This window comes from Lutra lutra, chromosome 13 (genome assembly GCF_902655055.1).
Source record: "Lutra lutra chromosome 13, mLutLut1.2, whole genome shotgun sequence".
Lineage (NCBI taxonomy): Eukaryota > Metazoa > Chordata > Mammalia > Carnivora > Mustelidae > Lutra > Lutra lutra.
In genome coordinates, this window is record NC_062290.1 from 83,631,020 (window position 1) to 83,703,108 (window position 72,089).

Below are 72,089 nucleotides of genomic sequence, written 5' to 3' on the forward strand. Positions count from 1 at the left end.
ACCCGAAGACACCTCCAGGTTTAAAGTGAGGGGGTGGAAAAGAATTTACCATGCTAATGGACATCAGAAGAAAGCAGGAGTGGCAATCCTTATAGCAGATCAATTAGATTTTAAGCCAAGACTATAATAAGAGATGAGGAAGGACACTATATCATACTCAAAGGAACTGTCCAACAAGAAGATCTAACAATTTTAAATATCTATGCCGCTAACGTGGGAGCAGCCAACTATATAAACCAATTAATAACAAAATCAAAGAAACACATCGACAAGAATACAATAATAGTAGGGGACTTTAACACTCCCCTCACTGAAATGGACAGATCATCCAAGCAAAAGATCAACAAGGAAATCAAGGCCTTAAATGACACACTGGACCAGATGGACATCACAGATATATTCAGAACATTCATCCCAAAGCAACAGAATACACATTCTTCTCTAGTGCACATGGAACATTCTCCAGAATAGATCACATTATCGGTCCTAAATCAGGTCTCAACTGTTATCAAAAGATTGGAATCATTCCCTGCATATTTTCAGACCACAACGCTCTGAAGCTAGACTCAATCACAAGAGGAAATTTGGAAAGAACCCAAATACATGGAGGCTAAACAGCATCCTTCTAAAGAATGAATGGGTCAACCAGGAAATTAAAGAAGAATTGAAAAAATTCATGGAAACAAATGATAATGAAAACACAACGGTTCAAAATCTGTTGGACACAACAAAGGCAGTCCTGAGAGGAAAATATATAGCGGTACAAGCCTTTCTCAAGAAACAAGAAAGGTCTCAGGTACACAACCTAACCCTACACCTAAAGGAGCTGGAGAAAGAACAAGAAAGAAACCCTAAACCCAGCAGGAGAAGAGAAATCATAAAGATCAGAGCAGAAATCAATGAAATAGAAACCAAAAAAACAATAGAACAAATCAACGAAACTAGGAGCTGGTTCTTTGAAAGAATTAATAAGATTGATAAACCCCTGGCCAGACTTATCAAAAAGAAAAGAGAAAGGACCCAAATAAATAAAATCATGAATGAAAGAAGAGAGATCACAACTAACACCAAAGAAATACAGACAATTATAAGAACATACTATGAGCAACTCTACACCAACAAATTTGACAATCTGGAAGAAATGGATGCATTCCTAGAGACATATAAACTACCACAACTGAACCAGGAAGAAATAGAAAGCCTCAACAGACCCATAACCAGTAAGGAGATTGAAACAGTCATCAAAAATCTCCAAACAGGGGCGCCTGGGTGGCTCAGTGGTTTAAGCCGCTGCCTTCGGCTCAGGTCATGATCTCAGGGTCCTGGGATCGAGTCCCGCATCGGGCTCTCTGCTCAGCTGGGAGCCTGCTTCCCTCCATCTCTCTGCCTGCCTCTCCATCTACTTGTGATCTCTCTCTGTCAAATAAATAAATAAAATCTTAAAAAAAAAAAAATCTCCAAACAAACAAAAGCCCGGGGCCAGATGGCTTTTCTACTGGGGCCAGGGGAATTCTACCAAACATTTAAAGAAGAACTAATTCCTATTCTCCTGAAACTGTTCCAAAAAATAGGAATAGAAGGAAAACTTCCAAACTCATTTTATGAGGCCAGCATCACCTTGATCCCAAAACCAGACAAGGATCCCATCAAAAAAGAGAACTACAGATCAATATCCTTGATGAACACAGATGCAAAAATTCTCGCCAAAATACTAGCCAATAGGATTCAACAGTACATTAAAAGGATTATTCACCACGACCAAGTGGGATTTATTCCAGGGCTGCAAGGCTGGTTCACATCCGCAAATCAATCAATGTGATACAACACATTAATAAAAGAAAGAACAAGAACCATATGATACTCTCCATAGATGCTGAAAAGCATTTGACAAAGTACAGCATCCCTTCCTGATCAAAACTCTTCAAAGTGTAGGGATAGAGGGCACATACCTCAATATTATCAAAGCCATCTATGAAAACCCACCGCAAATATCATTCTCAGTGGAGAAAAACTGAAAGCTTTCCGCTAAGGTCAGGAACACGGCAGGGATGTCCGTTATCACCACTGCTATTCAACATAGTACTAGAAGTCCTAGCCTCAGCAATCAGACAACAAAAGGAAATTAAAGGCATCCAAATCGGCAAAGAAGAAGTCAAACTATCACTCTTCGCAGATGATATGATACTCTATGTGGAAAACCCAAAGACTCCACTCCAAAACTGCTAGAACTTGTACAGGAATTCAGTAAAGTGTCAGGATATAAAATCAATGCACAGAAATCAGTTGCATTTCTCTACACCAACAACAAGACAGAAGAAAGAGAAATTAAGGAGTCAATCCCTTTTACAATTGCACCCAAAACTATAAGATACCTAGGAATAAACCTAACCAAAGAGACTAAGAATCTATACTCAGAAAACTATAAAGTACTCATGAAAGAAACTGAGGAAGACACAAAGAAATGGAAAAATGTTCCATGCTCCTGGATTGGAAGAATAAATATTGTGAAAATGTCTATGCTACCTAAAGCAATCTACACATTTAATGCAATTCCTATCAAAGTACCATCCATTTTTTTTCAAGAAATGGAACACATAATCCTAAAATTATATGGAACCAGAAAAGACCTCAAATAGCCAAAGGAATATTGAAAAAGAAAGCCAAAGTTGGTGGCATCACAATTCCGGACTTCAAGCTCTATTACAAAGCTGTCATCATCAAGACAGCATGGTACTGGCACAAAAACAGACACATAGATCAATGGAACAGAATAGAGAGCCCAGAAATGGACCCTCAACTCTATGGTCAACTCATCTTCGACAAAGCAGGAAAGAATGTCCACTGGAAAAAGACAGCCTCTTCAATAAATGGTGTTGGGAAAATTGGACAGCCACATGCAGAAAATGAAATTGGATCATTTCCTTACACCACACACGAAATAGACTCAAAATGGATGAAGGATCTCAATGTGAGAAAGGAATCCATCAAAATCCTTGAGGAGAACACAGGCAGCAACCTCTTCGACCTCAGCTGCAGCAACATCTTCCTAGGAACTTCGCCAAAGGCAAGGCAAGCAAGGGCAAAAATGAACTATTGGGATTTTATCAAGATCAAAAGCTTTTGCACAGCAAAGGAAACAGTTAATAAAACCAAAAGACAACTGACAGGATGGGAGAAGATATTTGCAAATGACATATCAGATAAAGGGCTAGTGTCCAAAATCTATAAAGAACTTAACAAACTCAACACCCAAAGAACAAATAATCCAATCAAGAAATGGGCAGAGGACATGAACAGGACATTTCTGCAAAGGACGGACATCCAGATGGCCAACAGACACATGAAAAAGTGCTCCACATTACTCGGCATCAGGGAAATACAAATCAAACCACAATGAGATATCACCTCACACCAGTCAGAATGGCTAAAATTAACAAGTCAGGAAATGACAGATGCTGGCGAGGATGCGGAGAAAGGGGAACCCTCCTACACTGTTGGTGGGAATGCAAGCTGGTGCAACCACTCTGGAAAACAGCATGGAGATTCCTCAAAATGTTGAAAATAGAACTACCCTATGACCCAGCAATTGCACTGCTGGGTATTACCCTAAAGATACAAACATAGTGATCCGAAGGGGCACGTGCACCCGAATGTTTATAGCAGCAATGTCTACAATAGCCAAACTATGGAAAGAACCTAGATGTCCATCAACAGATGAATGGATAAAGAAGATGTGGTATATATACACAATGGAATACTATGCAGCCATCAAAAGAAATGAAATCTTGCCATTTGCGACGACGTGGATGGAACTAGAGGGTATCATGCTTAGCGAAATAAGTCAATCGGAGAAAGACAACTATCATATGATCTCCCTGATATGAGGGAGAGGAGATGCAACATGGGGGGTTAAGGGGGTAGGAGAAGAATAAATGAAACAAGATGGAATTGGGAGGGAGACAAACCATAAGTAACTCTTAATCTCACAAAACAAACGAGGGTTGATGGGGGGAGGGAGGTTGGGAGCGGGGGTGGGATTATGGACATTGGGGAGGGTATATGCTATGGTGAGTGCTGTGAAGTGTGTAACCTGGCGATTCACAGACCTGTACCCCTGGGGATAAAAATACATTATATGTTTATAAAAAATAAAATAAAAAAAATATGAAAATTAAAAAAAAATTAAAAAAAATAAAAAATAAAATGTTTAAGAAAGGCAAACAAAACCACACAAACACACACACACACACACACACACACATACACACACACACACACACACACAATGAGGCTCAAAAAAGTTAAGTATTGCAAAAGTTTCACAGCCTGTAGGAGGCAGAGCCAGCATCTGAATCTCTCCAACTGACTCCAGAACCCCCATCTTAATCCCTTCCCCAGACCACCACACCTGTACCTAGACACAGCACACACACACATGCACACACACACAGAACTTATAGATGTCACACGCCATCCCCTCTCCTTCCAGGTAGGCACATGTAAGTCTACACACAGACGTGCATAGGAGCCCATGCATAAATAGAGAGCATGCATGTGTGCATGAACTCACATGTTCGTGTATATACTTCACATACAGGTGCATAAAAACCTCCAACCCTGTTGCTGCATGGCCCTAATTCCCTTCCCAGGGATATGAGGCTACCCTTCTGGAGCCCCAGTTTCCCCAGGGCTCAGAGCACTGAGCTCAGTGAGGACATCAATAATGTTCTTCTCTTCTGGGAAGACCACAGGGCCAATGCCCCCAGGGCCCTGGCATTCACAGAGGACAGGCCCCTGGGTCTCCCTTTCCATCACCAACACCCACAGTAAGGTAAAGAGAAGAGAGAGTGCTTTTCTGAGAGCAGATCTGCACCTGCCCTGGCCTGCTGCCTCACGGATTCAGAGTCTGATCTTAACTCCCTGGCAGGCCCCCCAGCATGCATCTCCTCTGTCAGGCCCACAGGTAGGCAGGCTGATGGGTTTGGGAGCAGACACTGGATGTCAACCTCTTCATATGATCTTCCTCCCTTTTCCTAATCCTATCTTCTCTCCTCCACCTCAAAGACCAGAGACAAGTGAATGAGAAGGCCAGGATAATGCAGGGGATGAGAGCACACATTCTGAAGCTGGACTCCCCCACCTTCTAGCTGTGTGGACTTAGGCAAGTCACTTCAGTTCCTTGTATCCCACTTTCCTTATCTGTAAAATGGGGTGTTGTGAAGACAAGCTGACTTAATGTATGTAGAATTCCTAGAGCAGTTTCTGGTACACATAAGCACTGTGTCATTGCTAGCTATTCTATTACCCTGACTGAGGATATCCATGGGAAGGGGCTGTAATGAAGTGGGTGTCTCTTGTAGGAGACGCGTGGGTGAGGTACTTGGCACAGCAGAGAGATACAAGAGACTGGGTTTCAGCAAAAGTCCTACTCAAAGCACACCTGGTCCATTAGTCAGATGGACACTGAAAGTATGCTGAGACAGAGAAGACGATTATTTACAAAAAAAGGAATTCTAGGGGGCATATTTCCCATGTCCACTTGCCTTGGAATCTACACTTTAACAGCTGGGAATGGCTAGGTCAAGCTCTAATCTGCTATAGGAGTGAACACTAGGCATGAAGGAGAGATTTTAGAGAACTGGGAAGAGCCATGTGGGATCCCTAAGCAGGACTCTATCTCTACACAAAGTTTAATATGGAAGGAATTCCTCACTCCATCCATATAATCCTGCTTCAGAAGGCAACTACACCTACATAAACACACACACACCACCACCACAACAAAAACAATATAAAGGAGATATATTTCTTACAGAAAAATGGAATTTTTCTATAGGCATTGCTCTGCAACTTGCTTTATCACTTAACAAATGTCATGGACCATAGTATCCCCTTGATAATCTAGTTTACCAATGAATACCTTCTGCTCTGCCATCAGACTGCCTCAATTAAAATCCCAGCTCCACCACTTACTAACTGTGGGATCTGGTAAATTACTTTGCTAAACTCTTTTTTTTATTATTGAAAATGAGGGTATTGTGCTAAGCCAAACAGTGAGAGAAAGACAAATACCATATGATTTCACTCATGTGTGGAATTTAAGAAACAAAACATCTGAACATAAGGGAAGGGAAGGAAAAATAAAATAAGATTTAAAAACTGAGAGGGAGGCAAACCATAAGAGATGCTGAACTCTAGGAAACCAGCTGAGGGTTGCTGGAGGGGAGGTAGATGGGGGATGGGGTAACTGGGTGATGGTCATTAAGGAGGACACTTGATGTAATGAGTGCTGGGTGTTATATGCAAATAAAGAATCACTAAATTCTATCTCTGAAGCTAATAAGACAATAAAGAAAGTTGGGTATGCATCCTTTCTGATGGAGGCATAATACTCCATAGTGTATATGGACCACATCTTCCTTATCCATTCATCCATTGAAGGGCATCTTGGTTCTTTCCACAGTTTGGCAACCGTGGCCATAAATAAGTCAAGCAGAGAGAGTCAATTATCCTATGGTTTCACTTATTTGTGGAGCATAACAAATAGCATGGAGGACATGGGGAGTTAGGAGAAGGGAGTTGGGGGAAATTGGAAGGGGAGGTGAACAATGAGAGACTATGGACTCTGGAAAAACAATCTGAAGGGTTTGAAGAGGTGGGGGGGTGGGAGGTTGGGGGAGCCAGGTGGGAGCCAGGTAGATCTAAGAGATCTCTTTTAGAGAGGGCACGGACTGCATGGAGCACTGGGTGTGGTACAAAAACAATGAATACTGTTATATTGAAAATATATTTTAAAAAAAGATTTAAAAAAAGAAAATAAAGAAAGGAAGGAAAAAGGAAAGGACAGGAAAGGAAAGGAAAGGAAAGGAAAGGAAAGGAAGAAAAAAAAGAAGGATAATAACAGTGCCTATCTAGAATTTGGGGAAAATAAAATCATAAAATACATGAAAAGCACTTATCTCAGGGTGTAATATACTGATATTATATTGTGAATATATTATGAATATATATTATGAATAATAAATGTTTAATAAATAATAAATAATAATAAATCATTAGCCATCTTATTTCTTTGGAGGATGGGTGCTATTGAGTAAAGAAATGCACTATAATTATTTTAATAATTTGTGGATATTTAGGTTGTTTCCTCTGTTGGTTGTTTTGTTTGTTCTTTTCTTTTAATCTGGTATTATGAATAATTCTACAAAATGTGTGTATGTATCTTTGTGCCACACATATATGAATATTTTTAAAGGACAGATTTTTATAAGTGAAATTACTAGACAAAGAGATGTAGATTTTTTTTAATTATGTAACCTTAGTCACCATATAGTACATCATTAATTTTTTTATATAGTGTTCCAAGATTCATTTTTTGCATATAACACCTAGTGCTCCATGCAATCCATGCCCTCCTTAATACCTACCACTGGGCTAACCCATCCCCCTACTCCTCTCCTTTCTAAAACCCTCAGTTTGCTTCCTGGAGTCCATAGTCTCTCATGGTTCATCTCCCCCTCCAATTTCCCCCTCTCATTTTTCCCTTCCTTCTCCTAATGTCCTCCATGCTATTCCTTAGGTTCCAGGGGGCATATTTCCAATGTCCACTTGCCTTGGAATCTAGAATTTAACATATCAGTGAAACCATATGATAACTGACTTTCAAAGAGATGTAGATTTTCAATTCTGATATAGACTGTCAAAAGCCTACACTGATTATCCTCTCATAACCAGTGTATGTGAGGGTCTTTTTCCTTTTCAATATTGTGAAAAATATTTATTGACAATCCAATGAGTAAAAATTATGTTTCAGTCTAATTTACATTTTCTGATTACCAACCAGGTTGGCATGTTTTCTTTGGTAAACATGTTGTAGATATTTTCTTTGAGCCAATAGTTAATATTCTAGTTTTGTTTAAGATCTCTTTTGGTGGGGGCACCTGGGTGGCTCAGTGTGTTAAGCCTCTGCCTTTGGCTCGGGTCATGATCTCAGGGTCCTGGGATCGAGCTCCACATCGGGCTCTCTGCTCAGCGGGGAGCCTGCTTCCCCTTCTCTCTCTGCCTGCTGCTCTGCCTACTTCTGATCTCTCTCTGTCAAATAAATAAGATCTTTAAAAAAAAAAAAAAAGATCTCTTTTGGTGTCATGTTCACATTTTTGAGTACTTGGGTTTTGTCATTCTTGCCTCTACATTTTTTTCTCAATTGGAATGGCATCCACATCCTGAGACTATATAACTATGCCCTTTATTTTTGGCTAATAGATTACGATGTGGATTTTTTACTTCTAGTTGTTCATATGGGTTTTGTTTCTATGTGGGTTAGGAAAAAAATCTAGCTTTATTTTTTACAAAGGTCTATTGATTAGGATCTACATATATTTATAAATATAGGCATACAGAATTCTTATGTTGGTCATTGACTGTTTTTTTCTCTGTATACAATTAGCATATTTTTTCATTATTACATACTTTGATTTTTGGTTAGAAAAACTCTGTTGGGGTGCCTGGATGGCTCAGTCAGTTGAGTGTCTGACTCTTGATTTCTACTTAGGTTGTGATCTCAGGGTCATGAGATCAAGCCCTATGTTGGGCTCAGCGCTGGGCATGGACACTGCTTAAGATTCTCTTTCTCCTTCTCCCTCTGCCCCTCCCCTGCCAAAAAATGGAAAAGAAAAACTCTCTGTCATATTCTAATTTTTTTTCAAAACTGTCTTTCCCAGGCTATTTATTCCTCTAGATGAATTTTAGAATGACCTTCTTAAGCCCTATTAAAAATGCCCTGCGCGGGCACATGGCTGGGTAAGTCAGTTAGGTGTCTTGTCCTGATCCCAAAGATCCCTCCTCAGCAGGAAGCCGGCTTCTCCTTCTCCTGCCCACTCCTCTTGCTATCTCTATCTTGCTATCTCTTGCTATCTCTATCACTATCTCTACCACTCTTGTTCAACACAGTACTAGAAGTCCTAGCAACAGCAATCAGACAACAAAAGAAATAAAAGGTACTCAGATTGGCAAAGAAGTCAAACTCTCTCTTCACAGAAGATAAAATACTCTATGTGGAAAGCCCAAAAGTCTCCATCCCCAAATTACTAGAACTCATATTGCAATTCAGTAATGTGGCAGGATACATAATCAATGCACAGAAATCAGCTGCTTTCTTATACACTAACAATGAAACCGCAGGAAAAAAATTAGAGAACTGATTCCATTTACAATAGCACCAAAAACCATAAGATACCTTGAAATAAACCTATCACTAGCTCTGTCTCTCTTTCTCTCAAATAAATAAATAAAATCTTTTTTTAAATGCCCTTGGGAAAAGAAATGTCCTTGGGGCATTATCATAGGTACACTAATTTTATTAATTCCAGAAGAATTTTCTTACAGCTTTATTGAGATTAACCAACATATATAATATTGTGTAATCTAAACGTCTGCAACATGATGATTTGATATATGTTGTGCAATGATTCCCACAGTATGGTTAGTTAATATCTCCACCACCTCACATAATTACCATTTCTAGTTCTTTTACAAGAACATTTAAGAATTACTATCTCAAACTGAATGGCAATCAGGAGGGGCTGGGAGAATGGGGGAGTCAGGGACATGTTCAAGGGTACAAACTCACAACCAGTAAATGAATAAATCCTGTAGATTTAACATGCAACCTAGTGATTATAGACAACAATAATGAATTATATATAAACCTCTCCCTTTCTAAGAGTGGTCGATCTTAATTGTTCCCATGAAAAAGTAGAAATGATAATTATGTGGCATGACAGAGGGGTTGGCTAACACTATCTGGTAATCGCACTGCAATTTAAGCGCATCCAATGAACACATCTTACAACTTAAGTTTACACAATGTCATATGTCAATTATATCTCAACTAAAATAAATAATAAATATCTACTCTCTAGGCAAATATCAAATATATAATATAATATTACTTTTGTCACCACACTTTACATTAGATTTCCAGAACTTACTGACCTTACAAATGGAAATTTGTACCTTCTGTTTGACATGTCCCCACTCTTCCCGTCCTAGCCTCTGGTACACACAACTGTACTCTCTTTTTCTATGAATTTGTCTTTTTTAGACTCAGCAATAAAAAGAAGGAAATCCTGCCAATCACAACACGGATGGAACTTGTGGCCATAATGCTAGACAGACAAAGACAGCTACTGTATAATATCACTTATATGTGCAATCTCAGAATTGGCCCTTTTAAAATGAATCTTCCCTTTTTAAGACAGTATCTCCATTTATTCAGACATCCTTTTGAGTTCTCTTACACTTTCTTCAGAGAGATTGTTCTCATGTCCTTGTACTTTTTTCTATCAGATTTACTACCAAATAATTTTTAGACTCTTTTTTTTTTAAGAAACAGTGGTTAATTTAAGATTTTTATTAATTTGAGAGAAAGAGAGAGAATGTGTGAGTGGGGAAGGGCAAGAGGGAGGGAGGAAGAATCTAGCAGATGAATCCTCTTTTTTTTTTTTTTTTTTTTCCTTTCTTTTTTTTTTTTTTTTTTTTTTTTTTTTTTTTTTTTTTTTTTTTTACAGCTTTATAAACATATATTTTTATCCCCAGGGGTACAGGTCTGCGAATCGCCAGGTTTACACACTTCACAACACTCACCATAGCACATACCCTCCCCGATATCCATAACCCCACCCCCTCTCCCAACCCCCTCCCCCCATCAACCCTCAGTTTGTTTTGTGAGATTAAGAGTCACTTATGGTTTGTCTCCCTCCCAATCCCATCTTGTTTCATTTACTCTTCTCCTACCCCCTCAACCCCCCATGTTGCATCTCCTCTCCCTCATATCAGGGAGATCATATGATAGTTGTCTTTCTCCGATTGACTTATTTCGCTAAGCATGATACCCTCTAGTTCCATCCACGTCGTCGCAAATGGCAAGATTTCATTTCTTTTGATGGCTGCATAGTATTCCATTGTGTATATATACCACATCTTCTTTATCCATTCGTCTGTAGATGGACATCTAGGTTCTTTCCATAGTTTGGCTATTGTAGACATTGCTGCTATAAACATTCGGGTGCACGTGCCCCTTCGGATCACTATGTTTGTATCTTTAGGGTAAATACCCAGCAGTGCAATTGCAGGGTCATAGGGTAGTTCTATTTTCAACATTTTGAGGAACCTCCATGCTGTTTTCCAGAGTGGTTGCACCAGCTTGCATTCCCACCAACAGTGTAGGAGGGTTCCCCTTTCTCCGCATCCTCGCCAGCATCTGTCATTTCCTGACTTGTTAATTTTAGCCATTCTGACTGGTGTGAGGTGATATCTCATGGTGGTTTTGATTTGTATTTCCCTGATGCCGAGGGATATGGAGCACTTTTTCATGTGTCTGTTGGCCATCTGGATGTCTTCTTTGCAGAAATGTCTGTTCATGTCCTCTGCCCATTTTTTGATTGGATTATTTGTTCTTTGGGTGTTGAGTTTGCTAAGTTCTTTATAGATTTTGGACACTAGCCCTTTATCTGATATGTCATTTGCAAATATCTTCTCCCATTCGGTCAGTTGTCTTTTGGTTTTGTTAACTGTTTCCTTTGCTGTGCAAAAGCTTTTGATCTTGATAAAATCCCAAAAGTTCATTTTTGCCCTTGCTTCCCTTGCCTTTGGTGATGTTCCTAGGAAGATGTTGCTGCGGCTGACGTCGAAGAGGTTGCTGCCTGTGTTCTCCTCGAGGATTTTGATAGACTCCTTTCTCACATTGAGATCCTTCATCCATTTTGAGTCTATTTTCGTGTGTGGTGTAAGGAAATGATCCAATTTCATTTTTCTGCATGTGGCTGTCCAATTTTCCCAACACCATTTATTGAAGAGGCTGTCTTTGTTCCATTGGACATTCTTTCCTGCTTTGTCGAAGATGAGTTGACCATAGAGTTGAGGGTCCATTTCTGGGCTCTCTATTCTGTTCCATTGATCTATGTGTCTGTTTTTGTGCCAGTACCATGCTGTCTTGATGATGACAGCTTTGTAATAGAGCTTGAAGTCCGGAATTGTGATGCCACCAACTTTGGCTTTCTTTTTCAATATTCCTTTGGCTATTCGAGGTCTTTTCTGGTTCCATATAAATTTTAGGATTATTTGTTCCATTTCTTTGAAAAAAATGGATGGTACTTTGATAGGAATTGCATTAAATGTGTAGATTGCTTTAGGTAGCATAGACATTTTCACAATATTTATTCTTCCAATCCAGGAGCATGGAACATTTTTCCATTTCTTTGTGTCTTCCTCAATTTCTTTCATGAGTACTTTATAGTTTTCTGAGTATAGATTCTTAGTCTCTTGGTTAGGTTTATTCCTAGGTATCTTATAGTTTTGGGTGCAATTGTAAATGGGATGGACTCCTTAATTTCTCTTTCTTCTGTCTTGTTGTTGGTGTAGAGAAATGCAACTGATTTCTGTGCATTGATTTTATATCCTGACACTTTACTGAATTCCTGTACAAGTTCTAGCAGTTTTGGAGTGGAGTCTTTTGGGTTTTCCACATAGAGTATCATATCATCTGCAAAGAGTGATAGTTTGACTTCTTCTTTGCCGATTTGGATGCCTTTAATTTCCTTTTGTTGTCTGATTGCTGAGGCTAGGACTTCTAGTACTATGTTGAATAGCAGTGGTGATAACGGACATCCCTGCCGTGTTCCTGACCTTAGCGGAAAAGCTTTCAGTTTTTCTCCATTGAGAATGATATTTGCGGTGGGTTTTTCATAGATGGCTTTGATAATATTGAGGTATGTGCCGTCTATCCCTACACTTTGAAGAGTTTTGATCAGGAAGGGATGCTGTACTTTGTCAAATGCTTTTTCAGCATCTATGGAGAGTATCATATGGTTCTTGTTCTTTCTTTTATTAATGTGTTGTATCACATTGATTGATTTGCGGATGTTGAACCAGCCTTGCAGCCCTGGAATAAATCCCACTTGGTCGTGGTGAATAATCCTTTTAACGTACTGTTGAATCCTATTGGCTAGTATTTTGGCGAGAATTTTTGCATCTGTGTTCATCAAGGATATTGGTCTGTAGTTCTCTTTTTTGTTGGGATCCTTGTCTGGTTTTGGGATCAAGGTGATGCTGGCCTCATAAAATGAGTTTGGAAGTTTTCCTTCTATTGCTATTTTTTGGAACAGTTTCAGGAGAATAGGAATTAGTTCTTCTTTAAATGTTTGGTAGAATTCCCCCGGGAAGCCGTCTGGCCCTGGGCTTTTGTTTGTTTGGAGATTTTTGATGACTGTTTCAATCTCCTTACTGGTTATGGGTCTGTTCAGGCTTTCTATTTCTTCCTGGTTCAGTTGTGGTAGTTTATATGTCTCTAGGAATGCATCCATTTCTTCCAGATTGTCAAATTTGTTGGCGTAGAGTTGCTCATAGTATGTTCTTATAATTGTCTGTATTTCTTTGGTGTTCGTTGTGATCTCTCCTCTTTCATTCATGATTTTATTTATTTGGGTCCTCTCTCTTTTCTTTTTGATAAGTCTGGCCAGGGGTTTATCAATCTTATTAATTCTTTCAAAGAACCAGCTTCTAGTTTCGTTGATTTGTTCTATTGTTTTTTTGGTTTCTATTTCATTGATTTCTGCTCTGATCTTTATGATTTCTCTTCTCCTGCTGGGTTTAGGGTTTCTTTCTTGTTCTTTCTCCAGCTCCTTTAGGTGTAGGGTTAGGTTGTGTACCTGAGACCTTTCTTGTTTCTTGAGAAAGGCTTGTACCGCTATATATTTTCCTCTCAGGACTGCCTTTGTTGTGTCCCACAGATTCTGAACCGTTGTGTTTTCATTATCATTTGTTTCCATAAATTTTTTCAATTCTTCTTTGATTTCCTGGTTGACCCATTCATTCTTTAGAAGGATGCTGTTTAGTCTCCATGTATTTGGGTTCTTTCCAAATTTCCTCTTGTTATTGAGTTCTAGCTTTAGAGCATTGTGGTCTGAAAATATGCAGGGAATGATCCCAATCTTTTGATACCGGTTGAGACTTGATTTAGGACCAAGAATGTGATCTATTCTGGAGAACGTTCCATGTGCACTAGAGAAGAATGTGTATTCTGTTGCTTTGGGATGAAATGTTCTGAATATATCTGTGATGTCCATCTGGTCCAGTGTGTCATTTAAGGCCTTGATTTCCTTGTTGATCTTTTGCTTGGATGATCTGTCCATTTCAGTGAGGGGAGTGTTGAAATCCCCTACTATTATTGTATTCTTGTCGATGTGTTTCTTTGATTTTGTTATTAATTGGTTTATATAGTTGGCTGCTCCCACGTTAGGGGCATAGATATTTAAAATTGTTAGATCTTCTTGTTGGACAGTTCCTTTGAGTATGATATAGTGTCCTTCCTCATCTCTTATTATAATCTTTGGCTTAAAATCTAATTGATCTGATATAAGGATTGCCACTCCTGCTTTCTTCTGATGTCCATTAGCATGGTAAATTCTTTTCCACCCCTTCACTTTAAACCTGGAGGTGTCTTCGGGTTTAAGATGAGTTTCTTGTAGGCAACATATAGATGGGTTTTGGTTTTTTATCCATTCTGATACCCTGTGTCTTTTGATTGGGGCATTTAGCCCATTAACATTCAGGGTAAGTATTGAGAGATATGAATTTAGTGCCATTGTATTGCCTGTAAGGTGACTGTTATTGTATATTGTCTCTGTTTCTTTCTGATCTACTTCTTTTAGGGTCTCTCTTTGCTTAGAGGACCCCTTTCAATATTTCCTGTAGAGCTGGTTTGGTATTTGCAAATTCTTTCAGTTTTTGTTTGTCCTGGAAGCTTTTAATCTCTCCGTCTATTTTCAATGATAGCCTAGCTGGATATAGTATTCTTGGCTGCATGTTTTTCTCATTTAGTACTCTGAATATATCATGCCAGCTCTTTCTGGCCTGCCAGGTCTCTGTGGATAAGTCTGCTGCCAATCTAATATTTTTACCATTGTACGTTACAGACTTCTTTTCCCGGGCTGCTTTCAGGATCTTTTCTTTGTCACTAAGACTTGTCAATTTTACTATTAGGTGACGGGGTGTAGACCTATTCTTATTGATTTTGAGGGGGGTTCTCTGAACCTCCTGGATTTTGATGCTTGTTCCCTTTGCCATATTGGGGAAATTCTCTCCAATAATTCTCTCCAATATACCTTCTGCTCCCCTCTCTGTTTCCTCTTCTTCTGGAATCCCAATTATTCTAATGTTGTTTCGTCTTATGGTGTCACTTATCTCTCGAATTCTCCCCTCGTGGTCCAGTAGCTGTTTGTCCCTCTTTTGCTCAGCTTCTTTATTCTCTGTCATTTGGTCTTCTATATCGCTAATTCTTTCTTCTGCCTCATTTATCCTAGCAGTGAGAGCCTCCATTTTTGATTGCACCTCATTAATAGCTTTTTTGATTTCAACTTGGTTAGATTTTAGTTCTTTTATTTCTCCAGAAAGGGCTTTTATATCTCCCGAGAGGGTTGCTTTAATATCTTCCATGCCTTTTTCAAGCCCGGCTAGAACCTTGAGAATCATCATTCTGAACTCTATATCTGACATATTCCCAATGTCTGTATTGATTAGGTCCCTAGCCTTTGGTATTGCCTCTTGTTCTTTTTTTTGTTGTGAATTTTTCCGCCTTGTCATTTTGCCAGATAAGAGTTTATGAAGGAGCAAGTAAAATACTAAAAGGGTGGCAACAACCCCAGGAAAATATGCTTTAGCCAAATCAGAAGAGATCCTGAATTGTGAGGGGGGAGAAAGGGGATAAAAAGGGGTTCAGAAAGAAAGAAAAAAAAAACTATTAAAAAAAAGAAAGCCGATAAAGAAAAAATATAAAAAGAGGAAAAAATATATATATTAGATAAACTATTTAAAAAACGTTAAAAAAAGAAAACGGTAAAAGTTAAAAAAAAATTTAGCAGAAGAAGAGAAAAAGAAAAAAAATTGAAAAAGAAAAAAAAATTAAATTAACTGCAAGGCTAAAAAATCATGGGGAGAAAGCCATGAGTTCCGTGCTTTGCTTTCTTCTCCTCTGGAATTCCGCCGTTCTCCTTGGTAGGTGAACTTGGTCCTGGCTGGGTTTCCCGTAGATCTTCTGGGGGAGGGGCCCGTTGTAGTGATTCTCAAGCGTCTTTGCCCCAGGCGGAGTTGCACCGCCCTTACCCGGGGCCACGCTGAGTAATCCGCTCGGGTTCGCTTTCGGGAGCTTTTGTTCCCTGAGCGCTTTCCGTAGAGTCCGGAGGACGGGAATAAAGATGGCGGCCTCCCGGTCTCCGGCCCGGAGGAGCCGAGAGCCCGGGGCCCCACTCCTCAGTGCGCCCTCAGAGAACAGCGCCAAATGACTCCCATCACCCTGGCCTCCGGCCGCGCTCCGAGCTGACCGAGCCTGCGACCGGTTCAAGGCAACCCCGAGCTGAGAGTCACTCCTCGGCTCTGTCTCTGCAGCCGGCTTCCCCGTTCTAATACCGGTAAGCTCTGCGACACTCAGACACCCCCGATCCTTCTGCGACCCTGCGGGACCTGAGGCCGCGCTGACCGGGCCTGGGCTTCCAGTTAAGCCTCTGGAGCGATGTCCCTCAGCGGAACAGACTTTTAAAAGTCCTGATTTTGCTCCGTTGCTCCGCCGCTCGCCGGGAGCCGGCCCCTCCCCCCGCGGTCTATCTTCCCGTCGCTTTGGATTCACTTCTCCGCCAGTCCTACCTTGCAGAAAGTGGTTGATTTTCTGTTTCTGGAATTGCTGTTCTTCTTCTCTTCAATCTCCTGTTGGATTTGTAGGTGTTTGCAATCTTTAGATAAGCTATTTAGCTGATCTCCTGCTACCCGAAGTAGTCTCAGCCTGCTACTTCTCCGCCATCTTGACTCCTCCCGAATCCTCTTTTTCATCACAACAACTGCTGGCCTTTTTTCGTCAAAAGTCCATCCATCAGATGGAGAGAAGGGAGTTGAGGGAAATTGGAAGGGGAGGTGAACCATGAGAGACTATGGACTCTGAAAAACAATCTGAGGGTTTTGAAGGGGTGGGGGGTGGGGGGTTGGGGGAACCATGTGGTGGGTATTGGAGAGGGCACGGATTGCATGGAGCACTGGGTGTGGTGCCAAAACAATGAATACTGTTACGCTGAAAAGAAATAAAAAATTAAAAAAAAAAGTCCATCCATCAGGATTTCTCTATCCTGATTGGCCAAGAGGTCCTGCTTTGGTTGCCAGGGCCTCATTCAGCTAAATATGATATTCCTGAAATCTCATGGATATACTTTATGTCATTTTCAAATATTTCTGTCAGCGATGTTCTGATCAGGTGGTCTCCTCAGGTTTTGCTTCTCTTGTTGTGATGTCTTTAACAAGAGTCCCAACAGCGGGTTTCTGTAAGTTTATTTTAAGTTCTAAGAAATTCTTTAAACTGTTTGGTCTGATCAGATTCTGGTATTTGTTTTCTGTTTTGTTTTGTTTTGTTTGTTTTAAGGAGGAAGATAATTTATTATCTCACGTAAAGGGACATCAGTAGTTGGATCCCAGAAATCCTCATCAATCTGTTAAGATTCCTTTTTTTAAAATTATGCCATGTTAGTCACCATACACTACATCATTAGCTCTCGATGTAGTGTTGCAAAACTCACCATTTGCGTATAACACACAGTGCTCCATGCAACATGTGCCCTCCTTAATACCCATCACCATGTGAATGCTCCCTTACACTTTTGGTATGTTTATATCTTTCCTGATGCATGACTTTCTTTGTTGTTCTGAAAAGTTAGTTCTCCAGCCTTTGCTTGACTGTCTCCAATGAGGCCTGATTCTTTACTGGAGCATAGGCTCTCACACCCTACACCAGTGTGAGGCTGGGGGGCTACACTGCCAGTCCATGTAGGGACAGAAGGTCTGGGTCAATGCAGGCACTACAATGGCTATTTAGACTTTCTTGCCATTTCCAACTGAAATGTTTTCCTCCATTGTATTTTTTCTACTACAGGATAAATACTAATATTTGTATGATATCTTATATCTGGCCACTTTGATAACTCTTCATAGGTTAAAAGTTCTCAGATGAGTACCTTGGATTTTTCTAGATAGCCAAACAAGTCACCTAAAAAATAATGACAAGTTAAATATTATGTCTATTTCATTAATTTTAATTTTTCACAGGCCTACACTATCATCTGAGCACTACAGCTTAATTGTGGTAACAGAGGTCATCCTTGCCTTGTCTTTCTCCTAATTGGTGGAATGGGATGTTTGCAGTCCAAGTTTTCTATTCTGTGAATATTTAAATGTTTAGAATGAGGGTTTCACAGTTTTTTAATCAAAATAACTCATGTAGGGGCGCCTGGATGGCTCAGTGGGTTAAGCCTCTGCCCTCAGCTCAGGTCATGATCTCAGGGTCCTGAGACTGAGCCCTGCATCAGGTTCTCTGCTCAGCAGGGAGCCTGCTTCCCCCTCTCTCTCTGCCTGCCTCTCTGCCTACTTGTGATCTCTCTCTCTCTCTGTCAAATAAATAAACAAAATCTTCAAAATAACTCCTGTAGGGGCGCCTGGGTGGCTCAGTTGGTTGAGCAGCTGCCTTCAGCTCGGGCTATGATCCCGGACTTCCAGGATCGAGTCCCGCATCGGGCTCCCAGCTCCTTGGGGAGTCTGCTTCTCCCTCTGACCCTCTCCTCTCTCGTGCTCTCTCTCACTCATTCTCCCTCAAATAAATAAATAAATAAAATCTTAAAAAAAAATAACTCCTGTATATAAAGTCATCCCCTGGATGAAGAATTTTTTTTAAATTCTCTTAAAAAATTCTCTAAAGAATTGCTCAAGAAACAACCTAAAGACTATGACCCTCGCTGAAATTTTTAAACAGATATCTGTTTTTAAAGCACCATATTCTCAAATTTATATAAACTTTCTGCTAAATTTCTTTCTTTTTCCTGTTCTTCAAATGTCCTTTGCCATGTACATATATATCAGCTCAACATGTTGCACACCTTAAATATATACAATTTGGTCAATTATACCTCAGTGAGTCTGGAGAAAAGTGCCATTTTCACTTTCTAGTTACACTGAAGGTTCAGTTAAAGAAAATGTCTCTTATATTAGACTGGGAGAAAACAGTGAGATGCTTTTTACTCCATTGTCAGTGTTATCGCTATGACAGCCACCAGAATATTGTTCTTACCATGTTTATTTAATTTACAAATAGAAGTGTTCAATAAATTTTGACTCATCAAAAAAATTATTTAGAAAGATAATTGAGAGTGAATTGGGGGAAATCAGAGAGGGAAATGAAGCATGAGAGACTGTGGACTCTGAGAAACAAACTGAGGTTTTTGGAAGGGAGGGGGCTGGAGGGATAGGTGAGCCTGGTGGTGGATATTAAGTAGGGCAGGTATTGCATGGAGCTCTGGGTGTGGTGCATAAACAATGAATCTTGGAACACTGGAAAAATAAAATTAAATTAAGATGTTGAAAAGAAAAAGAGAATTGAGGAAACTCAGACAAATTAGGCTAAAAGAATTTTTTAAAAATTACTTAAGGACACTTGGGAAAACCTTAGTTTCTCATAGAAAAAGCAGCTTGGAATTCTCTTATTTTTCTCTTAATGGATTTTACTCCCTCTTTTTCTAGAATGTCTTGAAGTAAATACTCTTTAAAATCAGAACAAATAATGGGCTTTTTTACAACTAGTGATTAGGGAGGAAGGTGACTTGATGAAATCACCTATCACTTCTCTCCAACTGCTTCTCCACACCCTGTCCACGAAGGCACAGACATGGAGACAAAGAACTACAGCAGCAACTCAGGCTTTATCCTCCTGGGCATCTCTTCCAACCCTCAGCTACAGAAACCACTCTTTGCCATCTTCTTCATCATGTACCTGGTCACTGTCATGGGCAACATACTCATCATCCTGGCCATACATTCTGACTCCCGACTCCATACCCCCATGTACTTTTTCCTCAGCAACCTGTCCTTCACAGATATCTGCTTCACAACAGCCATTATGCCCAAGATGTTGGCAAATTTACTATCAGAGACCAAGGCTATCTCCGTGGGTTGCCTGGTCCAGATGTATTTTTTCATGGCCTCTGCAAATACTGACAGTTACCTGTTGGCCTCTATGGCCATAGACCGGCTGGTAGCCATCTGCAACCCCTTCCATTATGATACGGTCATGAACCCACGGCGTTGCCACCTCATGCTGCTGGCTTCTTGCACCATCTCCCTCCTGCACGCCCTGCTCCGGGTGCTACTCGTGTCCCGCCTGTCCTTCTGTGCCTCCCATGTCATCAAGCACTTCTTTTGTGATACCCAGCCTGTGCTAAAGCTCTCCTGCTCTGACACATCCTCCAGCCAGATAGTGGTCATGACTGAGACTCTGGCTGTCATCGCAACCCCCTTCCTGTGCATCCTCTTCTCCTACCTGCGAATCATCATCACTGTGCTCAGAATTCCCTCTGCGGCTGGCAAGTGGAAGGCCTTCTCCACCTGTGGCTCCCACCTCACTGTCGTGGCCTTATTCTATGGGAGTGTCATCTACGTCTACTTTAGGCCCCTGTCCATGTACTCAGTGGTGAAGGACCGGGTAGCCACAGTCATGTACACAGTAGTGACACCTATGCTGAACCCCTTTATCTATAGCCTGAGGAACGAAGATATGAAGAGGGGTTTGAGGAAATTAAGGGACAGAATTCACTTATAGAAAGAAAAAATAGATGGAACACCTTAATTGGGAGATGACCCAAGAGATGATCACATTATCTTTCCCTCCTACCCATGTTTCCCATGGGACCCAAACAGGTCATAGAAGGAAGTGCTGGGAAACCAATAAGAGCCTGACCTAGAAGCTAGGGCATTTGGTTTCATTTCTATCAATGACTTCAACCACTTTCATGTGCAATCCCAGGCCAGGTACTGCTAGGAATCCACATTTCAGGAAAGCTGTTTCTGCCATTTATATAAATAAAGCTATATTGAAGTGGAACAAAGCTATCTCCAAATACCTCTTCTACGGGCTTGACTTTGGCTACTACACAGGAAAGTACAAAGTTCTATTATTCTTTTTTTTTGTCTTCATTTTTTAAATTTTTTTTTATTTTATAAACATATATTTTTATCCCCAGGGGTACAGGTCTGCGAATCGCCAGGTTTACACACTTCACAGCATTCACCATAGCACATACCCTCCCCAATATACATAACCCCACCCCCCCCCCCCCAACCCCCTCCCCCCATCAAACCTCAGTTTGTTTTGTGAGATTAAGAGTCACTTATGGTTTGTCTCCCTCCCAATCCCATCTTGTTTCATTTACTCTTCTCCTACCCCCTCACCCCCCATGTTGCATCTCCTCTCCCTCATATCAGGGAGATCATATGATAGTTGTCTTTCTCCGATTGACTTATTTCGCTAAGCATGATACCCTCTAGTTCCATCCATGTCATCGCAAATGGCAAGATTTCATTTCTTTTGATGGCTGCATAGTATTCCATTGTGTATATATACCACATCTTCTTTATCCATTCGTCTGTTGATGGACATCTAGGTTCTTTCCATAGTTTGGCTATTGTAGACATTGCTGCTATAAACATTCGGGTGCACGTGCCCCTTCGGATCACTACATTTGTACCACTCTGGAAAACAGCATGGAGGTTCCTCAAAATGTTGAAAATAGAACTACCCTATGACCCAGCAATTGCACTGCTGGGTATTTACTCTTTTTTTTTTTAATTTATTTTCAGCATAACAGTATTCATTGTTTTTGTACCACACCCAGTGCTCCATGCAGTCCGTGCCCTCTCTAATACCCACCACCTGGTTCCCCCAACCTCCCACCCCCCCACCTGTTCAAACCCTTCAGATTGTTTTTCAGAGTCCATAGTCTCTCATTGTTCACCTCCCCTTTCAATTCCCCCCAGCTGCCTTCTCCTAACTCCCCATGTCCTCCATGCTATTTGTTATGCTCCACAAATAAGATTTTTATTTATTTATTTGACAGAGATCACAAGTAGGCAGAGGGGCAGGCAGAGAAGGCAGGGGTGGGTGCAGGGGGCGGGGGGAAAGCAGGCTCCCTACTGAGCCGAACCCGATTCGGGGCTTGATCCCTGGACTCCGGAACCATGACCCGAGCCAAAGGCAGAGGATTTAACCCACTGAGCCACACAGGCACCTCAGTCCTATTGGTTTTGAGAAGAAGAAGTTACATGAATTTGGTAGGGATTGGGGAAAAATTCTTGCAGTTATGATTCTAAGACTGTCCTTAACATAAACAATGAATCTGGGTATACTATATCAAAAGCTAATGATGTACCGTATGGTGACTAACAACATAATAAAAAATGATAATTTTTTAGAAAAAGGATGGATTGATTTTGACAAACAAAAGTTCCATACAGCAGGAGATGGCAGAGTATTCCAAATAGTGGGACCCACACAAAGAGGAAGAAGCAATAAACACTGGAATGTGTTTGAGGGACAGTGGGAAGCCCTGGGAGGCTTGTTCAGTTTGAGAACAGAGAGCATGGAAGGCTGGAAAGATGGAGAATCTTCAAAGCAGATGTAGTGCCCCCCACTCAACACCAAGGGGTCCTCACAATGAACTCTCAGCACTTGACTCCTTTTCCCTTCCCTCTTAATTCTATGTTTGTCCACATGGCCATGATGGCCACTCAAATGTCCTTTGTATCCTGGAAGAAAGCAATGTGTGTCCATCAGGATAACCTCGTTGTGCTGAGGAAACAATGTCAAAATCGTTGTACCTTGACACCAAATATTTATTTCATATTGACGTTGCATGGTTGCCATTGAAAAGCATAGGGTACTGCTCATTTTAAACACTCAGGGACCAATGCTGATGGAGCAGACACCATTATCATTCTATCAGAAGCTGCAGAAAACTTGAAGATTTTGCACTGGCATCTAAATACTCTGGTCTAGATGTGATTAGATGTGACTCATAACAACTTGTGTCAACAACTAATCTCATGAGCTGTTCCAAACACAAGGGAGCCAGGAAGCATAATTCAACAGTGCATCTGTCAAATGGAGACCCAAAAGGTCCTAATGAACAGATTTAACGACTGCTACACAATGATAATTACACCCCAATACACAAGTGGGTATTTGTTGCTTAATCAGTTGTCCCTGATTATCAATTTCAGTAACAAAAATAACGTAAGATTCTACACTGTCTGTGAAATATGGCCTCAATTATGTCATCAAATTTGAACAACCACCTACTTTTACTAATCACAAGCTTGTTGAAGGCAGGAGCTTAAGTTGAATATCAGACTTTTGGCGATAATGATATAAGCAGAGGTCTATGGTGGCCCTAATGGAACACAGGAAAACCTAGGGCTCCACATTAAGGTCCCTGCCACTGTTGTTACTGTGTTCTCTCCAGTGATCAGAAAGCAACCAGCAATCCCCAAACAAACTCAAGTTACATTTGCCTTCATATTTTATGGGCATACCTGTCTTGCAACACTATTTCCCACCAATCACTCAGTTTTGGGATGCTTGCCTACAAGGTTTGTATTCTTTCTACTTCCTCTATTCTTGTGCCATCGTTTGGACCAAGTATACTCATCTACTTTTTTAAAAAAATTTTTAATTTATTTTCAGTGTAACAGTATTCATTGTTTTTGCACCACACTCAGTGCTCCATGCAATCCGTGCCCTCTCCAATACCCACCATCTGGTTCCCCCAACCTCCCACCCCACGTCCCTTCAAAACCCTCAGATTGTTTTTCAGAGTCCATAGTGTCTCATGGTTCACCTCCCCTTCCAATTTCCCTCAACTCCCTTCTCTTCTCTAACTCCCCTTGTCCTCCATGCTATTTTTTAAGCTCCACAAATAAGTGAAACCATATGATAATTGACTCTCTCTGCTTGACGTATTTCACTCAGCATAATCTCTTCCAGTCCCGCCCATGTTGCTACAAAAGTTGGGTATTCATCCTTTCTGATGGAGGCATAATACTCCATAGTGTATATGGACCACATCTTCCTTATCCATTCGTCCGTTGAAGGGCATCTTGGTTCTTTCCACAGTTTGGTGACCTACTTTAAAAAGCAAAAAATGTCTGGCATATATGGAATACAAAAATTCATTAATGATAATTTCCAGTAACTTCTAAATGTAAGTCATTTGGTCCCAGGAAACCAAACGTAGCTTTTTTCCGAGCCCCTTATGCCATCAGTCCCAGACTCCTTTTTCTCAGTATCACATAGTCATTAAGAAATCAAGATCTTTGGGGCACCTGGGTGGTTCAGCTGCTTAAGCATCTGCCTTCGGCTCCCATCATGAGCCCACAACCCTGGGATAGAGACCCATGTTCAGCTCCCTGCTCAGTAGGGAGTCAGCTTGTCCCCCTCCCTCTGCCCCTCTGCTCCTGCTCTCTCTCTCAAATAAATAAATAAAATCTTTCTTAAAAAAAGAAATGAAGATCTTCTAGGTGTAATCCTACAGGTATTCCATAAAGTATATGACAAGTGACCATGAGGTGACACATTGGGGTAAATTTGTCAATCTGTACCAGTCTGGCCCCCAGGTTAGTCCTAACCTTCTCAGTCATAGCTAGAGTGCTGTCTCTGTCAGAATAGGAAGCATTTTCGATAAGATATCCTACCATCCTTCCAAAGGGTGAGCTGATGTTGGTAGGTAGTATTGAAAAACCTTAATCAAAGTTTTGCTATCCAAACAAAGGAGCCTAGGGTAAACTTGGAAATTTGCTAATCAACATCAGTAAGAATGGAATAAATCCCTTCTGAAAGTACATATAGTCAGAGCAAAGGTCTAAGCACGTCTTCTGAACACCTTGCCAAGTCAGGTGAACTACTTCTACGTGGCCCTTGGGAGCAGACCAGGAAACCCCTCGACAGCACCCCCTCCCACCATATAGACAGATAACCTGTGAGGCTGGGTGAATCCAACAGTGGCATAATACCAGAAGCATGTTGTTTGATGAGGAAACTGTGAAGGGAAATGTATCGGGCACTTCTACTGCAAGCTCATTTTTTATATATAAATATATGTAAATGCTGGAGATTTTGCTCAATACTAAACTAGGACGGGTGTTAAACATGAATGCTGAGGATGACCTAGAGAAGAGTGCTGCATATTTCTGACATTGAAGAGTCTGATAGAGAAGGTATTAACAAAAAGGACAGAAAAGGAGTAGTCATATAATCCAAGAGTAGAAGAAATTTCAAGAGATGAGGATATGGATATATTCCACCCACCCACCCCCACCACCCACAGCAGAAGAATCTCCTCCCTGCCAAGCAATCTCCAGCAGATGTCCATCAGCAGAACTTACACATGGAACAACCAAACGAGCTAGTTAGGATGAACCTGGTGTGCAATTCTAAATACAAACACCACCAAGCTTGTCCACAACCACCACATGTGTTCTGAAGGTCAGGAGATATGTTCTGAAGGTCACTGTCTCTGACTATACCAGGAATTTCAGGCACATACCATAAAGAAATTCTTAGGGATGTACCCAGAAACTCAGTTCATCTAAATCAGAGTCCTACTGTTCTGCACCATAGGTAACCCTGCTCTTCCTGCACAAAATGGAAATAATCAGTATTTAATGGAACTGAGAATTTCAAAAGATGTAGGTGAAACCAACCAGGTCCCCATGGCCATCAAGAAACTGGGGATCTGGTCCCAAACTGGTTTTACCATGGTCAGCTCTCAGATTCCTAGCAGAATGCCTTGGGATTTTTTGATTCCCCTAAACCAATCCATCCACCACCAAGCCCCACCATAACCCAACAAACAGCTGCCCCTTGTTAGTGAGGTGGGAGAGCTGCTACTTAAATCAGAGGCAGCCTAGGAATCAGAAACCAGGTAAGGAACCATAACAAGGGCTCCCACTCCAACCCTAACCTCACTGTGATTTTGGCAAGTCAGAGGACTACTCCACCTCACTGGCGAAGTAGAAGACAGTACCCATACAGAGAGCCCTCCTGGAACCACTGTAAAGCTGGGAACCTGGGATAGAGGTCAGGCTTCTGAACTGAAGCACCATACACAACACAGAAGGCTGCATCAGGTGGCAGAATAAGACTTTTGCATCCCCCATGTAACAGGAAAATCATCTCAAGCTATTTTTGAATATGTATCTTCAGTAGGTGAGTGGATAAACAAACAGTGGTATATCCAGACCATGAAATTATTATTCAGTACAATAATAAATGAGCCATCAAATCTGAAAAACACATGGAGCAACCTTATATGCATATTGCTTAATGAAAGAAGCCAATCTGAAAAGGCTCAATGCTATATTATTCCATTATATAACATTTGGAAAAGGAAAAGTGAGAGAGACCGTAAAGGATCCGTAGTTTCCAGGGCATAGGTAGAACACCAAAGATGTTAGGGCCACAGAAACTATTCTCTATGATACTATAATGTTGTCAGTAGACATCTCTCAAAACCCACAGAATGTATAACACTAAGAGTGAACCCTAATGTAAGTTATGGATTGGAGTGATGACGATGTGTCAGTGGAGTTCATCAATTATGACAACTGTAGCACTCTGATGGGGCTGTTGATAATTAGGGGATTTGTGAATGTATGAGGGCTTTGAGTATATAGGAATGCTCTGTACTATGTAATTAATTTGCTGTGGTGCTATAACTGCTCTAAAAAAAATTAAGTCCATTACAGGAAAAAATGTTTAAAGAGTATCAGGAAACAATCAACAAAACCCAGAAAAGGAATAATCCAACTGGGAAATGGGCAGAAGACATGAACAGGCATTTTTTCCAAAGATGACATACAGAAGGCCAACAAACACATGAAAAGATGCTCAACATCATTGATTTTCAGAGAAAAACAAATTGAAACCACAATGAGATACCATCTCACATCAGTCAGAATGGCTATAATCAACAACACAAGAAACAATAGGTGACGGTGACAATGTGGAGAGAGAGCAACACTGTTGTACTGTTGGTGGGAATGCAAACTGGTGCAGCCACTCTGAAAAACAGTATGGAGGTTCCTCAAAAAGTTGAAAATAGTACTACCCTATGATCTAGCAATTACACTACTAGGTATTTAACCAAATGATACTAATTCAAAGACATGTATGCACCCTGATGTCCATAGTAGCATTATCAGAAATAGCCAAAATACTGAAACAGCCCCAGTGTCCATCCACCAATGAATGGATAAAGAAGAGGTGGTATATACGTGTGTGTGTGTCTGTGTGTGTGTGTGTGTGTGTGTAATGAAATATTACTCAGCCATCAAACGGAATAAAATGTTTCTATTTGCAACAACATGGATGGAGCTAGAGAGCATTATGCTAAGTAAGTCGGTCGGAGAAACACAAATACCATATGATTTCATTCATGTGAAGAACTTTAAAAAACAAACGAACAAAGGAAAACAGAGAGAGGCAAGTCAAGAAACAGACACTTAACTACTATAGAGAACAAACTGATGGTTAGCAGAGGGGAATATGGAAGAAACAGGCGATGGGGATTAAAGAGAGCACTTGTAGTGGTGAGCACAGGGTGCTGTATGGAAGTTTTGAATCACTATTTGTACACCTGAAACTAATATTACACTGTATTTTAATTAACTGGAATTCAAATAAACACTTAAAAAAATCTGTCTAAAGTTGCAAAACCTACACAGCCTGTACAAGGCAGAGCCAGCATCTGAATCTCTCTAACTGGCTCCAGAACCCACATCTTAATCCCTTCCCCAGTACACACACCTGCACCTAGACACAGTCATGCACGCACACGCAGAACTTTGGAGATGTCAGACGCCACCTCCTCTCCTTCCAGGTAGGCACACATAACTCTACACACAGATGTGTGTAGGAGCCCAGGCATAAATGGAGAGCATGCATGTGTGCATGAACTCTCATGTTCATGTACAAACTTCACATACATATGCATGAAAACCTCCACCTCTGTATGAAAAACTCCACCTCTGTTGCTGCATGGCCCTAATTCCCTTCCTGAGGATATGAGGCTACCCCTCTAGAGCCCAGGTTCCCACCAAGCTCCTGAACACAGAGTCAGTGAGGACATCAGTAATGTTCTTCTCTCCTGGGAAGATCACAGGGCCAATGCCCCAGAGCCCTGGCATTCACAAAGGAAAAGTTCCTGGGTCTCCCTTTCCATCACCAACACCCACGGTAAGGTAAAGAGAAGAGAGAGCACTTTTCTGACAGCAGATCTGCACATGCCCTGGCCTGCTCCCTCACGGATTCAGAGCCTGATCTTAACTCCCTGGCAGGCCCCCAGCATGAACCTCCTCTGTCAGGCCCACAGGTAGGCAGGCTGAGGGGTTTGGGAACAGACACTGGATGTCAACCTCTTCATATGATCTTCCTCCCTTTTCCTAATCCTATCTTCTCTCCTCCATCTCAAAAGCCAACAGATTTCACCTCTCTCTCTCTCTCATCTCTTTTTGATCATACGTCACACATTTGGGGGGAACCTACTCTGTGCAAGGCACCAGTCCCTACCTTTAGGGGGCACAGCCCACATCACACAAACCAAGAGCCTCAGACTTACCTCCTCCAAGAAACTAGGTCAGCAGGAAAACAAGTGAATGAGAAAGTATCATGCAGGGGATAAGAGCACACATTCTCAAGCTGGACTCCACCCCCTTCTAGCTGTGTGGACTTAGGTAAGTCACTTCAATTCCTTGGGCCTTACTTTCCTTATCTGTGGAAAGGGGTGTTGTAAAAACTAAATGATTTATGTATATCAAGTGTGTAAAGTAGTGTCTGGCACATACGAGCACCATGTCACTGATAGCTATTACAGTACCCTGACTGAGAAGATCGCCGGGAAGGGCTGTGTTGAAGTGGGTGCCTCCCCTAGGAGAGAGGTGGGTGAGGCACTGCCAGCTCAGCAGAGGGTCACAACAGACTGGGTTTCAGCAAAAGTCCCACTTTCCCACTTTCAGCACTTCTGGTCCATCAGAAGACAATTATTCACAAAAAAGAATCCAGCGGGCATCTTCCCAATGTCCTCTTGCCTTGGAATCTACACTTTAACAGCTGGGAATGGCTGGATCAAGCTCTAATCTGATACAGGAGTGAAAACTAGGCATAAAGGAGAAATTTCACAGAACTAAAAAGACAAGGACCATTCCTGGAAAGGGCTCAGCAGGACCCCCATGCAGGATGCATCTGCTCAATGTGCTCTGCATCTGTTTGTCCTTCTGCTGAGTGTGGGAAGAAGGTGGTCAAGGGAGAGGCTGGGTTCTAAAAACCTGACCCAGGAGACACTCTAAGTCAGGTAATGATGCTGAAAAAGGAGAGTTGCTATTTTCTCAGAATCAGACAGAACTGAGGTCCACAGTCCCCTGCAACCATTCCTCTCTGAAGGCAAGGAAGAGGGGCAAGCATATGGTTTCAATAGAGTGGGAGGCAGTAAGGGCAGTAGGAAAGAAGGAAATTGAAAGATTCCAGTGAGTGGGCACAACGGAGGGAGGAGGAGGAGTGGGTCAGCAGGAGGCATGAGACACTGGGAAGTAAGAGGACTTCTGTTAGAGAGGACATGCCAGCATCATTCTCGACCACGTGTGCATGGTTTGGGGGACAGGTGTCATAGCATTGTTTAGTGTAGATAAAACACAATTTGAAATTGAACCTACCTGGCTTTGAGTCTCAGCTATGCCACTTACTAGCTGTGTGGCTCTCTGAACGTCAGTCCCTTTTTCTATAAAGAGGAAAGAATGCTTCTAAAAACATGGTGCTAGTGTGAGGAGTCAGTGGGCAAGTGCTAATCCCAGAACCTTCCCAAGAAAGCTGGGACACTTCCCAGCTGTCCTTGCTCATTCACAGGAGCAGGAGCGTGGATGATGGGGAGCTTTCACCAGCACATTACACACCAAGCACTTTTATGTCCTGTTTAGGTAGGGAATGCTGTACTCCAAGTCTGTAGCCCCAGATTTGATGTGGCTTGGCAGCTAGGAGAACGGCCCTACATCAGTGGTGAGGAAGCATGAAGGGAATACCAATCCGAGATGACAGATGCCCACAAGGTGGGAAATGCCAATAGAGGAAGTTGTGAAACAGAGGAATAATTTTTATTTCCCATCTAAAAGGGAAAGGAGTAAATACCTTTAAAAGTGGGAAAGCATAATTTAAAAGTCTTAGAAACACACTAAGTCCCTCCGGGTCCTTCCCACCACTAACTGAGCATCAACGCCATCATTATAATGTCATTTCCTGGGGTGTCTGGGTGGCTCAGTCAATTAAGCAACAGAATTTTGGTTTGAGCTCAGCTCATGAACTAAGAGCCCCAGGACTAGCTTTCAGTCAGGGGAGTCACCTTGATATTCCTAGTCTGCCCCCTCCTCTTTCTCTCTCTCTCTCTAGGATAAATAAATATAAAATAAATAAATTAAATGTCATTCTCTGACTTATTATATGAGCAATCATACTTAACACCTGTAGAAAGCTTCACCTAACTCTTCCACTCAACTTTATTTGGGGGGGGGACGGGAACATAATGTGTTTTACTACTACATAAAAACTTTCATTTACATGGTGCTACACCATGTCAAAATGTGTTTGCACACATAATCTCATTTACACAATGAGAAGGTGATGAAATAACGTATGTAAAAAACACAAGCTTAAGAAGGCACGGAATCCAATGACGTTATGGTAATTGTGCTTTTGAAAGAAATGAAAAGACCTTCTATTTTTGCTCTTATCTTGACTGTAAATCAAGACCCATGGTGCTTCCTATTCATCCCAAGAGTTGTGAGGAAGCCTCATCCTACAATCCCCTTAGGTGGGTCAGGGAAAACCAGCATTGATGGGATAGGGAAGCTAAACTATATTTTTTTAAGATTTATTTATTTATTTGGGGGGGGGCATGTAGAGGAAAAGGGGAGAGAGAAATCTCAAGCAGACTCCGCACAAAGCACAGAGCTTGATGCGGGGATTGATCTCACCACCCTGAGATCATGACCTGAACCAAAACCAAGAGTCAGAGGCTCAATGGGCAGAGCCACCCAGGCACACACCCCCCTTTATAAAAAAAGTTTTATAGGCTAAATTTTTAAGGACGCACAGGCAATTCATTTCTGAATTCTACTAGAATCATTTGTTAACACTGCATTTTCTTTTTTTTTTAATTTATTTTCAGGATAAGAGTATTCATTGTTTTTGTACCACACCCAGTGCTCCATGCAGTCCATGCCCTCTCTAATACCCACCACCTGGTTCCCCCATCCTCCCACTCCCCCACCTCTTCAAACCCTTCAGATTGTTTTTCAGAGTCCATAGTCTCTCATGGTTCACCTCCCCTTCCAATTTCCCCCAAATCCCTTCTCCTAACTCCCCATGTCCTCCATGCTATTTGTTATGCTCTACAAATAAGTGAAACCGTATGATAATTGACTCTCTCTGCTTGACTTATTTCACTCAGCATAATCTCTTCCAGTCCCGTCCATGTTGCTACAAAAGTTGGGTATTCATCCTTTCTGATGGAGGCATAATACTCCATAGTGTATATGGACCACATGACACTGCATTTTCATATTAAAATCTCAAGATAGGCAGGATGTGTAAGTATCTTGCACTAGACAGCTCCAGTTATCTCCTACCAACGGTCCCCCTGGGGGCAGCAAACCAGTATTGCAAGTAAGTGGAGCTCTCATCCTTGAGACTCACAGACATAAGACACAGAGACCGCTCAACCAACTTCTCAACAGCAGTCAGAATCACTGAATTCTTTTCAGCTCTGCTTCTGAAAGTGTTCAGGGACCTCCAAATGGGCAGGGTCCTCTTATCATTACCTGTGTGGGTAAGTCTGCAGAGATAACAGGCTGTGGGGTGCCTTTTCTTTTTCCTCTCCTTCTTAGCCTCCTGTTCTTCCTCCCTCCCCCCTCTCCCATTTCTTCCCCCTTCACTCCCTCCCTCTATCCCTTCCCTTCCCCTTCTCCTTCTTTTTTCTACACCCTTATTGAGGTATAATTGATAAACCAAAAACTGCACATATTTAATGCAACTTAATGTGATGGTATCACAGGTATATGCGTATATTAAGGGGCATTAGAGTGTCCAGATGACAGGAGTAGGCAGGACAGAAAGTAGAACCAGCACATCTTACTCACAGCTCTAGGGAGACAAGTGACTTGCCCAAGGCATAAGGAAATACACAATTTTATCAGCTCAGTGGGACAGGGGTAACTATTGCCCCTGAGAAATACTGCCTAGCTCTAGGGAATTCCAGGTGCAAGCCCAAAGAGGATCAGATGGCCATTCACCTACCAGGGAAAACAACGTCCTAGCAGTGAGGCTAAAAGACATGGTGAAGGAGATGGAGAAAAAGTCCAGAGAGTCAAATGAATACCCTGCCCAACAGTGGGATGAAAGGTGTATGTGTCTCAGATTGGGAGTGTTTATTAAAACATTCAAAGTTCATACACTCCAACTCAGCCTTCCACATTTCAGGATGCATTCGATACCAGAGAAACTGTCTCATGAGTGCAAAACACACACAAATATCCTCTGTATCACCAACTGTGGGGAGAAAAGCATCATGGACACACGGACCCCATTATTGTATATAGTATTTGTCTAGATCTATGCAGAGAAAAAAACCTTTGAAATATGCACACAACTCTAGCTCTCTGAAAACTGGAAGTATAGGGAACTTTCAGTTTTGGTTGTACAATTAATATAAAGAAATAGATGTCCAATATTTTCAAATATGAACAATAAAATAAAAAGTGAAACATGGAAGGAACTCCTCACTGCATGCCTCCAATCTCACTTCAGAAGGAAGCCACACATAAGTAAACACACAAGCCACAACAAACACAACACATAAAGAAAGAATTCTGCTTCACAAAAAAAGGGATTATTCTGTACATATCGTTCCTCAACCTGCTTTTAACAAAATATCATGGACAGTAGTGTAACCTTGGTAATATAGCTTAACAATAAATGGCTTCTCCTCTGCCATCAGATTGCCTGAATTAAAATCCCAGCTTTGTAGGGCGCCTGGTGGCTCAGCTGGTTAGGCATCTGACCCTTGATTTCAGCTCAGGTCATGATGTCAGGGTCGGAATCAAGTCTGACATCAGCCAGGGAGTCTGCTTGAGTTTCTCTCTTTCTCTCCCTCTGGCCCCTCACCTGTGCCAGTGTGTGCCTGTACTCTCTCTCTTTAAAAAATAAATAAAATAAATTAGAAGAGAAGAGAAGAGAAGAATTCCTGCTCTACCACTTACTAACTATGGGATCTGGTCACTTAACTTTGTTCAATTCTATTTTTTCTCTGTTAAATAGGGATAATAATAATGCCTATCTCTTAGGATTTGGAGAAAATAAAATGAAAAAATACATGCTTAGTGTGCTTGTGTGTAACATAAGGCACACATGCTTGTGTGTAACATAAGGCACATGATATGATGAGCACATAGGCAGCTGATGAGTTGCTGAACATAACATCTGAAACTAATGATGTACTATATGTCGGCTGACTTTAAATTTAAAAGAATTTTAAAGACATGCCAAGCACCACGTGACATATACTAATAAATGTTGGCTAACATGAGCCATATTATTTCTTTACTCTTTGAGTAAAGAGAATGCACTATAAATTGCTCTAATAATTCACCTGTTGTGGGTACTTAGGATGTTTCTCTGAGGAGTGTTTTGTTTGTTTATATTGTTTTGTTTGGCATTAAAGCAATGCTAAGAAAAAAAGGTGTACACATCTTTGTGCTACACATGTAATACTCTCTCTACAGAGTAGATTTCTGTGAGGGTAATTATTCAATAAATAAATGTGTATTCAATTCTGATAGAGATTACCAGAAAGGGTATAATGATTACCCTCTCTTTATTGGTACATGTCAGGCTCTTTTTCTAAATGTATGTTGTAAAAGAAACTGCACTGACCATCCGAAGGGTGGAAATTGTATTTCAGTCCAATGTGTGTTTTCTAAAGAAGCTGTGTGTTACTAAAGAAGCTGGACATTTTCTCCATGGTTTTGGTAAATGTGTTGAAGATATTTTTTTGAGTGATTACTGTAAAGTTTTAGCTTTATGTATCATCTCTTTTGGTAAAATTTTCAGAATTTTGAGTACAGTATTTTGTCATTCAGCCTCTACACTTTTTTCTTCCCTGGAATGCTATCCCTGTTCTGAGACCACTAAAAATATACTGCTTTTTGGCTAATACTTACTTTACAGTTTGGATATTTTTACTTTCAGTTTGTTCATTCATATGGGATTTATTTCTATGTGTGTTAGATAGAAATCTAGCCTTATCTCTTCTAAAGATACAATTACCATAATATCAAGTATCTTATATAGCATGTCATCCATTTTTCATCATTATGAAATAAACGTATTATATGAAGTAGCACATAGTTCAAGGTCTATATACATGTCTAAGTACAGGTACATAGAGTTCTTGACGTTGACCCCTCATCTGTTTTTGTCTGTGTGTAACATTATCTTACTGTGTTTCATTATTACATGCTTTGAGTTTTGGTTAGAAAACTTCTCTGCCATTATTCCAATTTTTTCAAAAATTATCTTGTCTTTCTGTAGCCATTTCCTCTTCTAGATGAGTTTTACAATGACCTTCTCAACTCCCATTAAAAATGCCCTTGGGTATTATTATAGGCACACTGGATGTTATTAAGAGAAAATTGACTTCTTTTTCCAGTTTTACTGAGGTGTAATGGATATGAAATATTGTGTAAGTGTAAGGTGTACAACATGAGGACTTGATACACATATAAATTTGGAAATTATACAACAGTAGGGTTAGTTAAGACCTCCATCACCTCTCAAAATGACCATAACTTTTAATGTGTGTTTCTTGTCCATGATATTGGTAAGGAAGGGACTTAACGTTGAAAGCTTTCTATTCCAATGATATTTGAATGCTGAGAATGAGGATCTCATAGTTGTTTAATCAGAAAAATATATACTTTAAAAATTTAACTCAGTAATGTAAGATCTTCATGGTGGTATTCCTATTATGACTGGCAGCCCTGAACCAAATCCTTATGCACCCAGAGCATTTTAGCCAAAAAAATAAAAAAATACTTAAATAAACATGAAGCATGAAGCAGATTATTCTATGAAGACTTAGGCAAAGCTCATCTAACTTCTGTGGATACCAAGGAGCACCGATGTCATTGATGCTCACTTTTATCCTATTCCCATTACCACAGCCACCACCTCTGCTCTAAAGAGTAGGACAGAATCCTTGGGAGAGGACACAATTCATGGACACACCTTTAATGAACATACCCTGACTTCAGGCAAGACCCAATAGCTTCTTCCCTGGAATATGAAGGGGAAAAAACAGTGGGGGGGCGGATAAGCAGATGGTCAGGAAACAACCTAAGAAGAATATTTAAAAAGAGAACAGAGAAGAACGCACACATGTTAGGCTATGGAGATTCCTAAGACACTTGGGATAAACCTTTAGCTTTATTAGAAAGCAGATTAGAATTTTCTTTATTTTTTCCATGTTGGATTTTACTCTGTCTTCCCAGTAGTTTCTTAAAGTAAATGCTCTTTAAAATTCTAACAAAGTAGAAGGATTTTTCCATAGGCCGGAGATTAGAGAGGAAGGTGACTTGATGAAATCGCTCTACACATCTCTCCAACTGCTTTTCCACACTCTGTCCATGAAGGCACAGACATGGAGCCAAAGAACTACAGCAGTGTCTCAGGCTTTATCCTCCTGGGTATCTCTTCCAACCCTCAGCTACAGAAACCACTTTTTGCCATCTTCTTCATCATGTACCTGGTCACTGTCATGGGCAACATACTCATCATCCTGGCCATACATTCTGACTCCCGACTCCATACCCCCATGTACTTTTTCCTCAGCAACCTGTCCTTCACAGATATCTGCTTCACAACAGCCATTATGCCCAAGATGTTGGCAAATTTACTATCAGAGACCAAGGCTATCTCCTTTCTGGGTTGCCTGGTCCAGATGTACTTCTTCATGGCCTGTGGGAACACTGACAGCTACCTGTTGGCCTCTATGGCCATAGACCGGCTGGTAGCCATCTGCAACCCCTTCCATTATGATACGGTCATGAACCCACGGCGTTGCCACCTCATGCTGCTGGCTTCTTGCACCATCTCCCTCCTGCACGCCCTGCTCCGGGTGCTACTCATGTCCTGCCTGTCCTTCTGTGCCTCCCATGTCATCAAGCACTTCTTTTGTGATACCCAGCCTGTGCTAAAGCTCTCCTGCTCTGACACATCCTCCAGCCAGATAGTGGTCATGACTGAGACTCTGGCTGTCATCGCAACCCCCTTCCTGTGCATCCTCTTCTCCTACCTGCGAATCATCATCACTGTGCTCAGAATTCCCTCTGCGGCTGGCAAGTGGAAGGCCTTCTCCACCTGTGGCTCCCACCTCACTGTCGTGGCCTTGTTCTATGGGAGTGTCATCTACGTCTACTTTAGGCCCCTGTCCATGTACTCAGTGGTGAAGGACCGGGTAGCCACAGTCATGTACACAGTAGTGACACCCATGCTGAACCCCTTTATCTATAGCCTGAGGAACAAAGATATGAAGAGGGGTTTGAGGAAATTAAGGGACAGAATTCACTTGTAGAAAGAACAAATAGATGGAACACCTTAATTACGAGATGACCTAAGAGATGATCACATTATCTTTCCCTCTTACCCATGTTTCCCATGGGATCCAAACAGGTCATAGCAGGTAGTGCTGGAAAACAATAAGAGCCCTGACGTAGAAGTTAGGGCACTGTGTTCTATCAATGACCTTGACCAGTTACATGTGCAATCCCAGACCAAGTACTGTTAGGAAACCACATTTCAGGAAAGCTGTTTCTGCCGTGTATATAAATAAAGTTATATCGAAGTGGAACAAAGCTATCTCCAAATACCTCTTCTATGGGCTAGATTTTGGCTAGGACTCAAGAAAGTACAGAGCCCTGTTGGTTTTGAGATGAAGAAGTTACATGAATTTGGTAGCAATTGGGGAAAACTTCTTGCAATTATGATTCTAAGACTGTCCTTAACATAAACAATGAATCTGGGTATACTATATCAAAAGCTAATGATGTACTGTATGGTGACTAACATAACATAATAAACAATTATAATAATTTGTTTGAAAAAGGATGGATTGATTTTGACAAACAAAAGTTCCATACAGCAGGAAATGGCAGAGTATTCCAAATAGTGGGACCCGCACCAAGAGAAAGAAGCAAAAAACACTGGAATGTGTTTGAGGGATGGTGGGAAGCCCTGGAAGGCTTGTTCAGTTTGAGAACAGAGAGCATGGAAGGCTGGAAAGATGGAGAATCTTCAAAGCTATTGTAGTGCCCCCCACTCAACACCAAGGTGTCCTCACAATGAACTCTCAGCACTTGACTCCTTTTCCCTTCCCTCTTAATTCTATGTTTGTCCACATGGCCATGATGGCCACTCAAATGTCCTTTATATCGTGGAAGAAAGCAATGTGTGTCCATCAGGATAAGCTCGTTGTGCTGAGGAAACAATGTTAAAATCGTTACCTTGACACTAAATATTTATTTCATATTGACATTGCATGTTCGCCATTGAAAAGCATAGGGTGCTGCTCATTTTAAACACGCAGGGACCAAAGCTGATGGAGCAAACACCATTATCATTCCATCAGAAGCTGCAGAATAGTTGAAGATTTTGCACTGGCATCTGAATACTCTGGTCTAGATGTGAATAGATGCAACTCATACCACTTGTGACCACAACTTAGTGTCAACAACTAATCTTGTGACCCATTCCAAACACAAGGGAGCCAGAAAGCATAATTCAGCAGTGCATCTGTCAAATGGAGACCCAAAAGGACTGAATGAACAGATTTAATAACTACTACACAACAATAATTACACACTAATACAAAACTGGCTATTTGTTGCTTAATCAGTTGTCCCTGATTATAAATTTCAACAACAAAAATAACAGAAGATTCTACACTGTCTGTGGAATCTGGCCTCAATTAAATCACAAGTTTGTTGAAGGCAGGAGCTTAACTTGAATATCAGACTTTTGGCAATAACGATATAACCAGAGGTCTATGGTGGCCCTAATGGAACACAGGGACAACCTAGGGCTCCACATTAAGGCCCCTGCCACTGCTGTCACTGTGTTCTCTCCAGTGATCAGAAAGCAACCAGCAATCCCCAAAACAAACTCAAGTTACATTTGCCTTCATATTTTATGGGCATACCTGTCTTGCAACACTATCTCCCACTAATCACTCAGTTTTGGGATGCTTGCCTACAAGGTTTGTATTCTTTCTACTTCCTCTATTCTTGTGCCATCGTTTGAACCAAGTATACTCATCTACTTTAAAAATCAAAAAATGCCTGGCATATATGGAATACACAAATTCATTAATTACACTTTCTAGTAACTTCTAAATGTAAGTAAGTCATTTGGTCCCAGGAAACCAAACGTAGCTTTTTTCCGAGCCCCTTATGCCATCAGTCCCAGACTCCTTTTTCTCAGTATCACATAGTCATTAAGAAATCAAGATCTTTGGGGCACCTGGGTGGTTCAGCTGCTTAAGCATCTGCCTTCGGCTCCCATCATGAGCCCACAACCCTGGGATAGAGACCCATGTTCAGCTCCCTGCTCAGTAGGGAGTCAGCTTGTCCCCCTCCCTCTGCCCCTCTGCTCCTGCTCTCTCTCTCAAATAAATAAATAAAATCTTTCTTAAAAAAAGAAATGAAGATCTTCTAGGTGTAATCCTACAGGTATTCCATAAAGTATATGACAAGTGACCATGAGGTGACACATTGGGGTAAATTTGTCAATCTGTACCAGTCTGGCCCCCAGGTTAGTCCTAACCTTCTCAGTCATAGCTAGAGTGCTGTCTCTGTCAGAATAGGAAGCATTTTCGATAAGATATCCTACCATCCTTCCAAAGGGTGAGCTGATGTTGGTAGGTAGTATTGAAAAACCTTAATCAAAGTTTTGCTATCCAAACAAAGGAGCCTAGGGTAAACTTGGAAATTTGCTAATCAACATCAGTAAGAATGGAATAAATCCCTTCTGAAAGTACATATAGTCAGAGCAAAGGTCTAAGCACGTCTTCTGAACACCTTGCCAAGTCAGGTGAACTACTTCTACGTGGCCCTTGGGAGCAGACCAGGAAACCCCTCGACAGCACCCCCTCCCACCATATAGACAGATAACCTGTGAGGCTGGGTGAATCCAACAGTGGCATAATACCAGAAGCATGTTGTTTGATGAGGAAACTGTGAAGGGAAATGTATCGGGCACTTCTACTGCAAGCTCATTTTTTATATATAAATATATGTAAATGCTGGAGATTTTGCTCAATACTAAACTAGGACGGGTGTTAAACATGAATGCTGAGGATGACCTAGAGAAGAGTGCTGCATATTTCTGACATTGAAGAGTCTGATAGAGAAGGTATTAACAAAAAGGACAGAAAAGGAGTAGTCATATAATCCAAGAGTAGAAGAAATTTCAAGAGATGAGGATATGGATATATTCCACCCACCCACCCCCACCACCCACAGCAGAAGAATCTCCTCCCTGCCAAGCAATCTCCAGCAGATGTCCATCAGCAGAACTTACACATGGAACAACCAAACGAGCTAGTTAGGATGAACCTGGTGTGCAATTCTAAATACAAACACCACCAAGCTTGTCCACAGCCACCACATGTGTTCTGAAGGTCAGGAGATATGTTCTGAAGGTCATTGTCTCTGACTATATCAGGAATTTCAGGCACATACCATAAAGAAATTCTTAGGGATGTACCCAGAAACTCAGTTCATCTAAATCAGAGTCCTACTGTTCTGCAACATAGGTAACCCTGCTCTTCCTGCACAAAATGGAAATAATCAGTGTTTAATGGAACTGAGAATTTCAAAAGATGTAGGTGAAACCAACCAGGTCCCCATGGGCATCAAGAACCTGGAGACCTGGTCCCAAATCATTTTTACCATGGTGGGCTCTCAGATTCCTAGCAGAATGCCTTGGGATTTTCTTTTAAAGATTTTATTTATTATTTATTTGACAGACAGAGATTACAAATAGGCAGACAGGCAGGCAGAGAGAGGGAGAGGAGGAAGCAGGCTCCATGCAGAGCAAAGAGCCCAATGCGGGACTTGATCCCAGGACCCTGAGATCATGACCTGAACCGAAGGCAGAAGCTCAACCCACTGAGCCACCCAGGCACCCCTGCCTTGGGATTTTTAGATTCCACTAACTGAATCCATCTACCACCAAGCCCCGCCATAACCCAACAAACAGCTGCCCCTTCTTAGTGAGGTGGGAGAGCTGCTACTTAAATCAGAGGCAGCCTAGGAATCAGAAACCAGGTAAGGAACCATAACAAGGGCTCCCACTCCAACCCTAACCTCACTGTGATTTTGGCAAGTCAGAGGACTACTCCACCTCACTGGCGAAGTAGAAGACAGTACCCATACAGAGAGCCCTCCTGGAGCCACTGTAAAGCTGGGAACCTGGGATAGAGGTCAGGCTTCTGAACTGAAGCACCATACACAACACAGAAGACTGCATCAGGTGGCAGAATAAGACTTTTGCATCCCCCATGTAACAGGAAAATCATCTCAAGCTATTTTTGAATATGTTTCTTCAGTAGGTGGTGGATAAACAAACAGTGGTATATCCAGACCATGAAATTATTATTCAGTACAATAATAAATGAGCCATCAAATCTGAAAAACACATGGAGCAACCTTATATGCATATTGCTTAATGAAAGAAGCCAATCTGAAAAGGCTCAATGCTATATTATTCCATTACATAACATTTGGAAAAGGAAAAGTGAGAGAGACCGTAAAGGATCCGTAGTTTCCAGGGCATAGGTAGAACACCAAAGATGTTAGGGCCACAGAAACTATTCTCTATGATACTATAATGTTGTCAGTAGACATCTCTCAAAACCCACAGAATGTATAACACTAAGAGTGAACCCTAATGTAAGTTATGGATTGGAGTGATGACGATGTGTCAGTGGAGTTCATCAATTATGACAACTGTAGCACTCTGATGGGGCTGTTGATAATTAGGGGATTTGTGAATGTATGAGGGCTTTGAGTATATAGGAATGCTCTGTACTATGTAATTAATTTGCTGTGGTGCTATAACTGCTCTAAAAAAAATTAAGTCCATTACAGGAAAAAATGTTTAAAGAGTATCAGGAAACAATCAACAAAACCCAGAAAAGGAATAACCCAACTGGAAAATGGGCAGAAGACATGAACAGGCATTTTTTCCAAAGATGACATACAGAAGGCCAACAAACACATGAAAAGATGCTCAAAACCCTCAGATTGTTTTGAAGGCGCAGGTGTTGGGAGGTTGGGGGAACCAGGTGGTGGGTGTTGGAGAGGGCATGGATTAAATGGAACACTGGGTGTGGTGCAAAAACAATGAATACTGTTACGCTGAAAATAAATTTAAAAATTTTAAAAAATTTAAAAAGTAAAGAAAAGATGCTCAACCTCATTGATTTTCAGAGAAACACAAATGGAACCCACAGTGAGATAACACCTCACATCGATCAGAAGGGCTATAATCAACAACACAAGAAACAACAGGTGATGGTGACGATGTGGAAAAAGAGCAACACTGTTGTACTGTTGGTGGGAATGCAAACTGGTGCAGCCACCCCGAAAAACAGTATGGAGGTTCCTCAAAAAGTTGAAAATAGTACTACCCTATGATCTAGCAATTACACTACTAGGTATTTAACCAAATGATACTAATTCAAAGACATATATGCACCCTGATGTCTATAGCAGCATTATCAGAAATAGCCAAAATATGGAAACAGCCCCAGTGTCCATCCACTGATGAATGGATAAAGAAGAGGTGGTATATACGTGTGTGTGTGTGTGTGTGTGTGTGTAATGAAATATTACTCAGCCATCAAAAGGAATGTAATGTTTCTATCTGCAACAACATGAATGGAGCTAGAGAGCATTATGCTAAGTAAAGTAAGTCGGTCGGAGAAACACAAATACCATATGATTTCATTCATGTGAAGAACTTTAAAAAGCAAATGAGCAAAGGAAAACAGAGAGAGGCAAACCAAGAAACAGTTTAACTACTTAACTACTATAGAGAAGAAACTGATGGTTAGCAGAGGGGAGGATGGAGGAAACAGGCAATGGGGATTAAGGAGAGCACTTGTAGTGGTGAGCACAGGGTGTTGTATGGAAGTGTTGAATCGCTATTTGTACACCTGAAACTAATATTACACTGTATATTATTTACTGGAATTCAAATAAACACTTAAAAAAATCTGTCTGTGAACCATGAGAGACTATGGACTCTGAAAAACAACCTGAGGGTTTTGAAGCAAGGGGGTGGGAGGTTGGGGGAACCAGGTGGTGGGTATTGGAGAGGGCACAGATTGCATGGAGCACTGGGTGTGGTGCAAAAACAATGAATACTGTTATGCTGAAAATAAATTTTAATAGTTTTAAAAAAAGAAAAGTTAAAAAAAAGATTAAAAATCTGTCTAAAGTTTCAAAACCTACACAGCCTGTACAAGGCAAAGCCAGCATCTGAATCTCTCCAACTGGCTCCAGAACCCACATCTTAATCCCTTCCCCAGAACACCATACCTGCACCTAGACACAGTCACGCATGCACACACAGAACTTTGGAGATGTCAGATGACATCCCCTCTCCTTCCAGGTAGGCACACATAAGTAAGTCTACACACAAACATGCATATAGGAGCCCTTGCATAAACAGAAAGCATGCATGTGTGCATGAACTGACATGTTCATGTACATATTTCCCATACAGGTGCATGAAAACCTCCATCCCTATTGCTGCATGGCCCTAATTCCCTTCCCAAGGATATGAGGCTACCCCTCTAGAGCCCAGGTTCCCACCAAGCTCCTGAACACAGAGTCAGTGAGGACATCAGTAATGTTCTTCTCTCCTGGGAAGTCCACAGGGCCAATGCCCCAGAGCCCTGGCATTCACAGAGGACAGGCCCCTGGGTCTCCCTTTCCATCACCAACACCCACGGTAAGGTAAAGAGAAGAGAGAGCACTTTTCTGACAGCAGATCTACACCTGCCCTAGCCTGCTCCCTCATGGATCCAGAGCCTGATCTTAATTCCCTGGCAGGCCCCCCAGCATGAACATCCTCTGTCAGGCCCACAGGTAGGCAGGCTGAGAGGTTTGGGAAAAGACACTGGGTGTCAACCTCTTCATATGACCTTCCTCCCTTTTCCTAATCCTATCTTCTCTCCTCCATCTCAAAAGCCAACAGATTTCACACCTCTCTCTATATATCTCTCTCTCTTTTTTCCCTGTTTTTTATCAAATGTCACTATTTCTGGGGAACCTACTCTGTGCAAGGCACCGGTTCCTGCTTTTAAAGGGCACAGCCCACATCACACAAACCAAGAGCCTCAGACTTAACTCCTCCAAGAAACTAGGTCAGCAGGAAAACTAGTGAACGAGAAAGCATAATGCAGGGGACAAGAGCACACATTCTCAAGCTGGACTCCACCCCCTTCTAGCTGTGTGGACTTAGGTAAGTCACTTCAATTCCTTGGGCCTCACTTTCCTTATCTGTGGAAAGGGGTGTTTTTAGTAAAAACTAAATGGTTTATGTATGTCAAGTGTGTAAAGTAGTGTCTGGCACATATGAGCACCGTGTTACTGATAGTTATTACAGTACCGTAAGAAGATCGCCGGGAAAGGTTGTGATGAAGTGGGTGCCTCCCCTAGGAGAGAGGTGGGTGAGGCACTGCCAGCTCAGCAGAGGGTCACAACAGACGGGTTTCAGCAAAAGTCCCACTTTCCCACTTTCAGCACTTCTGGTCCATCAGAAGACAATTATTCACAAAAAAGAATCCAGCGGGCATCTTCCCAATGTCCTCTTGCCTTGGAATCTACACTTTAACAGCTGGGAATGGCTGGATCAAGCTCTAATCTGATACAGGAGTGAAAACTAGGCATAAAGGAGAAATTTCACAGAACTAAAAAGACAAGGACCATTCCTGGAAAGGGCTCAGCAGGACCCCCATGCAGGATGCATCTGCTCAATGTGCTCTGCATCTGTTTGTCCTTCTGCTGAGTGTGGGAAGAAGGTGGTCAAGGGAGAGGCTGGGTTCTAAAAACCTGACCCAGGAGACACTCTAAGTCAGGTAATGATGCTGAAAAAGGAGAGTTGCTATTTTCTCAGAATCAGACAGAACTGAGGTCCACAGTCCCCTGCAACCATTCCTCTCTGAAGGCAAGGAAGAGGGGCAAGCATATGGTTTCAATAGAGTGGGAGGCAGTAAGGGCAGTAGGAAAGAAGGAAATTGAAAGATTCCAGTGAGTGGGCACAACGGAGGGAGGAGGAGGAGTGGGTCAGCAGGAGGCATGAGACACTGGGAAGTAAGAGGACTTCTGTTAGAGAGGACATGCCAGCATCATTCTCGACCACGTGTGCATGGTTTGGGGGACAGGTGTCATAGCATTGTTTAGTGTAGATAAAACACAATTTGAAATTGAACCTACCTGGCTTTGAGTCTCAGCTATGCCACTTACTAGCTGTGTGGCTCTCTGAACGTCAGTCCCTTTTTCTATAAAGAGGAAAGAATGCTTCTAAAAACATGGTGCTAGTGTGAGGAGTCAGTGGGCAAGTGCTAATCCCAGAACCTTCCCAAGAAAGCTGGGACACTTCCCAGCTGTCCTTGCTCATTCACAGGAGCAGGAGCATGGAGGATGGGCAGCTTTCACCAGCACCTTACACACCAAGCACTTTTATGTCCTGTTTAGGTAGGGAATGCTGTACTCCAAGTCTGTAGCCCCAGATTTGATGTGGCTGGCAGCTAGGAGAACGGCCCTACATCAGTGGTGAGGAAGCATGAAGGGAATACCAATCCGAGATGACAGATGCCCACAAGGTGGGAAATGCCAATAGAGGAAGTTGTGAAGCAGAGGAATAATTTTTATTTCCCATCTAAAAGGGAAAGGAGTAAATACCTTTAAAAGTGGGAAAGCATAATTTAAAAGTCTTAGAAACACCCTAAGTCCCTCCGGGTCCTTCCCACCACTAACTGAGCATCAACGCCATCATTATAATGTCATTTCCTGGGGTGTCTGGGTGGCTCAGTCCATTAAGCAACAGACTTTTGGTTTCAGCTCAGCTCATGAACTAAGAGCCCCAGGACTGGCTCTCAGTCAGGGGAGTCAGCTTGAGATTCTGAGTCTGCCCCTCCTCATTCTCTCTCTCTCTCACTCTCAAGGATAAATAAATCTAAAATAAATAAATTAAATTAAATGTCATTTACAGACTTATTATATGAGCCATCATACTTAATGCCTGTAGAAAGCTTCACCTAACTCTTCCACTCAACTTTTTTTTGGGGGGGGAACATAATATGTTTTACTACTAACATAAAAACTTTCATTTACATGGTGCTACACCATGTCAAAATGTGTTTGCACACATCATCTCATTTACACAATGAGAAGGTGGTGAAATAATGTATGTAAATAACACAAGCTTAAGAAAGCATGGAATCCAATGCCGTTATGGTAATTGTGCTTTTGAAAGAAATGAAAAGACCATCCTTTTTTACTCTTTTTTTTTTTTTTTGGAGAGAATATTTTAATCAGCAGAGAAGGACAAGATGACAAAGTTCCAGGATCGGAGTAAACATATGGGATTAAAAAAATTTTTTAAAATTAAAAAAAAGATTTTTTTAAAAGGACTTTTTTTTAAGGACTTTAAAAAAAAGTCCTTTTAAGAGACAGTTGGCTGTTTAAACCAAAAGTACAACTCATTGAGAGAATCACCACATTATTTATTTGGGTAGAAAGGACCTGGGGGTCCATTCTGCAGAGGAAGAAATAGAATCACTAACAGGCCTCATGCCTTACAGAGCCAGTGGCTAGAATCCCTGTCTCATGAGACCCTGTGCTAGAATGTCGCCAGAACCATCTAGAACTTTGTTATTCTTGGAAGCCAACAAGTGTTTGACCAGTTAAGAGCACAGTAACAATAAGTCACGTTAAGTTCTAATGATTATCAATATCTTTAAAAGCCTTGTAAAGTTCCTTTTTGAGTAACCCTCACCCTACCCTTAGAGAAATTTTTTTTAATTTTTAATTTTTTCAGCATAACAGTATTCATTATTTTTGCACCACACCCAGTGCTCCATGCAATCCGTGCCCTCTCCAATACCCACCACCTGGATCCCCCAACCTCCCACCCCCCACACCTTCAAAACCCTCAGATTGTTTTTCAGAGTCCATAGTCTCTCGTGGTTCACCTCCCCTTCCAATTTCCCTCAACTCCCTTCTCCTCTCCATCTCTCCTTGTCCTCCATGCTATTTGTTATGCTCCACAAATAAGTGAAACCATATGATAATTGACTTTCTCTGCTTGACTTATTTCACTCAGCATAATCTCTTCCAGTCCCGTCCATGTTGCTACAAAAGTTGGGTATTCATCCTTTCTGATGGAGGCATAATACTCCATAGTGTCTATGGACCACATCTTCCTTATCCATTCGTCTGTTGAAGGGCATCTTGGTTCTTTCCACAGTTTGGCGACCGTGGCCATTGCTGCTATAAACAGTGGGGTACAGATGGCCCTTCTTTTCACTACATCTGTATCTTTGGGGTAAATACCCAGTAGTGCAATGGCAGGGTCATAGGGAAGCTCTATTTTTAATTTCTTGAGGAATCTCCACACTGTTCTCCAAAGTGGCTGCACCAACTTGCATTCCCACCAACAGTGTAAGAGGGTTCCCCTTTCTCCACATCCTCTCCAACACCTGGGAATAAACCTAACCAAAGAGGTAAAGGAACTGTATTCGAGGAACTACAGAATACTCATGAAAGAAATTGAAGAAGACACAAAAAGATGAAAGACCATTCCATGCTCTTGGATCGGAAGAATACACATTGTTAAAATGTCTATACTGCCTAGAGCAATCTACACTTTTAATGCCATTCCGATCAAAATTCCACCAGTATTTTTCAAAGAGCTGGAGCAAATAATCCAAAAATTTGTATGGAATCAGAAGAGACCCCGAATCGCTAAGGAAATGTTGAAAAACAAAAATAAAACTGGGGGCATCACGTTACCTGATTTCAAGCTTTACTACAAAGCCGTGATCACCAAGACAGCATGGTAGTGGCATAAAAACAGACACATAGACCAGTGGAACAGAGTAGAGAGCCCAGATACAGACCCTCAACTCTATGGTCAATTGATCTTCGACAAAACAGGAAAAAATATACAGTGGAAAAAAGACAGTCTCTTCAATAAATGGTGCTGGGAAAACTGGACAGCTATATGTAGAAGAATGAAACTCGACCATTCTCTTACATCGTACACAAAGATAAACTCAAAATGGATAAAAGATCTCAACGTGAGACAGGAATCCATCAGAATCCTAGAGGAGAACATCAGCAGTAACCTCTTCAATATCAGCTACAGCAACTTCTTTCAAGATATGTCTCCAAAGGCAAAGGATACAAAAGCGAAGATGAACTTTTGGGACTTCATCAAGATCAAAAGCTTCTGCACAGCAAAGGAAACAGTCAAGAAAACAAAGAGGCAACCCACGGAATGGGAGAAGATATTTGCAAAGGACAGTACAGACAAAAGGTTGATATCCAGGATCTATAAAGAACTCCTCAAACTCAACATACACAAAACAGACAATCATATCAAAAAATGGGCAGAAGATATGAACAGACATTTCTCCAATGAAGACACACAAATAGCTATCAGACACATGAAAAAATGTTCATCATTACTAGCCATCAGGGAGATTCAAATTAAAACCACATTGAGATACCACCTTACACCAGTTAGAATGGCCAAAATTAGCAAGACAGGAAACAACATGTGTTGGAGAGGATGTGAAGAAAGGGGAACCCATTTTTACTCTTAAATTGACTGTGAATCAAGACCCATGGTGCTTCCTATTCATCCCAAGAGTTGTGAGGAAGCTTCATCCTACATCCCCCTTAGGAGGGTCAGGGAAAACCAGCATTGATGGGATAGGGAAGCTAAACTATTTTTTTAAGATTTATTTATTTATTTGGGGGTGGGCATGTAGAGGAAAAGGGGAGAGAGAATCTCAAGCAGACTCCACACAAAGCACAGAGCTCGATGCGGGGATTGATCTCACAACCCTGAGATCATGACCTGAACCAAAACCAAGAGTCAGAGGCTCAACTGACAGAACCACCCAGGCACACACCCCCCTTTATAAAAAAAGTTTTATAGGCTAAATTTTTAAGGAGGCACAGGCACTTCATTTCCGAATTCTACTAAAATCATTTGTTAACACTGCATTTTCATATTAAAATCTCAGGATAGGCAGGATGTGTAAGTATCTTGCACTAGACAGCTCCAGTTATCTCCTACCAACGGTCCCCCTGGGGGCAGCAAACCAGTATTGCAAGTAAGTGGAGCTCTCATCCTTGAGACTCACAGACATAAGACACAGAGACCGCTCAACCAACTTCTCAACAGCAGTCAGAATCACTGAATTCTTTTCAGCTCTGCTTCTGAAAGTGTTCAGGGACCTCCAAATGGGCAGGGTCCTCTTATCATTACCTGTGTGGGTAAGTCTGCAGAGATAACAGGCTGTGGGGTGCCTTTTCTTTTTCCTCTCCTTCTTAGCCTCCTGTTCTTCCTCCCTCCCCCCTCTCCCATTTCTTCCCCCTTCACTCCCTCCCTCTATCCCTTCCCTTCCCCTTCTCCTTCTTTTTTCTACACCCTTATTGAGGTATAATTGATAAACCAAAAACTGCACATATTTAATGCAACTTAATGTGATGGTATCACAGGTATATGCGTATATTAAGGGGCATTAGAGTGTCCAGATGACAGGAGTAGGCAGGACAGAAAGTAGAACCAGCACATCTTACTCACAGCTCTAGGGAGACAAGTGACTTGCCCAAGGCATAAGGAAATACACAATTTTATCAGCTCAGTGGGACAGGGGTAACTATTGCCCCTGAGAAATACTGCCTAGCTCTAGGGAATTCCAGGTGCAAGCCCAAAGAGGATCAGATGGCCATTCACCTACCAGGGAAAACAACGTCCTAGCAGTGAGGCTAAAAGACATGGTGAAGGAGATGGAGAAAAAGTCCAGAGAGTCAAATGAATACCCTGCCCAACAGTGGGATGAAAGGTGTATGTGTCTCAGATTGGGAGTGTTTATTAAAACATTCAAAGTTCATACACTCCAACTCAGCCTTCCACATTTCAGGATGCATTCGATACCAGAGAAACTGTCTCATGAGTGCAACACACACACACACACACACAAATATCCTCTGTATCACCAACTGTGGGGAGAAAAGCATCATGGACACACGGACCCCATTATTGTATATAGTATTTGTCTAGATCTATGCAGAGAAAAAAACCTTTGAAATATGCACACAACTCTAGCTCTCTGAAAACTGGAAGTATAGGGAACTTTCAGTTTTGGTTGTACAATATAAAGAAATAGATGTCCAATATTTTCAAATATGAACAATAAAATAAAAAGTGAAACATGGAAGGAACTCCTCACTGCATGCCTCAAATCTCACTTCAGAAGGAAGCCACACATAAGTAAACACACAAGCCACAACAAACACAACACATAAAGAAAGAATTTTGCTTCACAAAAAAGGGATTATTCTGTACATATTGTTCCTCAACCTGCTTTTAACAAAATATCATGGACAGTAGTGTAACCTTGGTAATATAGCTTAACAATAAATGGCTTCTCCTCTACCATCAGATTGCCTGAATTGATATCCAGATTGCCTGAATTAAAATCCCAGCTTTGTGGGGCACCTGGTGGCTCAGCTGGTTAGGCATCTGACCCTTGATTTCAGCTCAGGTCATGATGTCAGGGTCGGAATCAAGTCTGACATCAGCCAGGGAGTCTGCTTGAGTTTCTCTCTTTCTCTCCCTCTGGCCCCTCACCTGTGCCAGCGTGTGCCTATATTCTCTCTCTTTCAAAAATAAATAAAATAAATTAGAAGAGAAGAGAAGAATTCCTGCTCTACCACTTACTAACTATGGGATCTGGTCACTTAACTTTGTTCAATTCTATTTTTTCTCTGTTAAATAGGGATAATAATAATGCCTATCTCTTAGGATTTGGAGAAAATAAAATGAAAAACTGCATGCCAAGCACTTAGCTCAGTGCGTAACATAAGGCACGGGATGTGATGAGCACATAGGCAGCTGATGAGTTGCTGAACACAACATCAGAAACTAATGATGTACTATATGTCAGCTAACTGACTTTAAATTTAAAGAAAGAAAGAAAAAAGACATACCAAGCACTCAGCTCACCATGTGACATATACTAATATATGTTGGCTGACATGAGCCACACTATTTCTTTATGAGTAAGGAGAATGCATTGTAAAATGCTCTAATAATTCACCTGTTGTGGGTACTTAGGATGTTTTTCTGGGGAGTGTTTTGTTTGTTTATATTGTTTTGTTTGGCATTAAAGCAATGCTAAGATAATAAGATAGAAAGGTGTACACATCTTTGTGCTACACATGTACTACTCTCTCTACAGAGTAGATTTCTGTGAGGGTAATTATTCAATAAATAAATGTGTATTCAATTCTGATAGAGAATACCAGAAAGGGTATAGTGATTACCCTCTCTTTATTGGTACATGTCAGGCTCTTTTTCTAAATGTATGTTGTAAAAGAAACTGCACTGACCATCCGAAGGGTGAAAATTGTATTTCAGTCCAATGTGTGTTTTCTGGTTACTAAAGAAGCTGGACATTTTCTCCATGGTTTTGGTAAATGTGTTGAAGATATTTTTTTGAGTGATTACTGTAAAGTTTTAGCTTTATGTATCATCTCTTTTGGTATAACTTTCACATTTTTGAGTACAGTATTTTGTCATTCAGCCTCTACATTTTTTTCTTCACTGGAATGCTATCCCTGTTCTAAGACCACTAAAAATATACTGCTTCTTGGCTAATACTTACTTTACAGTTTGGATATTTTTACTTTCAGTTTGTTCATTCATATGGGATTTATTTCTATGTGTGTTAGATAGAAATCTAGCCTTATCTCTTCTAAAGATACAATTACCATAATATCAAGTATCTTATATAGCATGTCATCCATTTTTCATCATTATGAAATAAACGTATTATATGAAGTAGCACATAGTTCAAGGTCTATATACATGTCTACGTACAGGTACATAGAGTACTTAAAGGTGACCTCTCCTTTCTTTTTTCTGTGTGTAACATTATCTTACTGTGTTTCATTATTACATGCTTTGAGTTTTGGTTAGAAAACTTCTCTGCTGTTATTCTAATTTTTTCAAAAATTATCTTGTCATTCTGTAGCCATTTCCTCTTCTAGATGAGTTTTACAATGACTTTCTCAACTCCCATTAAAAAATCCCCTTGGGTATATTACAGTCACACTGGATGTTATTAATTGAGAAAACTGACTTCTCTCTCCAGCTTTACTGAGGTGTAATGGACATGTAATATTGTGTAAGTTTAAGGTGTACAACATGAGGACTTGATACACAAACAAATTCGGAAACGATACCACAGTAGGGTTAGTTAAGACCTCTATCACCTCCCAAAATGACCATAACTTTTAATGTGTGTTTCTTGTCCATGATATTGGTAAGGAAGGGACTTAACGTTGAAAGCTTTCTATTCCAATGATATTTGAATGTTGAGAATGAGGATCTCATAGTTGTTTAATCAGAAAAATATATACTTTAAAAATTAAACACAGTAATGTAGGCTCTTCATGGTAGTATTCCTATTTTGACTGGCAGCCCTGAACCAAAACCTTATGTATTCAGAGCATTTAGCCAAAAAAAAAAAAATTGCTTAAATAAACATGAAGCATGAAGCAGGTTATGCTATGAAGACCTAGGCAAAGCTCATCTAACTTCTGTGGATACCAAGGAGCACCGATGTCATTGATGCTCACTTTTATCCTATTCCCATTACCACAGCCACCACCTTTGCTCTAAAGAGTAGGACAGAATCCTTGGGAGAGGACACAATTCATGGATACGTCTTCAATGAAAGTATCCTGACTCCAGGCAAAACCCAATAGCTTCTTCCCTGGAACATGAAGGGGGGGAAAAAAGAGAATAAGCATCTGGTCAAGAAACAACCTGAGAATGGGGTGGGAGGTTGGGGGAACCAGGAGCTGGGTATTAGGGAGGGCACGGACTGCATGGAGCACTGGGTGTGGTACAAAAACAATGAATACTGTTATGCTGAAAATAAATTTTAAAAAAGAGAGAACTGAGAAGAACTCACACATATCAGGCTATGGAGAAGTTCCTAAGACACTTGGGATAAACCTTTAGCTTCTTATTGAGAAAGCAGATTAGAATTTTCTTTATTTTTTCCATGTTGGATTTTACTCTGTCTTCCCAGTAGTTTCTTAAAGTAAATGCTCTTTAAAATTCTAACAAAGCAGGGGGATTTTTTTCATAGGCTGGAGATTAGGGAGGAAGGTGACTTGATGAAATCGCCCTTCACATCTCTCCAACTGCTTCTCCACACTCTGTCCACGAAGGCACAGACATGGAGACAAAGAACTACAGCAGTGACTCAGGCTTTATCCTCCTGGGCATCTCTTCCAACCCTCAGCTACAGAATCCACTCTTTGCCATCTTCTTCATCATGTACCTGGTCACTGTCATGGGCAACATACTCATCATCCTGGCCATACATTCTGACTCCCGACTCCATACCCCCATGTACTTTTTCCTCAGCAACCTGTCCTTCACAGATATCTGCTTCACAACAGTCATTATGCCCAAGATGTTGGCAAATTTACTATCAGAGACCAAGGCTATCTCCTTCGTGGGTTGCCTGGTCCAGATGTACTTCTTTGTGGCCTGTGGGAACACTGACAGCTACCTGTTGGCCTCTATGGCCATAGACCGGCTGGTAGCCATCTGCAACCCCTTCCATTATGATACGGTCATGAACCCACGGCGTTGCCACCTCATGCTGCTGGCTTCTTGCACCATCTCCCTCCTGCACGCCCTCCTCTGGATGCTACTCATGTCCCGCCTGTCCTTCTGTGCCTCCCATGTCATCAAGCACTTCTTTTGTGATACCCAGCCTGTGCTAAAGCTCTCCTGCTCTGACACATCCTCCAGCCAGATAGCAGTCATGACCGAGACCCTGGCTGTCGTCGCGACCCCCTTCCTGTGCATCCTCTTCTCCTACCTGCGAATCATCATCACTGTGCTCAGAATTCCCTCTGCAGCTGGCAAGTGGAAGGCCTTCTCCACCTGTGGCTCTCACCTCACTGTCGTGGCCTTGTTCTATGGGAGTATCATCTATGTCTACTTTAGGCCCCTGTCCATGTACTCAGTGGTGAAGGACCGGGTAGCCACAGTCATATACACAGTAGTGACCCTATGCTGAACCCCTTTATCTATAGCCTGAGGAACAAAGATATGAAGAGGGGTTTGAGGAAATTAAGGGACAGAATTCACTTGTAGAAAGAACAAATAGATGGAACACCTTAATTACGAGATGACCTAAGAGATGATCACACTATCTTTCCCTCCTACCCATGTTTCCCATGGGACCCAAACAGGTCATAGCAGGTAGTGCTGGAAAACAATAAGAGCCCTGACCTAGAAGTTAGGGCACTTTGTTCTATCAATGACCTTGACCAGTTACATGTGCAATCCCAGACCAAGTACTGCTAGGAATCCACATTTCAGGAAAGCTGTTTCTGCCGTGTATATAAATAAAGCTATATTGAAGTGGAACAAAGTTATCTCCAAATACCTCTTCTATGGGCTAGATTTTGGCTAGGACTCAAGAAAGTACAGAGCCCTGTTGGTTTTGAGAAGAAGTTACATGAATTTTGTAGGGAATTGGGAAAGACCTTGTTGGAATAATTGTCCTTAAGGATAGCTTGATTTTGACAGACAAAAGTTCAATACAGCAGGAAATGAGCAGAGTATTCCAAACAGTGGGACCTACACAAAAAGGATGAAGCTATAAACACTGGAATGTGTTTGAGGGCCATTGGGAAGGCCTGGGAGGTTTGTTCAGTTTGAGAACAGAGAGCATAAGGCTGGAAAGATGGAGAATCTTCAAAGCAGATGTAATGTCCCCCACTCCCCCCGCCAGCACCAAGTTGTGAATTCTCAGCACTTGAGTCCTTTCCCCTTCCCTCTTAATTCTGTCTTTGTCCACATGGCCATGATCCTCACTGAAATGCCCTTTTGAGCCTGGGAAAAGGAATGCGTGACAGTCAGGATAAGCTAGGTTGTATTGAGGAAACAAACAACATCAAAATCGTTGGACCTGAAACCAAAGATTTATCATATTGACACTGTATGTTCATCATTGAAAAAATAGAGTGCAGCTCATTTTAAACACTCAGAGACCAAAGCTGATGGAGCAGACACCATTGTAAACATTAATCATCACTCTCTCAGAAGCTGTGGAAACCTCTTGAAGATTTTGCACTGGCATCTAAAAACTGTGGTCTAGATTTGACTCCTACTACTTGTAACCACAACTGATTGTCAACAAATGATCTCCCTGAAGTTCACACTAAAGGGAATTCTAAATAACGAGAGACAATGAGGGGGGCCTGAGTGGCTCAATTGGTTAAGCACCTGCCTTCAGCTCAGGTCATGATCTGAGAGTCCCAGGATGGAGTCCCACACTGGGCTCCATGCTCTGCGGGGAGTCTGCTTCTCCCTTTCCTTCTGCCTGCATGTGCTCTTACATGATCTTTCTCTCAAATAAAAAAAAATACTTTTTTGAAAAAAGAGACCATGAAATAGGTGTGGTGAAAGTGTTACAGATCTGTCCCACAGGTTAGTCCTAAGCTTCTCAATGACAGCTAGAGGACTGTCTCTGCCAGAATCAGAGGCACTTCCATAAGCTATCTCACCACCCTCTGAAAGTGAGCTGATGAGCAGATAGTATCAAAGGACTTTAACCAAAGTTTTGCTATCCAAACAAGGGAGCCTAGGGTGAACTTGGAAATTTGCTAATAAACATCAGTAAGAATGAAATAAATCCCTTCTGGAACTATGTATGGTCAGAGCAAAGGTCTAGGCACACCTTCTGAACCCTTCGCCAAGTCAGGTGAAGTGCTTCTACGTGGCCCTTGGGAATAGATCAGGAAACCCCTCGACAGCTCCCCCTCCCACCATATAGACAGATGACCTGTGACACTGCTTGAATCCAACAGTGGAATAATATCAGAAGCATGTTGTTTGATGAGGAGACTGTGAAGGGAAATATATCAGGTCCTTCTACTGCAAGCTCATTATATATATATAGATATAGATATAGATATAGATATAGATATAGATATAGATATATAGATATATAGATATATAGATATAGATAGATAGATAGATAGATAGATAGATAGATGCTGGAGATTTTGCTCAATACTAAACAGAAAAATTTAGTTCCCTGAACATGCTTTGCCTTATAATCAGATCGAGTGACATAAACTAGGAGGTGTGTGAAACATGAATGCTGAGGACAACCTAGAGAAGAGTGCTGCGTATTTCTGACACTGAAGAGTCTAACAGAGAAGGTATTAACAAAGAGGACAGAAAAGGAGTAGTCCTATCATCCAAGAACAGACATTTCAAGAGGCTGTGACTATGTGGTCCATATACACTATGGAGTATTATGTCTCCATCAGAAAGGATGAATACCCAACTTTTGTAGCAACATGGACGGGACTGGAAGAGATTATGCTGAGTGAACTAAGTCAAGCAGAAAGAGTCAATTATCATACGGTTTCACTTATTTGTAGAGTATAACAAATACCATGGAGGACATGGGGAGTTAGGAGAAGGGAGTTGGGGGAAATTGGAAGGGGAGGTGAACAATGAGAGACTATGGACTCTGAAAAACAATCTGAAGGGTTTCAAGAGGTGGGGGGTAGGAGGTTGGGGGAACCAGGTGGTGGGTATTAGAGAGGGCATGGATTGCATGGAGCACTGGGTGTGGTACAAAAACAATGAATATTGTTATGCTGAAAATAAATTTAAAAAATGGTTATATTAAAAAAAAAGAGGCTGTGACTATTAATCAACATTAAAATAACACAGTTTAAGCCAAATAAGCCTGGAAGACTGTCCATCGACTTTAATGACATGAAGGCCTTCAGTACATTGATAATGAAGCTGCAATGGAGGAATGGAAAGGAGACTGGAGGCTGAGAAGGCGGTGGTTAAGGATTCAGTTGTGATCTGGACATTCATGATGAACAGTCTGAAAGGAAAGAAATAAACTACCCCACCAGTAGCATCAGAAAGAATAAATTACTTATGAATAAACTCAATTAACAAGGTGAAAGACTTAAATAATGTAAACAAAAACATTTGATGAAAAATTAAAGAATGTCCCAAATATATGGCAAAATATCACCTGTTTATGGATTGGAAGACTAAGTATTGTTAAAAAACCATTCTTTTTTTAAGATTTATTTATTTATTTATTTGAAAGAGAGAGCATGCGTGCATGAGCAAGGGGAGAGACAGAGCGAAAAGCTAACTCTCCACTGGGCAAGAAGCCTGATGCAGGGCTTGATCCTAGGACCCTGAGATCATGACCCAAGCTAAAGGCAGATACTTAACCAACTGAGACACCCAGGGACCCATTAAAATACCACTCTAACCAAAGTGATCTACAGACCCAATTCAATCCCTATTAAGATCTTAAAATCCCAATGGCATATACAGCAATAAATAAAGGAATCCTAAAATTCATATAAAAGTACAAAGGGAGGGAAAAATAAAACAAGATGAAATCAGAGAGGGGGACAAACCACAAAAGACTCTTTTTTTCCCCATTTTATTTCATTTTATTTTATTTCTTTTCAGTGTTCCAGTCAAAAGACTCTTAACTATAGGAAACAAACTAAGGATTGCTGGAGGGGAGGTGGGTGGGGGATGGGGTAACTGGGTGATGGGCATTAACGGGAGCACGTGATGTAATCAGCACTGGGTGTTATGTGCAACTGGTGAATAACTGAACTCTACCTCTGAAACTAATGATATACTATATGTTAATTAATTGAATTGAAATAAAATAAACTTTTTTAAAAAAGAAAGTACAGGGGTACCTGGCTGGCTCAGTCAGTTAAACATCTGCCTTCAGCTCAGGTCATGATCCCAGGGTCCTAGGATCCAGCCCCAAATGTTGCTTCCTGCTCAGCAGGGAGTCTGTTTCTCCCTCTTCCCTAGCCCCTCCTCACTGCTTATGCTCTCTCTGTGTCTCTCTCTCTCTCTCTCTCAAATAAATAAATAAAGTATTTTAAAAAAAGAAGGTACAAAGAATCAAAGAATCCCAAGTAGCAAAACAATCTTGAGAATGTAAAACAAAGTATTTCATGATTTTGAAATATATTACAAAGCAACAATATCAAAACAGTATGGTCTGGATTTAAAGACTAATGAATGAAAGACTAATGAATGACAGAAAGACTAATGAATGACTTCTGTTCTGACAGAAAGCCCAGACATAAATTCAAGTCCATACAATCAACTAATTTTAAACAAAGGCATCAAGAATATACAATGAGGAAAGGGTCATCTCTTCAATAAGCGATGTTACAAAAACTAGATACCCCTATGCAAAAGAATGAAATTGGGCCCTTTTCTTGCACTACTCACCAAAACCAACTTGATACTGATTAAATACTTAAACGTAAGTCCTGAAACCAAAAAACTCTTGTATAAAACTTACGGGAAAAGCTCTTTGACATTGGTATTGCCAGTGATTTCTTGGATATGACACCAAAATCACAGGAAACAAAATCAAAACTAGACAAGTTGGAATATATCAAACTAAAAAGCTTCTACAAAGCAAACAAAACAGAGTGAAGAAAAGCAACCTAGGAAATGGCAGAAAATATTTGCAAAACATATCTGAGGTTAAGAGCCCATTATAAGATATATTGTGGGGAAACTGTATTTTCCTACAATTCATTAGGAAAAAAAATAACCCAATTTTAAGGTGGTCTATGGATTTGAATAGCTTTTCTCCAAAGAAGACATACAAATGGCCACCAAGTATATGAAAAGATGCTCAAGACTGTTAACTTAATGCCACTGAACTACACAATTTAAAATGGTTAAAATGATAAGTTTCATGTTATGTATCATTTACAACTAAAAAGGGATGGGGGTTAATGAATGGATTGGTAGGTGTGGCTGTATCAGCACCAGCTCATCAGCAAAGAGGAGTTTTTATGTGAAGACCTGGACTCTTCCCTTGACTCTATGCATTCACCCACATCTTGGGAGAAGCCCCAGGCTTTCTCTATGCATTTGCCCCTGTCTCCTTAGAAATCACTGGAATAACAAGTGACTAATTATCTGGAGATCCAGGAAAAACACTGCTATAGCAGCCTCGGTTTCCTTGGTCTCTACTGAGAGGTCTCTACTTCCCTCACAGACACAGTGTTTAATGAGTTCCCTAGGGTTGGTGTCTGGGGAGGCTGCCTGCCTCCTTGGGAGAGGTCACATACAGGACATTCAGATAGTTCTGAGCACACACCCTACCCCCCTCCATCTGATGGAACCTGAAGCAGTAAGGTGGTGGACGGCTGGGAATGAAAGAAAGGCTCATGATTCTAGTAGTCACCTACTAGAGTAGTCACCTCTCTGGAGGAAGCAGAAAAGTGGTCACCTCATGGGCTGATAACTTTATCTCTAGACTGAAGCAGTAGTCACACATGCCCCACATACCCAACATTCCAGGTCCTGACACCTCCAGAAGTTGGGGTTTTTTCCTTTTGTTGGTCCGATATGAACATTCTTTCTATGCTCCAAACCCTCCATTCCCCCTCCAGACATCAGGATCAGCAAGGCTGAGGAGAAGGTGCTTGGATCCTCTGAAGGCCACTTGAGGTCACCATCCCTTACCTGAGTAAGTAACTGATAAGCCAACCGTACACAATCTAGATGTTTCTAACCTGGAATGTCTGAAACTTACAAATACATTCATATTTACAGAGAAGGAACATAAGTTGCCCAATTACATGCAACACGTTAATGCCATGGGTAGGACTGCAAGCCCGGTCATATGACCCTTTATCACCCTGCCTCCATTTTTTTTAATTTTTTTTTATTTCTTTTCAGCATAACAGTATTCATTGTTTTTGCACCACACCCAGTGTTCCATGCAATCCATGCCCTCTCTAATACCCACCACCTGGTTCCCCCAACATCCCACCCCTCGCCCCTTCAAAACCCCCTCCATTATTTTTTTGTCTCAGATTCCTCCATGTGCTTCTGTTTCCTTTCTCCATTCACAAAAAATGGAAAGATTTGTGATGAACGTGTGAGACTCCAAGCAAAGAGATCAACACTTTCAGAGAATGGTGTAGCCACGTGGATGCTGAGTTAAAAATCCAGCCTCTGTCATCCCAGCGTGGCTTAACAGTATACCCAAAGCCAGTCCTGCACTAATGAGAACCCACATCAGTGGCCTCACTCCAACTTCAGAGCAGCATGAGACATGGGCTGTGGGAAAGGCTGAAACAAGAGAAGGGTAAGAGAGGAGAAAATTCCTAAGACTCACAGTGCAGTATTAATGACCAACTTCCACGTGCTTGCTCTCTCTCTCTCTCTCTCTCTCTCTCTCTCTATATATATATATATATATATGAAATATTACTCGGCCATAAAAAAGAATGAGATCTCGCGATTTGTGACATAGATGGACCTAGAGGGTATTATGCTAAGTGAAATACATCAGACAGAGAAAGACAAATACTGTATGATTTCACTTACATGTGGAATCTAAAAAGCAAAACAAACAAAAAAGCAGAAAAAGACATCAATATAGAAAACAAAGTGATGATTAATAGAGGGGAAGGGAGTGGGGGGAGCAAAAATGGGTGAAAGGGAGTGGGAGATACAGGTTTCCAATTAGGGAATAAATAAGTTGTGAGGATGGAAAGTACAGCACAGGGAACACAGTCAATGGTATTGTGACAGTGATGTAATGGGTGACAAATGGTAGCTACACTTCCTGTGAGCATAGCATGGTGTATAGGACTTTTGAATCACTATGTTGTGCACCTGAAACTATTGGAACATTGTGTGTCAACTGTACTTCAATATAACAAATAATAAATGACCCAATTTCCTTCGTTAGGTTTCAACGGGCTCTCTCCAAACTGATCAGTTTTTATATTTTTCTTTAGCACTGAGAGCTTGTCTTCAAAATTATCCTTTTTTTTTTAAATCTGTAAAACACATGAAAGCAGGATTTTTCTGGGGATAGAAGAAGATCCAGGGACTCCTGAGTCGCTGTCTACACTCTACCTCGCTGGTGACGGGTCTGTCACATGGGAGAATCAGTGATGGGATGGAGGAAGAGCTTGACTGGAGAAGGGGGACAACCTGAGGCTGTGCCCTGGAGGGGTCAGGGCAGGAGACAGTTAATGTGGAAAAGTGAAAAGGCAGGCAGACATAGTCACTGTCTTCAAACACCTGTTAGGTGACTTAGTATCTATACACCTCTGTGTTCCCCCACGACCTACCATGACTGCCGAAACTCCGAAACTGTTTACCGAATGCTTAACAAATCAATAATTCCATAAGTAAAAGAAGAACAAAATTGTGGTCACTTGTAACTGAAGTCAGTTAAGAAAGGATACTGGAACTGTGAGATTTTGAATTCTTGACTCTTGGCTTTAATACCAAAAATATAACTATAGCTCAATATAACGCCATGGATAAAAAACTGACAGGCAGTGAGTTCCCTGTCACTAGATGTACTCAATCTAGATGACTACCATCAGGGCTACTATAAGTTCCTGCCCTGGGTGATAGCTAGGAAGGGATGATTTCTGAGTTTTCTTCTTTTTTTTAAAGATTTTTTTTAATTATTATTCATTTGACAGAGATACAGAGACAGAGACAGAGAGAACACTAGCAGTGGGAGAAGGAGAAGCAGACCCCCACCGCTGAGGTGGGAGCCCAACATGGGGCTCAATCCCAGGACCTAGCGATCATGACCTGAGCTGAAGCCAGATGCTTAACCATCTGAGCCACCCAGGTGCCCCTCTGAGTTTTCTTCTGACTCAGATTATTTAGATCTCTGCATATTTCTTCAGGCACTAAATGAACATGGAATATAAGCCAGTTTCCTAAGGCTTACATACACAAATCCATTAAATAGTGTTAAAGAACAGAAATAATTATAGTTGGGATTTATCGGGAGTTTATTCTGTCCCACTTAAATTATTCACTGATTTATATGCATATTATGAGAATCCTCATAGCTGCCTAAAGGCAAATCCTAGGATATAATTCTTGTTTTCTAAAACAGAAAACTAAGGTTTAAGGTTAAGCAGCTTGCCCAGGTCACTCTGCCAAAATCTGGTGAGGCTAGGCCTTTAGCCACAATCACCTGCCCTCAGAGCCCTCAGTCCCAGCCACGAGGCCACGTAGTGGACTTGGCAGTTGACTCCAACCCAGTCACACCTGATGTGGTCCTGAGATTGAGAGATCCTGTAATACTCTCCTCGGTCCCCTCTCTGCTGTCATTATTTTGCTTCCTTTTTTAAAAAAAATTTATTTTATTTTGTTAAGAACACTTAATATGAGATTTACCCTCAACAAATATTTAAGTGTACAATGCATTATTATTCACTAGAAATCCCATGTTGTATAACAGATCTCTAGAGTTCATTCATCTTATTTACCTGAAACTTCATGCATATTGATTAGTAACTCCTCACTGTCCCCTCCCCTGTCTCTGGAAACCACCATTCCACTTTCTAATTCTATGGATTTGACCATTTTAGATATACCATGTAAGTGGAATTACTAAGTTTTTTTCCCCTGTGACTGTCTTATTTTGCCTAGCATAAGGTCCTAAAAATTCACCCACATTGTCGTATCTGGCAGCCTCTCCTTTGATTTTAAGGCTGAACAGTATTTCATTGTAGACATATAACACATCCCACTCATCTGTCAATAGATAGTCAAGTCATTTCCGTACCTTGGCCATTATGAATAATTCTGTAATGAACATAAAAGTGCTACTATCTCTTCCACTATTTTGCTTTCTTTGGAGATATACACAGAAGTGGAATTCCTGGAGCATATGGTAGTTCTATTTTTTTATTTCTTGAACCTCCAGATTCAACCTACAGGTTTTCGATAATGACTGCACTAATTTACATTCCCACCAAAAATGTAGAAGTGTTCCTTTCTTCCACACCCTAGCTACTATTTGTTGTCTTTTGTTTCTTTGATAATATCCATCATACAGGTGTGAGGCAATACCTCAGTCTGGTTCTGGTTTCCCCGATGAAGAGTGATGTTGAGTGTCTTTTCATATACCTATTGACCATTTGCATGTCTTCTTTGGATAAATGTCTATTCAAGTCCTTAACCCATTTTTAGCTCAGTTATTAGATTTCTTACTATTGAATTGTAGTTCAATCATTTGCTTCTTAATTGGAAACTTCTTGGGCAAGTCCCTTGACACTACCTGACACAGGCACCTACCTTATCATCACACCCCTTGTCTCTTGCTGCCCTCTTCATTTCTCCCACTGTCTGAGCTCAGAAGCAGCCTGCCTTGGAACCAAGGAGAATGCACAGAGATAATCACAGGAATGAGGGTGCTGTAGCAAACCAGTCTCTTATCCCATATCAAAAGACTTGAGTAAGTCTAAAATACTGGATGAAGAAAAGTCATCTGGCTTTCCTGAGCTATTTGAAACCATAAGTGAAATAAGCCAAACAGAGAAAGACAAATGTCAGATGATTTCACTTATATGTGGAATTTAAGAAGAAAAACAGAGGATCATAGGCGACAGGAGGGAAAAATAAAATAAGACGAAATCAGAGAGGGAGACAAACCATAAGAGCCTCTTAACTCTGGGAAACAAACTGAGGGTTGCTGGAGGGAAATGGGGTAACTGGGTGATGGCATTAAGGAGAACACTTGTATGAAAACACAACGGTTCAAAATCTGTGGGACACAACAAAGGCAGTCCTGAGAGGAAAATATATAGCGGTACAAGCCTTTCTCAAGAAACAAGAAAGGTCTCAGGTACACAACCTAACCCTACACCTAAAGGAGCTGGAGAAAGAACAAGAAAGAAACCCTAAACCCAGCAGGAGAAGAGAAATCATAAAGATCAGAGCAGAAATCAATGAAATAGAAACCAAAAAAACAATAGAACAAATCAACGAAACTAGGAGCTGGTTCTTTGAAAGAATTAATAAGATTGATAAACCCCTGGCCAGACTTATCAAAAAGAAAAGAGAAAGGACCCAAATAAATAAAGTCATGAATGAAAGAGGAGAGATCAAAACGAACACCAAAGAAATACAGACAATTATAAGAACATACTATGAGCAACTCTACGCCAACAAATTTCAGAATCTGGAAGAAATGGATGCATTCCTAGACACATATAAACTACCACAACTGAACCAGGAAGAAATAGAAAGCCTCAACAGACCCATAAGCAGTAAGGAGATTGAAACAGTCATCAAAAATCTCCAAACAAACAAAAGCCCAGGGCCAGATGGCTTCCCGGGGGAATTCTACCAAACATTTAAAGAAGAACTAATTCCTATTCTCCTGAAACTGTTCCAAAAAATAGAAATAGAAGGAAAACTTCCAAACTCATTTTATGAGGCCAAATACCAGACAAAGGATCCCAAAACCAGACAAGGATCCCATCAAAAAAGAGAACTACAGACCAATATCCTTGATGAACACAGATGCAAAAATTCTCGCCAAAATACTAGCCAATAGGATTCAACAGTACATTAAAAGGATTATTCACCACGACCAAGTGGGATTTATTCCAGGGCTGCAAGGCTGGTTCAACATCCACAAATCAATCAATGTAATACAACACATTAATAAAAGAAAGAACAAGAACCATATGATACTCTCCATAGATGCTGAAAAAAGCATTTGACAAAGTACAGCATCCCTTCCTGATCAAAACTCTTCAAAGTATAGGGATAGAGGGCACATACCTCAATATTATCAAAGCCATCTATGAAAAACCCACCGCAAATATCATTCTCAATGGAGAAAAACTGAAAGCTTTTCCGCTAAGGTCAGGAACACGGCAGGGATGTCCGTTATCACCACTGCTATTCAACATAGTACTAGAAGTCCTAGCCTCAGCAATCAGACAACAAAAGGAAATTAAAGGCATCCAAATCGGCAAAGAAGAAGTCAAACTATCACTCTTCGCAGATGATATGATACTATATGTGGAAAACCCAAAAGACTCCACTCCAAAACTGCTAGAACTTGTACAGGAATTCAGTAAAGTGTCAGGATATAAAATCAATGCACAGAAATCAGTTGCATTTCTCTACACCAACAACAAGACAGAAGAAAGAGAAATTAAGGAGTCAATCCCATTTACAATTGCACCCAAAACTATAAGATACCTAGGAATAAACCTAACCAAAGAGACTAAGAATCTATACACAGAAAACTATAAAGTACTCATGAAAGAAATTGAGGAAGACACAAAGAAATGGAAAAATGTTCCATGCTCCTGGATTGGAAGAATAAATATTGTGAAAATGTCTATGCTACCTAAAGCAATCTACACATTTAATGCAATTCCTATCAAAGTACCATCCATTTTTTTTCAAAGAAATGGAACAAATAATCCTAAAATTTATATGGAACCAGAAAAGACCTCGAATAGCCAAAGGAATATTGAAAAAGCCAAAGTTGGTGGCATCACAATTCCAGACTTCAAGCTCTATTACAAAGCTGTCATCATCAAGACAGCATGGTACTGGCACAAAAACAGACACATAGATCAATGGAACAGAATAGAGAGCCCAGAAATGGACCCTCAACTCTATGGTCAACTCATCTTCGACAAAGCAGGAAAGAATGTCCAATGGAAAAAAGACAGCCTCTTCAATAAATGGTGTTGGGAAAATTGGACAGCCACATGCAGAAAAATGAAATTGGATCATTTCCTTACACCACACACGAAAATAGACTCAAAATGGATGAAGGATCTCAATGTGAGAAAGGAATCCATCAAAATCCTTGAGGAGAACACAGGCAACAACCTCTTCGACCTCAGCCGCAGCAACATCTTCCTAGGAACATCGCCAAAAGCAAGGCAAGCAAGGGCAAAAATGAACTATTGGGATTTTATCAAGATCAAAAGCTTTTGCACAGCAAAGGAAACAGTTAACAAAACCAAAAGACAACTGACAGAATGGGAGAAGATATTTGCAAATGACATATCAGATAAAGGGCTAGTGTCCAAAATCTATAAAGAACTTAGCAAACTCAACACCCAAAGAACAAAGAATCCAATCAAGAAATGGGCAGAAGACATGAACAGACATTTCTGCAAAGAAGACATCCAGATGGCCAACAGACACATGAAAAAGTGCTCCACATCACTCGGCATCAGGGAAATACAAATCAAAACCACAATGAGATATCACCTCACACCAGTCAGAATGGCTAAAATTAACAAGTCAGGAAATGACAGATGCTGCCGAGGATGCGGAGAAAGGGGAACCCTCCTACACTGTTGGTGGGAATGCGAGCTGGTGCAACCACTCTGGAAAACAGCATGGAGGTTCCTCAAAATATTGAAAATAGAACTACCCTATGACCCAGGAATTGCACTGCTGGGTATTTACCCTAAAGATACAAACGTAGTGATCCGAAGGGGCACGTGCACCTGATGTTTATAGCAGCAATGTCTACAATGGCCAAACTATGGAAAGAACCTAGATGTTCATCAACAGACGAATGGATAAAGAAGATGTGGTATATATACACAATGGAATACTATGCGGCCATCAAAAGAAATGAAATCTTGCCATTTGCGACGACATGGATGGAACTAGAGGGTATCATGCTTAGCGAAATAAGTCAATCGGAGAAAGACAACTATCATATGATCTCCCTGATATGAGGGATAGGAGATGCAACATGGGGGGTTAAGGGTGTAGGAGAAGAGTAAATGAAACAAGATGGAATTGGGAGGGAGACAAACCATAAGTGACTCTTAATCTCACAAAACAAACTGAGGGTTGATGGGGGGAGGGGGGTTGGGAGGGGGGTGGGATTATGGACACTGGGGAGGGTATGTGCTATGGTGAGTGCTGTGAAGTGTGTAAACCTGGTGATTCACAGACCTGTACCCCTGGGGATAAAAATATATTATATGTTTATAAAAAATAAAATTAATAATAAAAAAGTAAAAAAAAAAATAAAAAAATAAAAAAAAAGGAGAACACTTGTGACGAGCACTGGGTATTATATGTAAGTGATGAATTGCTGAATTCTACCTCTGAAACTAATCATACACTATGTTAATTAATTGAATTTAAATAAAAATTTTTTAAAAAGAATATTCACCTTAAAAAAAAAAAACACTCTCAGTGACTGGTTGTGGGAAGACTGTCAGCATTGAGCCCCTTAACTTATCCATCACTACGGCAGAAAAGACTCTGCAAAGCAGAAAACCCACTGGAATCTCTATCCCTTCCCCTTCTCTGGCCAGGAAATTCTAATACTACCTGTTCTGCCCCTCTTCAGAAGCTACAGCCTTGCTCTCCTTCCAGTGGTCATCCCAACCATTTCACACACACTTCCTCACTTTCTTTTGTCCTAACCAGCTAAACCAGGTACTATATATTAAATATGAGGATTATTATTTTCCATTATTATATATCACTTTATGTTATATATTATTTATACAATTACTGCTGATACAGCACCTGCGCATTTACAAACCACTTTTCAGATATGTTCCTTCACTTGATGCCCACAACATTCTGATGGAAATGGTGTTGTACTTCTCTCATTTTTCCATGAGAAAAATAAAGCACAAAGATCTTCCAAGGGAAACAGCTGGTAAGTAACTACACCAGGACTAAAACCTAATCCTGGACTGTTTCCATTAATTTTCCTGATCCAAAAGAGCTAATTCTGGCCACTTAGTCAACATGCCTCTGTCATTCAAGTTGCTGTCAAAGTTGTCCATTCCATTACTGTTAGCAAATACATTTTAACAGGCAGAGGGTAATATAGCATAGTGGCAAAGAACGAGACCTTAAGGCCAAACTGCCTGGGTTGAAAATATAGCCACTTACTAATAACATGGTCTTGAGCAAGTTCCTGAGCAGTCTGTAATAAATCTACAATTCAGTATCCTCATCTGTATGCTGCCAGAGTTCTTAAATGGATTCAATCATCATACAGTGTCTAGCACATGTAAAGATTCCTGATATGTTCAGTACTTGCATTTGGCACCTGAGACAAGGATATGGCAGTGAACTGGGAATACAGGGTCTAACAGCCAGACAGGGCCCTACCCTCCCGGAATTAAGATCCTGGGCCTCCCCATGTCAGTGGTCTCATTGTGCCCTTCCAAGTAGGAGAAATCACTTTGTTCCAAATCCAAAGTTCCAAGCACTTGGGAGAAAAAAAGATGCTTCAGAAGCCCATGCTTCTGTTCCTTAGAAAAATGCCTAGAGAGATCCAGACAGCATGGGTCCTTTCCAGCATTACAAGGGATTTTATTTCAGTGCTTTAAACGTTGTGGGGGGAGGGTCTCATTCGTACTCAGTGTCCTTGAGTGTAGACTTCCTCTCACACATCTTCCCTTACCTGTTTCTCGCTTTACCTGGAGTCAGTGACACACATCTTCAAATCTCTCCCTGAGTTTTGCTCTGGAACTGACCCTGACCCTAGGCAAGGTGGACGTCAGCAGCCCAAGGCCTGAAGCACAGTGACTGATTCAGAATCAAGTCATTCTGGCCAATAACCAGAGTTTGATCCTGGGCATGGAGGGTGGGCAATGGATTTCTTTTTTTTTTTTTTTTAAGATTTTTTTATCTATTTATTTGACAGACAGAGATCACAAGCAGGCAGAGAGGCAGGCAGAGAGAGAGGGGGAAGCAGGCTCTGCGCTGAGCAGTGATCCAGATGTGGGGCTTGATCCCAGGACCCTGAGATCATGACCTGAGCTGAAGGCAGAGGCTTAACCCACTGAGCCACCCAGGTGCCCTGGTAATGGATTTCTGATCGTGTCCCATGGCAGCCAAGTCTCTGCCTTTATAAACGCTGACCAGAGCCACAGTTCCTTCCAAACTGGGTCCTGCTTTGTTCCTTCTGGAGCTTGCTACTCTGCACCCATTTCAAGGGTAAAAATCCAGTTCCTGAAGCCCAGAAATTTGCTATCCTCTCAGTATAACCTGCACCTTTTATATAATTTTCATGCTCAGACAAGCACCTATGGCTGGAGTCCACTCTAATCTACTGTCATGATATGCACTGTTACTACTGTTATGACTTTCTTAATGCCACCAACCTGCATGGAATAAAAAGTTTAACCAAACCAGACAGAAGCCCTCCCATTGCCAGAAAGTGGCCTGCCCCACATACTGTATCATTTCACCTCCTGGGGGATTGTAGCCTTCCCAGTTTCATGACACTCCTGATACATTATTCCAATACCCCAACCCATTCTGCAAGCTTTTCCCAAAGAGGCTGGAGCTAAGAACATGTCCTCTAGAATATATATCTGTCTTTTCTTCAGTGAGAAGTTAAGATCTTCTGATATCCATTTTTAGAAAGTCAAACAGAGAGAAATCCAGGCCAAAACAGAATAGTCTGAGGAGGTAAATTTAATAATTTCTGCCTTTGCTGATGAAGGAAATGAAAGTTCAGAAGGTGACTTCGTACTCTGTGTGAATCAGTGCCAGAGCCAGAATGGAAAGCCAGAAAGCTGGGACACCAAAATCCATACTCCCCTCAATTATACCAGCCACCCACAGGAAGTTATAACTGGAGACTCCAAGCCAGGACACACACCTAACATTCCTTTATATTTTCTACTTGCAGGCTAACAATGTCAAGGGAAAACCAGAGCCATGTTGCTGAATTCCTCCTCCTGGGACTGACCAGTGACCCCAAAGAGCAGGGGTGGCTCTTTGCCAGCTTCTTTGCCATGTATCTGGTCAATGTGGCCGGCAACTCAGTCATCATTGCAGCCATCCGGGGGGATGCCCGCTTCCATACCCCCATGTACTTCTTCCTCTCCAATCTATCTTTCGTGGACATCTGCTTTACAAATATCATTGTGCCAAGGATGCTGGCAAACATGCTGAGCAAGAACAAGAAGGTCCCCTTTGCCCAGTGCCTCACGCAGATGTATTTCTTTGTGGCCTGTGCGATCACTGACAGCTTCCTTCTCGCTGCCATGGCTCTTGACCGCTACATGGCCATCTGTCACCCGCTGCATTACACCACGACCATGAGCCCCCAACGCTGTCTCCTGCTGGCGATGGCATCCTGGGTGCTGTCCCACCTCCACTCACTCACTCACACGATTCTCATGGCCCGCCTCTCCTTCTGTGGGCCCAACGTCATCCACCACTTCTTCTGTGACGTCCAGCCACTGCTGACGCTCTCTTGCTCTGACACCTCCGTCAATGAGCTTCTGGCCTTCACAGAGGGCTCCTTTGTGATCATGAGTCCCTTCATCTTGATCATTGTCTCTTATGTTTTCATCACCCGTGCTGTTCTGAGGGTCCCTTCTGGGGGAGGCAGGTACAAGGTCTTCTCCACCTGTGGATCCCACCTCATGGTTGTGGCACTATTCTATGGAACCATAATATTTGTGTACATTCGCCCTTCATCCACCTACTCAGTGACAAAGGACCGTGTGGTCACCGTTATTTATACAGTGGTAATCCCTATGTTAAACCCTTTTATCTACAGTCTTAGGAACAAGGACATGAAACGAGCCTTGAGAAAGTTGACTAGTAGAAAAGAATAGAATGCTCATATTATGCTCCCTCTATGAGTTTACTCATTGATTCAACAATTAAAGGTTAAGCACCTACTACCTGTAGGTATGAAGTTTAATTCTGTGACAAAGGCAAAATAAATCACTTCTGTCCTCCAGAGTATTTATAGTCTAGTTATCAGAGAGGAAAAGACTGCCAACAGCTGACTATAATCAGAATTTTACTTTCTTTTTCATAAAATTAAATATAATAATTATAAATATTTAATAGGTTATAAAATAATTCCTCCACCCCTCCCTTCTTCCTTTATCCCTTCCTTCTTATAATCTCTAGTTCATGCATTTTATGTAATTTGCCAGTATAAACCAATATGTTTAACCATAAAAAAATAAGGGAGAAATGCTTCTCCATGTGTATTTTCAACAATTTAGTCATATGGTTTAATACCAAATAAGTCATCAATTCTACACAAGATTTCCTTGGACCTGCACAGATTTGCTTAGTAAAATATAATACAAATATAACTATAACAAAGCTCTAACTGTTGACAGCTGTTTACTTCATGGTCTAAAGGGTAATGGACTAACGTGGCATGGTAAAAAAAAGCTCTAGGATTCTAAGTCAAGAAACTTTAAATTAGGTCACAACTTGGCCTTTTGTGAAGAAGGCTATCACTCTCTCTAAGTCTCATTTCCGTCAGTGACAAAATAGGCATCTGTGTGGTGTCGATCCTAGAAAGGGCAGTCAGATCCAAAAATGGGTGATGAGAGTATCCTTACAGAGGGGTGATTCGGTGTGTCCTGAATCCAAGTAGAGTGAAGATGGTAAACCTATTGGGAGCCTGGCTTTTGGAGACGTAGCAGATTCTAGGACTGGAGCAGAGAAAAAATGAGATGATCCTGGAACATCCTGAGATATAAAAGAAGAAAGTGCCCACCATCTGGAGAATGGTGGGAATATATCAAAAGGACACAGAAGAAATCAATTATAACTCACTGAATAAGGTTAAGAAACATGAGTCCATACCAATATAGATAAATGAATAGATGGGAAGAATTTTGATGAGGAATGGGATAATTACAGCATTTCATAAAATATTTGTTGCTAACAAAGAGGAAAAGTAACTTTGCAGAGAAGTCTCTCAGATGACATTTTAATCAAGTAATCAAAATGAACATCAGCAGTAATGGGACAATTCAAAATTGTGTGCCGCCTGATAGGATGCAATGAGAATAAAATGTCACTTCTGTGATAGTCCTGCCAAAAATGGATAGCCTGAATCTAGTCATGAAGAAGCAAAAAATAAACCAGATTGAGGGCCATTCTAGAAAACAAGCACCCCATAATATTCAAAGATGTCAAGTGTATGAAAGTCAAGCAAAGTTTGTGAGATTATTCCAGACTGGGGGAAACAAGTTAAATATAATACGGGATTCTGAACTGGGTATTCTTTTTATTATTTTTTTAATTTATTTTCAGCATAACAGTATTCATTGTTTTTGCACCACACCCAGTGCTCCATGCAATCCGTGCCCTCTCTAATACCCACCACCTGGTTCCCCCAACCTCCCACCCCCCACACCTTCAAAACCCTCAGATTGTTTTTCAGAGTCCATAGTCTCTCATGGTTCATCTCCCCTTCCAATTTCCCCCAACTCCCTTCTCTTCTCTAACTCCCCTTGTCCTCCATGCTATTTGTTATGCTCCACAAATAAGTGAAACCATATGATAATTGACTTTCTCTGCTTGACTTATTTCACTCAGCATAATCTCTTCCAGTCCTGTCCATGTTGCTACAAAAGTTGGGTATTCATCTTTTCTGATGGAGGCATAATACTCCATAGTGTCTATGGACCACATCTTCCTTATCCATTCATCTGTTGACGGGCATCTTGGTTCTTTCCACAGTTTGGCGACCGTGGCCATTGCTGCTATAAACATTGGGGTACAGATGGCCCTTCTTTTCTACATCTGTATCTTTGGGGTAAATACCCAGTAGTGCAATGGCAGGGTCATAGGGAAGTTCTATTTTTAATTTCTTAAGGAATCTCCACACTGTTCTCCAAAGTGGCTGCACCAACTTGCATTCCCACCAACAGTGTAAGAGGGTTCCCCTTTCTCCACATCCCCTCCAACATATGTTGTTTCCTATCTTGCTAATTTTGGCCATTCTAACTGGTGTAAGGTGGTATCTCAATGTGGTTTTAATTTGAATCTCCCTGATGGCTAGTGATGATGAACATTTTCTCATGTGTCTGATAGCCATTTGTATGTCTTCTTTGGAGAAGTGTCT

At 41.2% G+C, this 72,089-nt stretch overlaps 4 protein-coding genes across 4 annotated transcripts; all 4 read left to right on the top strand.

Annotated features, from left to right (window-relative positions):
• Positions 1-19,661: 19,661 nt before the first annotated feature.
• Positions 19,662-20,677, top strand: LOC125083022 (olfactory receptor 1L6-like). Its single transcript, XM_047698916.1, has one exon. It carries the CDS (start codon positions 19,748-19,750, stop codon positions 20,675-20,677), a length of 930 nt encoding a protein of 309 aa, XP_047554872.1. The 5' UTR covers positions 19,662-19,747.
• A 14,876-nt stretch (positions 20,678-35,553) lies between these two features.
• Positions 35,554-36,581, top strand: LOC125083023 (olfactory receptor 1L6-like). The gene has a single exon (XM_047698917.1). It carries the CDS (start codon positions 35,649-35,651, stop codon positions 36,579-36,581), a length of 933 nt encoding a protein of 310 aa, XP_047554873.1. The 5' UTR covers positions 35,554-35,648.
• Positions 36,582-52,565: 15,984 nt separating this feature from the next.
• Positions 52,566-53,420, top strand: LOC125083805 (olfactory receptor 1L4-like). The gene has a single exon (XM_047700716.1). It carries the CDS (start codon positions 52,566-52,568, stop codon positions 53,418-53,420), a length of 855 nt encoding a protein of 284 aa, XP_047556672.1.
• A 15,475-nt stretch (positions 53,421-68,895) lies between these two features.
• LOC125083721 (olfactory receptor 1L6-like) lies at positions 68,896-69,825 on the top strand. Its single transcript, XM_047700568.1, has one exon. It carries the CDS (start codon positions 68,896-68,898, stop codon positions 69,823-69,825), a length of 930 nt encoding a protein of 309 aa, XP_047556524.1.
• The last annotated feature ends 2,264 nt before the right edge of the window (positions 69,826-72,089 follow it).

Excerpts from the sequence above, each read along its gene's own strand:
- LOC125083721 (XM_047700568.1), top strand. The coding sequence starts at position 68,896 with ATGTCAAGGGAAAACCAGAGCCATGTTGCTGAATTCCTCCTCCTGGGA.
- LOC125083022 (XM_047698916.1), top strand. The coding sequence starts at position 19,748 with ATGGAGACAAAGAACTACAGCAGCAACTCAGGCTTTATCCTCCTGGGC.
- LOC125083805 (XM_047700716.1), top strand. The coding sequence starts at position 52,566 with ATGGAGACAAAGAACTACAGCAGTGACTCAGGCTTTATCCTCCTGGGC.
- LOC125083023 (XM_047698917.1), top strand. The coding sequence starts at position 35,649 with ATGGAGCCAAAGAACTACAGCAGTGTCTCAGGCTTTATCCTCCTGGGT.